Source organism: Chenopodium album, chromosome 3 (assembly GCF_948465745.1).
Source record: "Chenopodium album chromosome 3, dcCheAlbu1.1, whole genome shotgun sequence".
Classification (NCBI taxonomy): domain Eukaryota; kingdom Viridiplantae; phylum Streptophyta; class Magnoliopsida; order Caryophyllales; family Amaranthaceae; genus Chenopodium; species Chenopodium album.
The window spans coordinates 16,245,652-16,317,740 of NC_137836.1; the positions used below are offsets into that span (position 1 = coordinate 16,245,652).

Consider the following 72,089-nt stretch of genomic DNA (forward strand, 5'->3'; position numbering starts at 1 on the left):
CGCCAACAGCCATCGTTGGCGCTGGTTCTGTTTTCTGTGCCCCAGACTCTGTTTTAGTAATTTATCTTTTTGGGTGATTTTCTCTATAAATAACATCGTAAAAACTCTGTTTTCGATAACCAGCTTTCACCTACAACCAGTTTTCAATTCTCTTTCATTCTCTTCAATCATTCACCAATTCTCATCAAGTTTCTCTTGATTACTCTCTCTCTCTTTTTCTAAACTTGCTTTTTACATACAAAATTCCGCATTCATTAGATCTAGAAACACCTAGCCATATTCGAAGTTACCTTCGCCCTAGACGTGAAAGGTTTAATTTCTGAGGGTTTGGTCTCAAATCTCTCTTTCAATTATTTAATTTAATTGTTTTATTTATTATTTTCCTTGAAGTTACTAACGTGTGTATTTTGTTATTAGAAAGAGGTACGAGGCATCAAAGTAAGTAATTTAATGGTTTTATTGATGTTATGATATAGAGTTCATGCTTAGGTTGTTATTTTGATTCCTAGTATCATGTTTAGGGTAACTTTAATATCAAGTATGATTAAAAGTATGATGCTTCCTATGTTCTTCTTAATATTTATGATTGTTAGTATCATGTTAGGGTTTAAGCTTTGATTTTTATTGTTTAGTGACATGCTAGGGTTTGTTATTAATCTTGTTAGTATCATGCCTAGGATCTTGCTATTATTATGCTTTAACATGATTATTATGATTATTGTTTTGATGATTATTATTATGATGATTATAATTATTGTTATAATTTTTATCATGATTATTATTATGTTGCTTGATATTTATTGTTATTGCTTGATCACGCCTTTTATGCATGTTTAAAGGGAATTGGTACTTGTAATCACGCTTAATAAGATAATTAATAATCTTGTTTAGGGTTAATATGATTATAATTTCAAGTGATCGCCAATAATAGATTTATTTTTGCATTTATACTCAACCAACATAGATAAACAGGTTTAGGGTTAATCCTATTGATTGCATGTTAGTCAAGAAGCGCACATGAATACGATCAGAACAAAGTAGAGGCCTATTATTAGGGCAGGTTCAATCTCTTTAAGGTTGGATTTGTACCTTCATCCCCGAACCCTTATTTGGTTCAAGAGCTTATGGAGTTGACGATCTCTTGGATCGTTAAGGGGTGTAACCTTCACCCTGTGAACGGTTTACAAGTTCCTAAAACTTGTTGGCAACTCTTTTGCTCTATCTTCTTCCCTTTTGGACGCCACTGTACTTTAGTGTATGATCACAGTGGGGTTCAAGCTAGGGGGTTAACGCTTGAAATTATTCCCTACACTTGGCATCTCAAATGTCGAGCCCTTAATCACCAGTTTGATGACTCTAACCGGCCCTGGGCTACGAAATCTGATCATGCTCCTCCAATGCTCGTAGTCGCTCCATAAAATACCGGGAAAATGCTTCAAAAGTGAAATTCCCTACAAAACTCAACCAAAACTATGAAAACACAAATTAGCAATAAAAGTGGCTTTAAAGAGCCAAAAACACTACCAATATGACCAAGGGACAGGGGTAAAATACTATATAAAATAGACATATCAAATACATTATTATATATGAAATTACAGCAAGTTTAAAGTTCAATAAAAATATGAAAATTTATTTTATACATGAAACCTCAAAATTATAGTAATCTTTGAAACTACTTACGTTATATGTTAACTTAGTAGGCTTTAAACCCAAAAATTCACCAATTCAATGCATTTAGAGGCTTCAAAAACAATAACCTAAAATCTGAAAATTTGATTAATTAATAGAATGTATAAATACAACAATCTAAACTTGAAATATATAATTGGAATTCAATTAGTTTCATAAGAACTTAATCAAACCTTCAAACTTCACAATTTAAACCCTAAAATATACACAATTAAAATCTGAAAATTTATAACATAAATAAAATCTGAAATTATAAGTTTAAGCTATCAAAAACATGAATTTGATACTAAAAATATAATCTTTATACTATAAAATCAAAACCCAAAACTAATTATATGAACATTAAGCAAAAATTTAAAAAAAAAAAAAAAAAAAAAAAAACAAAGGAGGAGGTAAGGGGGCAGCCATGGTAGGCCGCATGGTGGGCCGCCGGCGAGCAGAGGGGCGGCGGCAGGGGGTGGGTGTGCGCCGGAGGTGGCTGGGAGGAAGTGAGCACCACTGTGAGGAATTCTCACGTAAGAAGAAGGAAAAAAATAAAGAAGAAAAAAAATGAAAAAGAAGAGAAAGAAAATAAAGGGAAAAAGAAAATAAAGAGAAGGAAAAATAAGACTAACCTTTTGTGTGGGGAAAATTTTGGAGATTTATGGGGTATTTATAGGAGAGAGAGTTGTAGGGTAAATAGGAAGATTGGTCCTCATAAAAATAATGGGTCAATTAAGTAAACAAATGGTTTGGACATAACTTGTAGAATGAAGGTGCATAAAATAATTTGTTCAAATAATTTTCGACCCAAATTAATAATTTGAAACTTTTGAAATTAAATTCCGGAAAATAACAAATAAATACTACCTCCGTTAACAGTTATTTGCAACGAAAGGGACATGCGCGGACTCCTAGGCGAAAGTTTTAAAACGTAATTATTGAAATATAAAGGTAGTACTTAAGTATTAATCTAATTTTTAAAAAACCACAATTAACCAAAATCAATAAACCACCAAACTTAGAACCCAGATTCACCACCACCACTGAAACCCAGAACCCACCAAAAACCACCACCACCGAAACCCAGAACCCGCCGAAAACCACCACCACCACCACTGTAACACCCTAGAAATTCCTTTCTTTTAAAATAACTGTTTTGCCCTGTATAAAACTTTAAATAGGAATATCTAAGACATTACCAAGGCAAATATCAAAGATACACAACGGAAGACTAATTTTAAAAACCTTTCCAAAACAAACCAACTTGAAAAGCTAACCAAACGAAAGTAAAGTTAAAACCAAAATGAGCGAAGTAAAATGAAAATCAACCTACAACTTGGAACCATTAAAGGCCCTTATTAAAAACCAAACCAAATCCAAACTTGATGTTAGCTCCAAATATAAATATTAGCATAAATAATTAAAGCAGAAACACATTGTAACTAATATAAACTAGCATGATTCGCTCTTCACTCGTGCCCCATCATGAATATGCCTCAATACCTGAAAATCTTATCTCTACTTGTCTCCACTACTCTCCATTAAAAATGGATCATCATAGGGCCAAGATAAAGACATGGCCAAAACACACAAACACCCACAATCAGCAAAGCTGAGTACATAAGCGTAATTAAACACACTAACATGCTTTCACCTATCAACACACACTTACCTCATTGCACCTGTTCACAAGCACACACACCAATCAACAAGACACAATGACTAGACACTAATTAATTCATTTTGCATTGATTACGCATCGAACGGGTTTCCACCTCCTAACCTCCCCCAAATAAATTTGAGGTTAACTGACACGGGAGCTAACCATGCCAGCGACAAAACCACTCAAAGGTGGCGGAATTCCTGCGCATAATAATAAAAAAAAAAGGAATATACAGCGTCCTGTACTCCATTAGAAGTTATGGTTAAATATAAAACCCCATAACTCCCCCCATTGTTCAAACTTAAGGTATATACGTTCCAAGAGTTTTGGTGCGTAATCTCTTTCACTTTACGTTATTTACATATTATTAGACTTGGTGATGACTCTCAAAGCATAATAAGTCAATCAACAATAATTATTCAATCAAACAAACATACCAATTTAATTCTTGAATAATTAGTGACCACATATTATTTATTGTTGAGCCCTTTTTTAATTCTACCTCAGTGTCAAAGACACCTTAAACGCATAATGCGCCAAAAATCTTATCCCTCGGTGTTAAAAACACCTTAAGTGCACAAAGGCACCAACATACAATTTATTCCTTGTGTACATAGACACTTATATAGCTCCTTCCTCATGCTTAAAGCATCAATAAAAATTATTTGAACCATAATAAAATTCCTTTTCAATATTCCAAACATAATTAAACATGTAGTTTAATTAATCATGCCTTCTAACATGCCATAAATAAAAATGTGGTTCAAACACAACATGCCAAAAATATAATTTTCCAATCCATAAACCATCACAAATAATTCATGCTTCACCATTCAATCACCAACACCATTAATTCACAATTCCATACATAAACCTTAGCATGATACTACTTGTAATTGATTGAAATCAAGCCTAGCATGATTCTACATCATCAAAATATGCTAAGTACGCGAACGTACCTCATTTAAGCTCTTAAAATGGTCAATTACACTACAACACCTCTCGAACCAAGTCTCCTACATAAAGGGACAATAAACCTATATTAATTACCTTAGTATACACAAATTTCCAGCAACTTTTAAACATTTTAAAACCTCACTAACAAGCTGAAATTTTGGTTTAAAACCTTTAAAACTCTCTCTTTAAGAGAGTAATTAAAACCACAAAGTGAAAACTCAATTATAGTGTTCATATAAAAATTCCAGCATACTTTTTAAGGCTTAAACCCTTTTAAAAAAAAATCTGAAAATTATATTAAAACCACTTAAAATATTCTGCACTTATGGGTAATCAACTCACTTTAATTAATACACAAAAGTAGTATGTAAATAAAAATTCCAGCATTATTCTATTAACAAAAACCCATTAAAATTTCATTAAAACTCCATAAAGATACAATCTTTAAGCTTTATTACCACTTACAATCAATGGGTATATAAAATCCCCAAATTGATTGTAAGTTAGAACCCTAAAAATCAACACTTTACTAATTTCAAAACCCTAACTTTAATACCTTATAAAACCATAATCTAAAACAATACAAGATCTGAAATTTATACTCTTTAATCATCAAAAACACAATTTTAAAACATACTAATCATAATTTAACCATCAAGAATCAATACCCAAAAATATATTATAGGAATAATTATTAAAACAAAATAAAATAGGAGAGAGAAGGGAAGAACCACCGTGGGTGGTGGCCGGCCAGCTGGCGACTGCTGGCCGGCGGCGGTGGCGTGGCATGGTGGCAGACCGGCGGTGGGGTTGGCAGCAGCAGTGGCAGCCGGTGTTGTTGGGAGTGGTAGCAAATTCCCACGTGAAAGAACAAGCAAAAGAAAGGAAAAAAAATAAGAAAAGAAAGAAGAGAAAAGGAAAAGGAAAAAGAATAAGAAAAGGGAAATAAGAGGAGAAATAATTACCTTGACCAATTGACTTTTTGTGTGGGAAATTTTAGGGATAAATGGAGTATTTATAGTGTAGAGTAGGTTAGGGTAGGTTTGGGCTTCATAAAAATAATGGACTTAAATGATGAAGTAGGTGGCCCAAAAGTAAAAATAAGATGATTGGGTTCAATAAAGATGGGCTACGTTTGGATTAAATACTTATTGACCCAAATATAAATACTTGCTTTATTTATAATTCAATAATTAAAATAGTTTGACCCAAAATATATTTTATAATTAAATAAATAATTTATAAAATACATTAAAAATACGGGGTATTACAGTCTACCCCCCTTAAAAGAAGTTTCGTCCCCGAAACTTAGGTACGAAAACAAGAAAAACTCGCTTGAAAACGAATAAATGTTTGTAAAATCTAAAAATTTCCTTAATATTTTTAGTTGCTGTACTTTTGTGATACTTCCTTTCTACCTCATCTATTCATTCACACACAAATCAGTGTGTAAAGTAACCAACTTGCTGACCTACTTACACAAAATAATGTGTAAGATAACAACTTTACTAACAAACTTACACAAAATAATGTGTAAACTATTAGACTATCTAACAAACTCACACTAGCATTAGTGTAGATCAACTTTGGTAATAAACTTACATAACTTAGTGTGTAAAATAATCACACTTATCAACTAAATCAGTGTAAAACTTGACGAAAAAGCACTTTAAAATGCCGAAATTATGGAAAAAGCGCGTAATTCTATCGCACTCTACCCCCCTTAAAGAAAACGAGTTACGCCCTCGTAACTCCACTTAACTCAACTTTAGAATCATGTTGATCTTTTCTCATTCCATCTTTGGTAAGGTCATAACACTTCTCTGTATGCATTCTTTGCTGCGAACCAAAATTCTTATTAATTCTTACTCATTATACCAAAAATAATAAATTTCCATCTATAATATCTTTCACCCATCCTCTAGTAAAATTATGAAGTACTTTGATTATTTGAAACTTTGATTTGTCTAGATTTTTCATGATCAAATTGGCTGAACTCAATAGATCTCTTTGCAACTCATACCTGTAGTTAATGTTCTTTCACAATGACTTATGAAAATTGTCTTATACTTTACCAAGGTCCGACAATATGCCAAGTTATTTGCCACTTTACTAATTCTATGCAAATTCATATATATTTCTATATACTTTGGCTCAAATTTTCTTTCTTACCAAAATTCATCTTTTGTCTTATGGGTTACACTTTCAATAACACTTGTGCCTTGTCTGTTGTTTAACTTGCACTACTCAGATCAAATCCATTCATGTATACTTTTCATGCTTCGGTCACTAATGTTCCCTAACATAGTGAACTTTCATGGTTCTTTTATTCAAACCTCAAAATGTTGCCATACCAATGCTGGCTTATATGGTGACTTTGTTACATCCTTTTCTGAAATTGAATACGCTTGTTTTCTGCATAAATTCCCCTGTCAAATATTATTTCGCTATTATACTAATGGGTGGAGGTTGTAATCGTCTCCAATGTATTACCAAAGTTCTCCTGTATACCTCCTTCTAGGATTTTGAAAGAAACTGGGAATTTTTATCTGACATGATATTTTCAGGAACTTCATGTAATCTCACAACGAATTTGATGTAAGCCTTCGCAAGTTTCTCCATCTTCGAAGTCTCCTTCATCGGGTTTTAAACATTGCGGACTTAGACAATCTATCCACCACAATCCGAATAAATTAATCACTCTAAACCCTCAATACACCTTTACCAAATCATTTTTGCAGCTTGTCTTTTCTTGGTTGTATTTCACTTTCCTTCCGTTATATTTCCTTTAAACTTCTTACTCTTACAAAGTATACTCAAGCTTTTATCTCCATGAATATTGAAATGACATATCCTCTTACAAATTTGATCAAATTCACACTCTCTACTTGATTTTTTTTTCTTCATTTCCTTGAATATTGTTGGTCTCATGCTGTCGTTACCCCAACTTTTTTTTTTTTTAACTTTCCTTTTCCAACACTTTCGAGGAGATTAATTTCCTTATTCCCCCTTAACTTTAACATTATTAGCAACGTATTTGCCCAATACATTGCTTCCCTTTTAATGACATTGAATGTCTCTTCCACGGTCCTTTATCAACTCCAATAATTTCTTGTTGTTACATTTTTAAATCCTTATGTGTGAGAGTCTATCTCAAACTTTAAACTATAAAATTCATTCACAAATAATCATTAATTTATACAAAGTTATTTCACACTTATTACTTTCCATGAACTTCCAATTATTCTTTGCCAGGGCATTCACTTGTTAATAATCCTTTCGAATCTATCAAAATCTTCCACACCGTTGTCCAACTTAAACCTCAACAACAATTGTTTTATCACGGAGTCCATAATTCACCGCTTCTATCCCTGTTACATCAACTTTTCCTCTTATCGCAAGGTTTCCCAAAATGGTCCTTTCTCAATCACAACTCACGCTCGGGAAAAACTTGCGTGCATTTGCTTCTCTCTAAGCATCAACACGTTTTATTACAGATGTTCACATCGTCCTTTCCTTCCCATTCTTAGAATTCACAAAAATACCTTCAATGAAAATACTGAATTCCATAAGTCCATGGAAATTATAGGTGATTCATTATCCCAAAAGGCAAAAATGAAAACTCGAATCGTCCAAACCTTGTCATAAGCGCCAAATTCTAAATATCCTCTTTCGAATATTTTTACTTAGTAGTTCTATCCTCAAGTCTAATATTGAGATTATATTTTCTCCTTTCATTTGATCAAACAAATCGTTGCTTTAAAGCAAAGGATAATTATACTTCTTTGTCACATTGATCAATCCCCCATAGGCACTTTACAGACACTTCCATCCCTTTCTTTAACAATTATATGCGCTCTCCAGGGTGATGTAACCTTCTTTCAATGACTTCAATAGTATCTTTCAACCCCCTTTAAGAAATGCAACATTAACCCTTTCTCCACACGCAAATATGTCCATATAATACCTCCAACTTCACTTAACCTTTATATCCTTGCTTATATTTCCCATGCTTACATCTTTCCTCCAATTAAATCCATAATCTTTCTTCTAGCATCCCTTGAATAAATCTCGTGACCCCTAAATAATCTCAACTTTAATCACCTCATATACAATCCTTACTCAAGTTATTTCAACACATCTCAATCAAATTCATAAATCTTGTCATAAACTCTTTCTCCTTTAAGACATTTTTACATCCATAGTTCAATATTCTCGACACTTTCAAGTATACTGCGTTTTCATAATTCAAATTTCCTTAAGTTTCAAGAGTTACTCAAGCCGCTTTCAAAATTTTTATCATTTCCAAAATATTCCTTTAAAGCTCTTTAGCCATTTTGTTGAACTTTCGCCTACCTTCTTTCTTGATTTGATTCCTTATCTTTATTTTTGATCTCACCTTTCTTTTAGATAATATATGAATTGATTATTTATAATTCAATTCAATCAAACTCCCAAAGACTTTATGTCTTGAAAACCACCCTTAAAATCATAGTTCGCCATCCTTCAACTCATTCCCTAAAGTTTAAAGCAATATCATTTCCTTGAATACCGAGAGATCTTAACAACTTGGAGTACTTCTCGAAACCAAGTAATCTTTTCATTTCCACTTAATTAAACCTCACTTTCTTTTCTTTCTATCTGCATGAAAAACTGGTAAAACTTATTTCGGGTTTGTTATCTCAAACATCTCCAAATAAGATCGAATGTATTCATAACTTGTTCGTTCCCTCTGACATGGTAAAAATCAACTCTCTCCAGTACTTACCATAAAAACTTTTATTCACCCTCAAATTCTCAAGACACAAATTGTTTTTAAACAACTTGTATAACTCTTTAACTCAACCGTCAAAAGTTCAGGAATTGATCTCCCTTTGGTATATATATAGTTTTCACTTCTTAACACCATCTTGTTTCACCTTTTTCCCACTATGGGATTGTTGGTGGTTATATCATCCTTGCCTCCTTGGCAATCTGTCAAGCTTGCCTTACTACCTTGTTCAAATAATTCCATTATTAAAATTGCTTCTTGTTACCATACTTTCTTGATGATAAAACTGGTTGCTATATAGGTTGGGTTGAAACACTTAGCTTCCTCTTATTCTAATCAACTAACACCAACCACTAAATTAAACTCAATCAAGAAACAATTATCATTTAATTCGAATTAAGGTTTGAGGTAAAAAAAAATATTTATGTCCTCATTCCCAATAATTCGAATACATAAAATCTTGATTGATAAACAACCAAAATTCATATACTTAAACAAACAATCAAAAAAAAAAAAAAAATATCCCCATTAACTGCTACTCACAAAGGGAAGAAAGAAATGAGTAGTACTTGGAAAACAATAGAAATCATAAGGTTGTTGAACAACTCTAAAAGATTAGCTGAATAAATTCAAGAATTTTCTCCAAAATGATAGCATTGCTACCCATAATGACTCCTTGAAGTAAAATAATTATCCTCATATCCCAAGTGAAAGAATAAATACTCATAACTCCTAAATAGCATATGTCAATATTCTCAAGGTTGAACATGTGACAATAATGTATTTAAGGTCCAACATAACAAGAGTCCTCAATATTCCAACAAGATCATAACTTCTCAAAACTCCAACCATATATTAAAATATATATGTTCAATTCTCCATACCAAATTAAATAACTTTAATCATAAGAAATGATAAGTCACTAAGCTTAAAATGTCAAACTTCAATTGATCCGCATTGAGTATCCCTCAACTCATATAATAACTTTCATCATTACTCATCTCTAATCAATTCCTATGCTCACCTCTCTTGGGCTCTTGTTCAATTTCGATTCCAATTCAAACTCATACTCAAAGACAAAACATATTCCTCAGAATAGATAATATCCCAAACGATTTCATCCTTAAGCTTTTTAACCATATGCATTAAAATCAATCTCTTTATCCTTATAACTTGGTGTCTCCATACACAAGTGTACAAAACTCAAATTACTCATTTTTAATATCTAGACAACGTGTCTTAACAACAAATTATCCCAAAAACAATACTCACATTCATGTGATGATGTGCATCCAATATTTCTTCGAAAATACATCTCAAATAAGACCATTGAAGCGAACCATCCTAACAAAAGCAATTGAACTCTCAAAATCCTTAACATTCCTCAAAATTCTCATCATAGAAACTCACAGGGTATAGGTTTAGGGATCCTACAAGAAAACGGGATTAACTACCAATAGCAAACCCTTCCCATAACCATATAATACAGTTCTTGCAGAAAATTAAGTTCGATGTTCAATCAAATAATCTTGATAGCTCACATATAATGATTCACATATTACATGTTGTCATCAATAAACATTTAGTCATACAACATGCTTGAACACCTCTTAAAAATATATATATATATATATATATATATATATATATATATATATATATATATGCACATAGGAAAGAAATTAAATTCTAGCCTATATGCCCTTTCTTCTCCTACCCAAGCTCACCAACATGCTTATAAAAGCTTTTAACACATATTTCTTACCTCAATCCTTGCTTTCCTGCAACATGAACAAACTAAAAATATTTTTGACTCATTTTTTTTTAAAGAAATTCAAAAATAAGCTTGAAAAAGACCGAAAATTTTTCGGCTTTCTTAAAAAAAAAATTCGGACATCCTTAATAAAAAAAAAATTGGATGTTCTTCAAAAAAAAAAATGGGTCATTCCTAAAATAAAAACAAAAATAAAATTCAAAACAATTTAGTTTAACACCGTTTAATTAAATAAGCACTTGGCCAAGTTTTAAAACAAAACTTTAAAATACATTTTTTTGCTTTAGTGGTAATAAAATCTCAACCAAAGCTCCCAGATACCACTTTGTAACACCCTAGAAATTCCTTTCTTTTAAAATAACTGTTTTGCCCTGTATAAAACTTTAAATAGGAATATCTAAGACATTACCGCCACCGTGAAAACGGTTAAGGCAAATATCAAAGATACACAGCGGAAGACTAATTTTAAAAACCTTTCCGAAACAAATTAACTTGAAAATCTAACCAAACGAAAGTAAAGTTAAAACCAAAATGAGCGAAGTAAAATGAAAATCAACCTACAACTTGGAACCATTAAAGGCCCTTATTAAAAACCAAACCAAATCCAAACTTGATGTTAGCTCCACATATAAATATTAGCATAAATAATTAAAGCAGAAACACATTGTAACTAATATAAACTAGCATGATTCGCTCTTCACTCGTGCCCCATCATGAATATGCCTCAATACCTGAAAAGCTTATCTCTACTTGTCTCCACTACTCTCCATTAAAAATGGGTCATCATAGGGCCAAGATAAAGACATGGCCAAAACACACAAACACCCACAATCAGCAAAGCTGAGTACATAAGCGTAATTAAACACACTAACATGCTTTCACCTATCAACACACACTTACCTCATTGCACCTGTTCACAAGCACACACACCAATCAACAAGACACAATGACTAGACACTAATTAAATAATTTTGCATTGATTACGCATCGAACAGGTTTCCATCTCCTAACCTCCCCCAAATAAATTTGAGGTTAACTGACACGGGAGCTAACCGTGCCAGCGACAAAACCACTCAAAGGTGGCGGAATTCCTGCGCATAATAATAAATAAAAAAAAAAAAGAATATACAGCGTCCTGTACTCCATTAGAAGTTATGGTTAAATATAAAACCCCATAACTCCCCCCATTGTTCATACCCAAGGTATATACGTTCCAAGAGTTTTGGTGCGTAATCTCTTTCACTTTACGTTATTTACATATTATTAGACTTGGTGATGACTCTCAAAGCATAATAAGTCAATCAACAATAATTATTCAATCAAACAAACATACCAATTTAATTCTTGAATAATTAGTGACCATATATTATTTATTGTTGAACCCTTTTTTAATTCTACCTCAGTGTCAAAGACACCTTAAACGCATAATGCGCCAAAAATCCTATCCCTCGGTGTTAAAAACACCTTAAGTGCACAAAGGCACCAACATACAATTTATTCCTTGTGTACATAGACACTTATATAGCTCCTTCCTCATGCTTAAAGCATCAATAAAAATTATTTGAACCATAATAAAATTCCTTTTCAATATTCCAAACATAATTAAACATGTAGTTTAATTAATCATGCCTTCTAACATGCCATAAATAAAAATGTGGTTCAAACACAACATCCCAAAAATATAATTTTCCAATCCATAAACCATCACAAATAATTCATGCTTCACCATTCAATCACCAACACCATTAATTCACAATTCCATCCATAAACCTTAGCATGATACTACTTGTAATTGATTGAAATCAAGCCTAGCATGATTATACATCATCAAAATATGCTAAGTACGCGAACGTACCTCAATTAAGCTCTTAAAATGGTCAATTACACTACAACACCTCTCGAACCAAGTCTCCTACATAAAGGGACAATAAACCTGTATTAATTACCTTAGTATACACAAATTTCCAGCAACTTTTAAACATTTTAAAACCTCACTAACAAGCTGAAATTTTGGTTTAAAACCTTTAAAACTCTCTCTTTAAGAGAGTAATTAAAACCACAAAGTGAAAACTCAATTATAGTGTTCATATTAAAATTCCAGCATACTTTTTAAGGCTTAAACCCTTTTAAAAAAAATCTGAACATTATATTAAAACCACTTAAAATATTCTGCACTTATGGGTAATCAACTCACTTTAATTAATACACAAAAGTAGTATGGAAATAAAAATTCCAGCATTATTCTATTAACAAAAACCCATTAAAATTTCATTAAAACTCCATAAAGATACAATCTTTAAGCTTTATTACCACTTACAATCAATGGGTATATAAAACCCCCAAATTGATTGTAAGTTAGAACCCTAAAAATCAACACTTTACTAATTTCAAAACCCTAACTTTAATACCTTATAAAATCATAATCTAAAACAATACAAAATCTGAAATTTATACTCTTTAATCATCAAAAACACAATTTTAAAACATACTAATCATAATTTAACCATCAAGAATCAATACCCAAAAATATATTATAGGAATAATTATTAAAACAAAATAAAAGAGGAGAGAGAAGGGAAGAACCACCGTGGGTGGTGACCGGCCAGCTGGCGGCTGCTGGCCGGCGGCGGCGGCGTGGCATGGTGGCAGACCGGCGGTGGGGTTGGCGGTAGCAGTGACAGCCGGTGTTGTTGGGAGTGGTAGCAAATTCCCACGTGAAAGAACAAGCAAAAGAAAGGAAAAATAAATAAGAAAAGAAAGAAGAGAAAAGGAAAAGGAAAAAGAATAAGAAAAGGGAAATAAGAGGAGAAATAATTACCTTGACCAATTGACTTTTTGTGTGGGAAATTTTAGGGATAAATGGAGTATTTATAGTGTAGAGTAGGTTAGGGTAGGTTTGGGCTTCATACTAATAATGGACTTAAATGATGAAGTAGGTGGCCCAAAAGTAAAAATAAGATGATTGGGTTCAATAAAGATGGGCTACGTTTGGATTAAATACTTATTGACCCAAATATAAACACTTGCTTTATTTATAATTCAATAATTAAAATAGTTTGACCCAAAATATATTTTATAATTAAATAAATAATTTATAAAATACATTAAAAATACGGGATATTACAACCACCGACATCGAGAACCCACCGAAAACCACCACCAACAAACCTACCGAAACCACCACCACCGAATACCACCAACACCGAGAAAACCACCATCAAAACCCATTGAAAACCACCAAAATCCACTAAATACCACCACTGAAAACCACCACTATAACCTATCGAAAACAACCACCAAACCCACTGAAAACAACCACCAAAACCACGAAATCCCCAATCAAACCACCCCTTCCCCCCACGAATTGAATTAATCCCAACCACCACCACCACAAATTGAATTAATCCCAACTACCACCATAAAACCCAACACCACCCACAACACCTACGAAACCTTGAACACCACCTAGACCCCCAACACTTAGATCCACCCACAAAACCTTGACCACCATATCCACGATACTCGTGCCACACAAAACCACCTCCAATTTTAGATCTCCATAAAAGATGGGGATGATGAAGGAGGAGTGAGATTTTGATGGTGGAGGAGAGAGATTTTGATGATGAAGGAGGAAAGAGAAATTTTGTTGATGAACCATGAAGGGGGAGTGAGATTTTGATGAATATGATGATGAATGAGGAGTGAGAAATGTGATGAACTAGATGAATGTTGAGAGGTTTGGTTTTTTTACAGATTTGATTTTTTTTCTTTAGAAGATTAGATGAGTTAAGTTAGGGTTATAATAGAGTATAGTTAGTGAAATAATTAAAGGAGTAAGTTGGTTAAGTGAGGGCAGTTTGGTCATTTCAAACAAAAAACTTACCAAAAGAGGAAAAAAATCAGTTTGTTGCACATAATATATAGCACCTGTTTTTGGCAAATGTTGCAAATAACCGTTAACGGAGGTAGTATTATAAATAAAATAAAATTTCATTTATAAAATATTAACAAAAATACGGGGGATTACACAAGGGTATTGGGTTAAGCAAGTTAGAGACCCATTTATGGGCCTCATGAGCAAGTAACTAATCATGAATTGGATTGGGCTAGCATAGTTAGATTGGAGTTAGATTTTGGGCTTTGTCATGGACTCTTATTTAGAGATGAGATCTATAAATAAGATCCATGCCTAGGGTTGATTAATTAAGTCATAATCAACTTACAGTAGATTGTGAATCAAGGCAACCAAATCCCAAAACCCTCATTTTCTCTCTCTAATTCACATCTCTCTCTCTACCCCCCCTGGACTCACGGCCGGCCACCCCTAGTGGCGCGTGTGGTGGTTTGTGGTGGTTCGTGGTGGTTCGTTGCTCGTTCTTCTCCATAGAAGGTCAATTGAAAGGTTCAATTGCAACTAACTAGCATTAATGGAGGTATTAATCCATGCCCGTAGACCAAGTAGAGGAATCATATTTGAGGCTCTTTGTCTCCCTTGTTCTTGCTCGATCATTCATGGAATCACGCTACAAAGGTATTAATTCTTATTCTTTATGTGTTATGCATGATCTTGGGATTAGGTGCTTTATGAATGTGATTCATGTTTTCCGCAATTGTACCTTTAAACTCCTACAAGCACCACCACGATCGGGCGGTAAACTGGGCAGTGTAGCGTCGACATCTCTAGCTTTTCCAAGATGCTGCTATATATTCACCATTGTTCGTTCTATTATCCTTTTACCAAGGTTATTGCTTTAATATTCTTACTTAATTAATTTACAACACCATGCATATTCTAAGTAAATTAATTAATTAACATGTATATTGTCTAAATTCTCAAAATTATTCAACAATCCTCCCCCATTTTGAGAATTAAACTAGACACATTGCAAAAACATTATCATCATAAAAACAATCTCATGCATAAATGAAAGTGTACAAAGACTTGAACTCTCACTTAGTGCAATACACATTTCAAGAATCCGTATCCATTCGGTGTCGTATAACGATTGAACAAAAAGAAATACATATTGAATTCATGAAGATATTGCACGCACAAGATAAATTACTTGATTACATTTATACTTGACACGTAAAGCCATGTGTCCCTACCTTTTCATAAGTACTTCAATATGCCCAAATAGCTTCTTGAAGCGGCTAAACTTCATACTTATATAGGTAGATTTCCAACATGCTCATGTGACAAAGCACTTAATCAGAAATTCTATTAAGTTTAAAACAACCTCTTTTCATCACAGTAAACCGTAACTTTACCTTGGATGATTAAACAAGTTCCCAATTACCAAGTAAGAAAGTTAATCTTATTGAACTTAAGACCTAACGTCTTATTGGGCGTTAAGTTAAGACTCCCTCATTGGTAATTAATTAGGGCTCCAATCCCATATTGATTGCCATCCTTTTATTCTTATCTCTAGCCAATTCCGCCTTGGTGAAACAATCGGCTAGATTGAAATTTGTTCGAACATAATCAATAGTGATCACATTATTCTTGATAAGCCCTTGGATGTAGCTATGCCGCACTCCAATATGCCTTGACTTACCATTATACACTTGGCTATATGCCTTAGCCAAAGTAGCATTATTATCGCAATGTATCACAATTGGCGATATTGGCTTTTGCAACAAAGGTATCTCATGCATTAAATCCCTTAACCATTCTGCTTCTTTACCAGAGGAATGTAATGCAATAAATTCTGATGTCATTGTAGAATCAGCAATGCAAGTTTGCTTCTTAGATATCCATGAAATGACACCTCCCCAATATTCGACCCTGATAAACACACCGGGTATCACGAAATTACCAAGAGATACAACGAAGACAACCACAATAGTGTGTAGTCTATTTGTGGTCAAATGTAAAACAAAATGATGATGACAATTTTAATCTTGCAATTCAAGTTTTTCTTTCTTAAAAAGTTACTGACAACTATGTTCCCAAGAACATATTTATATTAAAAGCAAAGTAACCAACGGTCACGAGAAAACTGCTCAACAACGAAGAATACAACCGTCACAAATTTGAACAACCCAGACTCGCGCCCGATCGAGCGGTATGGAGTGACGATCTTCCAACACTCTCGCGCCCGATCGGGTGGTGGAGGCCCAATCGGGCATAAACCTAGCGAAATTCCAACTTGTTCTCGCGCCCGATAAGGCGGAGGCTGCCCGATCGGGCGACAGAACACATCACTGATTATACCCTCGCGCCCGATCGGGTGAGCACCATCACGATCGGGCGGTAAACTGGGCAGTGTAGCGTCGGCATCTCTAGCTTCTCTAAACCAAGATGCTGCTATTTATTCACCATTGTTCTATTATCCTTTTACCAAGGTTATTGCTTTAATATTCTTACTTAATTAATTTACAACACCATATCCTAAGTAAATTAATTAATTAACATGTATATTGTCTAAATTCTCAAAATTATTCAACACTTTATTATTTATATATTATTATCTATTGTATCTATGATAATCCTCTATTGATCTATGATATCCTCTATTGGTTCCATGATATATGATATCATCTCGCCTATAGATAATATCATTTGTTTGTTTAATGATATCCTATATTGATTTCATGATATCATGTACAGGTTTGATGATATCCTCTATTGGTTATATGATATCATCTACAAATTGGAATTGTTGTTTCAAGGCTTGACTCACCAAACTATTAGTGAGGCAAGTCTCGCGTAATACCTTCTTTTAAAGTAATGCCACATCACACTGATTTATGGATTATTTAGGAATATTTTAGGGAATAAATTTGGAAAATAAGGATAATTTGATAAAAATTCAATTACTAAAAAACATAAATATGAATCTTATTTTAAATTCCCAAAAAAGTAAAAATATAATTTATGAACAGAGGGAACTGGTTTAACTCCCGTGCAATGCATGATTATTATTAAATCTTACAAAGAGTTATTATATTGAATTTTATAAAAAATTATACTCATAATACTAATTCAAAAATAAATATAACTTTAAAATCATACCTAGGTATACCAATATTGAGAATAGTAACACTTAGACTTGATTTTTTTTTTTTTAAAGGGGTCTATGAGGTTTTATTTTAAAAATTAAAGAACTAAGGATAGTATCCACGCATGTGCTTTATTATTGATACGACTTTAAGAGTAAAAAATAAAGTGTATATGTGTGTGTTAACAGAATGTTTTTATTTTTTTATTGAATTGAATATTATTGCAAAAGTAACAAAATTAGAAAAAATGAATAATAAATAAATAAAAAGTTGATAGTATTAACGATAACTAAGATAATATAGAGTAATATTGGCGTGTCTTTTTTTTTTATTTTTTTATTTTTACATATATAGAGGCGATAGAGTAGTATTGTTTAATAATATTATCATTCATTTTTTTTACAAAAAAAAAAAAAAGAAAAAAAAACCTTATATTATTTTTGGAAAAAAAACCTTATATTAAATACTACATTTATGTAAAGAATATATTAGTTGGGTTTATATGGAGAATTATTATTGTTAAGAATTTTAATGGAAAAAAAGATGTTTTGAGAATTATTATTATTAAATCTTACAAAGAGTTGTTATATTGAATTTTATAAAAAATTATACTCATAATACTAATTCAAAAATAAATATAACTTTAAAATCATACCTAGGTATACCAATGTTGAGAATAGTAACACTTAGACTTGATTTTTTTTTTTTTTTAAAGGGGTCTATGAGGTTTTATTTTAAAAATTAAAGAACTAAGGATAGTATCCACGCATGTGCTTTATTATTGATACGACTTTAAGAGTAAAAAATAAAGTGTATATGTGTGTGTTAACAAAATGTTTTTATTTTTTTATTGAATTGAATATTATTGCAAAAGTAACAAAATTAGAAAAAATGAATAAATAAATAAAAAGTTGATAGTATTAACGATAACTAAGATAATATAGAGTAATATTGGTGTGTCTTTTTTTTTTTTTTTTTTTTTTTTTACATATATAGAGGCGATAGAGTAGTATTGTTTAATAATATTATCATTCATTTTTTTTTACATAAAAAAAAGAAAAAAAAAACCTTATATTATTTTTGAAAAAAAAACTTTATATTAAATACTACATTTATGTAAAGAATATATTAGTTGGGTTTATATGGAGAATTATTATTGTTAAGAATTTTAATGGGGAAAAAGATGTTTTGAGAATTATTATTATTAAATCTTACAAAGAGTTGTTATATTGAATTTTATAAAAAATTATACTCATAATACTAATTCAAAAATAAATATAACTTTAAAATCATATCTAGGTATACCAATGTTGAGAATAGTAACACTTAGACTTGATTTTTTTTTTTTTAAAGGGGTCTATGAGGTTTTATTTTAAAAAGTAAAGAACTAAGGATAGTATCCGCGCATGTGCTTTATTATTGATACGACTTTAAGAGTAAAAAATAAAGTGTATATGTGTGTTTTAACAAAATGTTTTTATTTTTTTATTGAATTGAATATTATTGCAAAAGTAACAAAATTAGAAAAAATGAATAAATAAATAAAAAGTTGATAGTATTAACGATAACTAAGATAATATAGAGTAATATTGGTGTGTCTTTTTTTTTTTTAAACATATATAGAGGCGATAGAGTAGTATTGTTTAATAATATTATCATTCATTTTTTTTACAAAAAAAAAAAATAAAAAATAAAAAGAAAAAAAAACCTTATATTATTTTTGAAAAAAAACCTTATATTAAATACTACATTTATGTAAAGAATATATTAGTTGGGTTTATATGGAGAATTATTATTGTTAAGAATTTTAAATGGGAAAAAGATGTTTTGAGAATTATTATTATTAAATCTTACAAAGAGTTGTTATATTGAATTTTATAAAAAATTATACTCATAATACTAATTCAAAAATAAATATAACTTTAAAATCATATCTAGGTATACCAATGTTGAGAATAGTAACACTTAGACTTGATTTTTTTTTTTTTCTTAAAGGGGTCTATGAGGTTTTATTTTAAAAAGTAAAGAACTAAGGATAGTATCCGCGCATGTGCTTTATTATTGATACGACTTTAAGAGTAAAAAATAAAGTGTATATGTGTGTGTTAACAAAATGTTTTTATTTTTTTTATTGAATTGAATATTATTGCAAAAGTAACAAAATTAGAAAAAATGAATAAATAAATAAATAAATAAAAAGTTGATAGTATTAACGATAACTAAGATAATATAGAGTAATATGGGTGTGTCTTTTTTTTTTAAACATATATAGAGGCGATAGAGTAGTATTGTTTAATAATATTATCATTCATTTTTTTTACAAAAAAAAAAAAAAAAATAAAATAAAAAGAAAAAAAAACCTTATATTATTTTTGAAAAAAAACCTTATATTAAATACTACATTTATGTAAAGAATATATTAGTTGGGTTTATATGGAGAATTATTATTTTTAAGAATTTTAATGGGAAAAAAGATGTTTTGGATTATTATAATTTACTTTCCTTAAAAAATCTGTGGGAAAACGGAAAGCAAAATGGGTGGGAAAATTACTTATAACATCGTGACAAGTATTATTTTAGATTTGCTCTTAGTATATGTTAATTGATTGATGATTGATGATGGATGATTGATTGATCGTTGATGATTGATGATAGTGACTACTACTACTCATTTAAAACCTTGGCTGGGGAAGTGAGGTGATAAACCAAAATAATCGGTTACAACCGCCAAAAGTTCAAATATAAAGCGCCGTGTTATACCTCCTTCAAGTGTTACCAAACCAGAAACTCCTCATTTCCCTTGAATTTATCTATCAAGTCATCTAAAACCCAGACACCCTTGTTTCAATTCTCAATCAATCAATCAATCAATCACTTCATCTAAAACCTAATTTATCTACAATGCCAAGACGCATCTATACTTATGACTCCTACACAGACGACATGGAAGACGACGATGACGACGTTCACGAGGCTGATTTCTTCGTGACAGAGGACGAAGACGAGGACGAGGACGAGGACGAGGATGAGGACGAGGATGAGGATGATGGCGAAGCGGCAGCGGTGGAGGAGGAGGAAGTGGGAATGATTACTTGGCCGCCTCTTTCTGAAGCTTCGGCAGTGGGGTCTACGGTTTCAAGAATTGAGGAGAGGGAGAAGGAGACGGTGAGATTGGTTCCGGATTCGGAAGGTACGACGTCTACGAGTGGAGGATGTGGTGAAGGAGAGGATAGTCAGAAATTGGAGTGGAATAGAGAGGATGTTGAGGGTTTGTTTTGTCCTATTTGTATGGAGCCTTGGACTGCTACCGGCGAACATCAACCTAGGTCTTTCTCTTTCTTTCTCTTGGTTTTAATTGTTTTACAATTTGGGTTTTGTAATTTGATTGTGTTGAATTGTTTGGGTTTGTTGAATTTGATGTTTGATTGTTTATTTATTTATTTTTATTGTCCTGGTGTCATTGTTGGTATGATATTTCGGCTTTTTCGTTCAATGAAGTGTGTGTAAATTTGAAGAGTTGTAGATAATGTTGTTTGCCATACATTAATAATTTGGTATTTAGGCCCTTTAGAATAGTTGATTATTGAAAATTTTGTACATTAGAGATAGCTTCCTAGTTCTAAGGTTGTACTTATTAGACCGCTTAACATCGTCCATTGGAGAGCTTCTTTTAGAGGTATTGGATAATTGTTGATGATGTACATTATTGATGAACTAATTAGGATTCGTTAAATTGTTAAGTTTTGTGTTGAATTATCTCTACATTAGGAATAGCCTAAAGTTTATACAGATGAGGAAAGTAAAAATTTTATGCTATGATGATCCAATAATAGTTTGGCTTCATTAAAGTGTTGATTTTCACATGTCCAAAATTTAAATTTCTACTACTTAATTATATGGGAAAATTACAATTTGGATAGTGACAATAGTGATATATGGAATTTGTTTTTGGCACCTTTTGGATATGTTGCCTTGCCTGTAAGTAATTTAGATTGTTAGTGTCTGTTCAACAATACAATTATTTATTAAATCAACGATGTGATTAATTTTGTATTGTTGTAACTTGTATGTATATGGAACACGAGTTGTTTATAATTGGGGAGGTAGGGAAACCCCGATTGCCCTTCTATCTTGTAAAATCTAGGGTAGTCAGTGCCCAATTGTAGGAAAACTAACCTTGGTTGTGAATTATGATGGCGGAACTCATGGAGGGTGATAATGTTGCCAGCTCAATTGGCTTGGTCTGGCTAATTGTCTTATCTGCGTTTAACTGTGTTCAGACTATGTTTACTGTCCACGTTTTCTTTGGTAAGCTATTTATAACTACTAAAAGGTAAAATTGATATCATGATTTACACTGAGAATGTAGCTTAAATATTTTACATTCATGTGCAACTTCATGCTTGGAATGACGGGTTTGACTTGCCACAAGCCCTCTGCTTCAGAATGATCATTGAGTTTTAGGAGTTATCCTCCTCAGGGAACCTGTAAAGTATTATGAGCCCTTGAGTTGGCAGGAAGAATTGTTTCAACTTTCAAGAGGAATCCTGTATAATTATTGCTTCCAGAAGCAATGATCGACCCTTGTGACTGTGCATTTTACTAAACTACTAAGCAAGAGTAATTAAGTTTATGTGAAAGGATCTCTTCAAGTTTTTTCCCGTTCTTTTTGTGACAGTTATGAATACCCTTGTTTGAAGTCAGACAACTTTATGGCTAGTCTATAAAGAATTCATCATCCATCATACACTAGGGTGTCTCTCTAATTCTATACGAATGTTATGTAAATGTGTGTGCGTGCTTGCTTTTTGGTATGATGTAGCATCACCTGCTTGGTTGTAACTGATGGTTCATATGGATATAAGGAATGCAGTTGTCTTACTTGTGGCCATTTATTCGGAATGTCTTGCATCAAAAAGTGGCTTGGACAACGGAAAAACTCTGGAAAGGTACGTAGTTGATAAAGATGGCATATTCTAAAACTTAAACACAAGTCTTATAAATTAGCAAAAAGATAAAATAACGATGGTGCTTCCTTTTTGAACTTTGTTATCTTCCTTGTCTTTATAGTGTCCACAATGCAACAAGAAGTGTACATTGAAGGATGTTCGGAGGATTTATGGATCACGGGTTGTTGTAGTTGACGAAGAATCACAAAAGGTATTTTAAGACAATTTGTTATGTACTATTATTGGATCTTCTTAAGAAGTTTTCTGAAACACTGTGCCTTTTTTGTTTTTCCCTATAGTGTATACGATATCTTGAGGCTAAATGCGATTCTCTTAAGAAAAAGGTATGGATTTTCACTTTGGGTTTACTGATTGCATGGCATGTCTCATGTGTCTCTTTATCACTAGCTTTTCATTACCATGTATGACTTGGTGTTCATTGTTTTGTTGTCATATTTTTGACCTATTTCTTTCTTACTTGCATCTCAAAAATGCAGTAGCTTGTTCCTTCGGTTTGATCAAGGCAAGTTTAAAGATGATATTATTGCTGTTTTTTGTCTGTTAGACTTAGAGATTGTTACCCTAATTTATGAATAAAATTCAATACCCCAACCTCTCGTGTATGAATATAGCATAGTTAGCAAATATGGGTCTAACCCACAAGGATGATGATGGTAAGTTGATTTCCATGTAGGCCTTGTTCTCTTCACCTTTTTTTTTTTTTTTTTTTTTTTGGTTGTTGTTTTTGTTGAAATTATACTGAACTGAAATCAATACAATTGAGAAATTGACTATTAAAATAAAACAAGCAAGTTAATTAAAGTAGAGTAATAACAGGATTAAGATAAATTCTAATACTATGCTGAAATGCATGATCTTAGATACTAAGATGAGATAAGCTTACTAGCATGATAAGCATTAAAACATGACATAGAGTCATAGACAAAACCGTACCTAACAATCTTAAAATAATAGAAAGAAAACCATTGCATACCTAATGTACTATTAGATTCGTATAAAAAATGTAAGAAAATGAGAGCATAAAAGTAAGAATTCATCATACAGTACCTGGAGCATCTAACAACAATAGCAAGTATTTTAGATCCACTTAGATTGATATAAATTACTCCCTCTTTCCCTTAATGATAGTCCCTTATACGCAATTTTCATGGGAATTAATAAACATAAATAAGTAAAAGGAAAATTTTCCATAAATAATACAACGTTCGGCCCGTTTTTTTTAATAATACACCTTTGGATTATACCTGAATAGTACAACCTTTAAGAGGTGTTAATTTTGAACAAGACAAAAAACTTGTAACCTGTTAAATCGGTTGCACATGACACGTGTCGTCAGTTAATTGATCTAAATTTCTATTTTTTTTTAAAAAAAATTTAGATTTTTAATTTTTGAAAAAAATTGTATAACATTTAATTAATTCCTATTTAAAACAGTAATCATGATTTAGTATTGTTTAGCAAATTATAAAAAAAAATCACCCATCCCCCTCCCCACCACCCAACCACCACTACTTCCACCACCAAGCCACCTCCTATCCCCCCTCCCTCACACGCAACAACTCCCCAGCAACGCTATTGACGGCGCCCAGCTTCCCCACCGCCGGCCGACCCACCCTCTCCTCTTTCCCCCTTACTTCGACCTCCCCCTTCCCCGTCGCACCACCATACCAGGGCAAACCTTAACCATAGCAGGCGCAAAATCGTTTTTTGGCGTTAGTTGTTGCTACCCTGAGTCAACTCAGGCGTCAAAAGCAGTAGGGTTGTCGGGGTAAGGGGAAAAGACAGTCAAGGTAACGGGAAAGAGAGAGTGTTGGGTCGGTCGGCGGTAAGGGAGCTGGGCGCCGGCCGCACGATCGCCGGAGAAATTGCTTTGCGTGGGGGAGGGGTGAGTGGTGGAAGATGTTGTGGCCTGGTGATGGTTTTTTTTATTTTTTATTTTTTTTAATAATAGTAATAAATTAATAATAATAATAATAATAATAATAATAATAATAATAATAATAATAATAATAAATGATGATGATGATGATATATAAATTAATTATTTCAAAAAAAATAGGGAAATTCTCATTGGTAGCCACCTACTTTTGCATATTTCCAATGGTAGCCACTTTGTATATGAATTATCTTTGGTAGCCTCCTACTTTTAAAATGTGACTTCCATAACCTTATTTAGCTAAAACCGTTAACTAGCTGTTAAGTTTAACCGAGATTAGTCTTATAACAACTAAAAATAATTAACTAAGGTTAGTTATCATAATTTAATTAATCTTTAAAAAAAAAAATAACCACCCCTCCCTCAACCCCACCCCCTTCCCTCTCCCCCTCCACTATCGGAGTCGGTACCGGCAATGAAGCTTCCTCCTTCCACCGGCGCCCATTTCTCGACACCCCAAGCTCAATTTCCAAGCCCCTACTCCCTCACGCACCAAGTCCGCAACACCAGCTAGCAATCGGGCAGTTCCCCATGACCACCACACACTGAACAACCAACCACCGTCACACCAACCTGCAACCAGCATCATCACACCGCCTCACTACCGAGTAGCGCCGCTAGCCCATAATTTATAGTCGCAAGCTTCAATTTTAGCCCAAATCAATTGATTCAATTAAGCCAACTACCATGTTTTTTTTTATTCTTGTTGATGATAATGCTAACTGATGGTGATGGTTAGTGAGGACAATTGATGGTGGTTGATTGGTGAAGATAGTGAGCAGCAATCCAGCAAAAGAAAAGGAAAGAAGAACGGCTTTGGTTTTGGGGATTTAATTTCATAGAAACAGGGAAAGTGTATTGGTGGTTGTGGTGGATTAGGGGGGGAGACGAGGAGGGACGATTGAGGGTTGGGGAAAGGCAGCCAAAGTAAGCGGGAGGGGCAGCCGGAGCGGCGCCGCCGGAAGTAGAGGGGGAGAGGGGACTACGGGAGGGAAGTGGCTGGGCTCGTGGTTGGGTGGAGGAGGGATGTTTTATAATTAAAATTAATTTTTATTTTTTATGAAACATAAAAAATATTAATTGAATTAAAAATAATTCATTTAAATAATTCATTTAAGTTTATAGTAATTAAGGTTACGGAAGTGAAAATGTTAAGAGTATGAGGCTACCAAAGATAATTCATATACGAAGTGGCTACCATTGGAAATACGCAAAAGTACGAGGCTACCAATGAGAATTTCTCAAAAAAATATTAATTAATTGACCAAACCAATTAAATGACGACACATGTCACGGCAATCTGTTTCTGTAGAAACAGGTTACCAAACGGTTATGTTTTGTTTAAAATTAACACCCCCTAAAGGTTGTAATATTCAGGTATAATTCAAAGGTTGAATTATTTTTAAAAAAAAAGGCCAAAGGTTATATTATTTATGGCAATTTTTCCTTAAGTAAATTTACATGGGAAAGTTAAATTTGCACAAATATTGTTGCAAAATGGAATAGAACTATTATTTTGGGACTTAAAATTTGCCATAAGGAACTATCAATAAGCGACGGAGGGAGTATAAAATTTGAAGTCTAAATTATAAAATTATAGTGTGATTGTGTTGCAAGAGTTGTCCGTGTTTGCCTCATAGATAGGGGTGATTTTATATCCTGAAAATAGTAGGGTAGAATGGACAAAGGATTAAAAAAGATACTTAAGATTAGTTTAATCTCTTGGATCTTCAGAGATTCTGATATTATTGGAATGAAAATCTGGTTAGAGATTCTGATATTATTGGAATGAAAATCTCGTTTGATTTTCTATGAGGCAGTAGAAGGAGTTGATGTGAAGAGATAAGGTTGAATCAATGAATCCTTTTGCTTGGTTAATCTTTTTGACTTGTGTATGTTGTGTGGAATTGAAATTTTATTATTTTTGTTAACCTTTGTAGTACTGGTTTTAAAAGAATAGGTGGCCGAGGTGAGTAGTACACTTGGACTTTAGGGTATGTATCCCCAGGCGTGAGATCTCCATATATTACAAACCAAACTCATAAATAAAGATCTAACTACTGTGTACCCCGGGCGATGCACCAGGTTTTACTTTGAATATCAACAAATATTATTTAACCTATAAAATATAAACTACATAATAAGAATAAAATGAAAAATAATAACTATGAAACTAAATAAGTGCTCTCAAATTGGTGCTTAATACAAAGTATTTAGTATATTTAATTGCATATGAAAAACAATTAAACGATAGCAAAGATGGTTAGAACATTAGATTAATTCGTATTGGTCTTGTGTTCAAACCTTGTAATAAGCATTTTTATTGTTGTGGCATATATCTAATGCATGTGAAGGGTGTCATGTGGCACATATTCCGTTTTAGGAACGCTTTTTATTATATAAGTATAGATTAAGCCCAGTGACTAATGAGAATTTTATTTACAGAGATGGACCTTAATAAGTACTCCAAAAACCTAAATAAAGAACATGAAAGTTATTCAAATTTGAAATGACTAAAATAAGGGATAATAGTGTATCTGTTGCATTACAGTGGATTTTGTATCCTATATTCCCTCTTTGTAATGTAGTTTATTTTGATCTTGCTGGGAAGACAATGTATTTGTTAAAAGAATAAATTGTTTTCATAAAATGATGGTTTTTTTTTTGTTTGGTTCAGGACGAAGAATGGCGTAAAAAGGAAGCTGAGTGGCATAGGAAAGTGTTAGTATTGCAGAAGAAAGATGTAGAGATTAGTCAGAAATTACAGGAACTTCAGGAGGTATAGGTGTTGATTGAGTTTTGACTTCATGGTCTATTGGTTCATGCCATGAATCGAGTTTCTACTATATGCTTAATCAGAATTAGTGGTCGACTGTTTTGGATACTGGAATGCTGCTGTATCTATAATATATCATTTGATTCATTTCAATGGCTGTAAATAGGCTGATACAAAGAAGTCCAGAAATTATTTCTAGCTCTAATAATTCGTGCTTAAAAGTGCAATAAACTGTTTTTCCATGGAGAAAGCTCTCTTTTTTCTGCATTACTCATATGAATATTTTTCCTTGGCTGATGTGTGTTTAATTTAATTGGGACCCTCATATCAATCTAATTTATGTACTTCCAGAGGGAGGATATTCTTCAACGTACAGTGGCTGAGTTAGGAAATAAATCATTGGTTTTGGATGCTGCTACTGATGGGTTTCAACTGCAATCATCTACAGGTAATCATACTTTGCAGTGATGAGTTTTCTTTTCTGAGCCATCAGTTGGTAGTTTTATGTGCTGCAGAAGTAATTTTTTTTACTGAGTAATGCTTTATGTACAATAAGTTCCTAATTTTCTTATTATTAATCGTGGTGTTCTTCAGGTGTCAACGTTGGATTAACTCAAAGTCAAGTATCTTCTTATACATTTAAATTACAGGTTTGCTGCAATACATTTACCAATAAAGTAGTTTTTCTGTCTATGTTGTTTTGCAATATCAAGGCATTGATCCCATGTAAAAGAAGACAAGGTGCATCTACAATATTCTATGTCTAGATCTAACTCTTCCTTTGTAATGAGATATAAGGTGCATTGTCAAAGTATCGGGAGACATTCCTTGGAGAAGTCAGATCTATTTTGTGATATAAGAAGTGTTTATTCTCTTTATAGCACCTGAAATTTAGTGTTGTCTGCAGTAATCAGTTATTACTAGTAACATCTTGCAGCTTTTGCTGGTGCTCACACAAAAATGTCATCCAACCAATATGCTGATTCAGTGGCTATTGTTCTTGCTACTTTGCTTGTATGCAGTGTTTGCTTTCTCTTTAATGGAATTTAGGAATGGTGTTTTGAATCAATACTTAATTACTTATGGTATACTATTCTGTCATGTACATGTCATATTGAAAGTTTTCTTATCAGGACTTCAGGCTGGCCTTAGGATTCAAATTTGTGATTTAGTTTGTCCTTGAGAATGACTGAAATTTTGTTTGTCCTTAACAATAGACTTGTGATCACATCATGCCACTTTGTTGTAAGCAATAGTTCATTTATTTTCTAGTAGGTGCTATTTTTGTCATGTTCGTTTGTTAACTGCTGGATAGCATGCTCTTACAATTTTCTTTTAAATAATTTTTTTAACAAGATGCTATTTTTACATTAGAAAGAACCTTTTTCCGTCTTTTGTGTTGTATCATTCCAATAAGCTTATTCGATAGAATCTGGTATGGGACACTGAAGACTTTGGTCAACTATAGTGGGATCAAATTTACTAGTCAGAATACTGATATGAACATTGGGGATTGCATATAACCTATACCTGTCCATTCTGTTTTTTTTAGGAGTGGGATCAAGACTGGATTTATTTGAAGTGCTCCTGCCTTAAAATATTGAGTTTAAATGAGATGACACATAGGATCAGGTGATTTATTTGAAGTGCTCCTGCCTTAAAAAATTGACTTTAATGAGATATATAACACTAGTTCTTTTTAAAATCTATTAACATTGTTTGCATAAGTTTTAGCATGGAAGGAGAAGTAAGGGGAAAGGAGAGGTGGGGGAAATTTAGTGAGAGGGAGGTTTTGGGATAAAAGGAGTTGAAGGATTGGGAGGAGAGAGAGAGGAGGGATTTTTTCTTCCCTGTTTTTCTTTAATATAACCATAAACCATAACAGTAATATATTGTGCCCTTTTGCACTGCAAAATTGTGCAATAGCTATTTAGCTATGTTGCTCAATTATTTATCAGCACATTTTAATGTTTGCAGCAAGAGTGGCCAGTAGATGGAGCACGACACTTTGATGTGGATGATACTGGTCAGATTTTGATTATTGCACGAAGACCGAATAGGATTGGTGATCCCCATATTCTCACTAAAGTATGTTTTTGCCCTTCTTTCTTGCAATTTGCTTGAGGTGAATAAAGTTTTGCCAAACTAACTTTACTCTTTTGTTCTGCAGATGAGTTTAGTTTCTCCTCATGAGCAAGATAACATTCTACTTCCTTCATCGGTCAACGCAGTCAGAGACTTGCGTGTATCTTCATTTGCTAGACTTGCACTATTGGCTTCAAAGAAACTGTCTGTTTTAAGGTGGGGATGAACTTATAGTGCAAAATTTTTTCCCAATTGACTATACTCTGGAAACATGCTATTTTCTTGTTAGAGCATGTTGACCTTTTTATAAATGGAAAATGGTTTGTTGCATGAAAGACGTAAATTTTGTTATTCTTAGTATGTAGCAATTCTGAAAAGATAGAGTAATGGAAGTCCCTCTCTCACTAATGTCTTATTAATTTCTTGTTTTTTATCCCCTTCAGCATGGAAAGCAACAATGTTGTCCTCAACTATGATTTACCGGTACACTTTCTTTACTTTATATGTTTTAATGATCACGTGAACACCTTCTTATTTTCCTCATCTCTCACAGTCACTGTAGTATATGGTGGTCAGTCAAACTTGGGTTTTTGTGGCCATAGTAGAATTACAAGATCATTTTCTATATTGCCCTCCCCCTAGGATTCTATTACACCTATGCTTTTATAAATTGTATTTTTGGACTTTAATTTAAGTATAACCTATATTTTGCTTCTTCATCTAAGAATTATTCACATTGTTAAATAGTTATGTCCCTATATCAAAATGACTTTCATGGAATATTGGAAAGGGATTCAATCCTAATCTTCCAGCGTAATTGTCATGTCTTGGCTAGTTACTCTAGATTCTAGATCATTTTGATTTTTAGACTGGAAATTTTGGATCATTCTAGTGATTGTTAATTTGTTTTTTTCTGGTTTTGAGCATGTAATGGTTCCTGTGGATTGGATCAATAAAAGCTTGAACAAGGTATTAAACTTAAGGGATGGTAGAAAATGAATTCTCTGTTTTACCTTCTATGTTTCTGAATGGACTGAAATCTGAATTTTTTTAATTTTAATTATTATTTTTTTTTTTGGTAATTGAAGGTTCTTAAAAAATGGGTCCAAATATTTAATGTTGGTCTCTTAAAACTGCTCGTTTTGTCTACGCACTAAAATATAAAACAATCATTTTGGTGACATGAAAACTATTTCATTACTAGAAGTACCGTTAGAAAGAATAAACTTTATAAAGCTGCTGTCATTGTTGGCTTGTTGCCTTTTTATTGATAATATGTCAATAATAAGACTGTCAAAACAAGAGAGCAGAATAATTTAAAATCCAATAGCTGTCTTTTTCTTTGAATCTTAAGAGAGTAAGTCAGGATTTAAGCATGTACTAGATTAGTTTAGATGCTATCTATTTCCATAGTTGTCAACTGCAAGGTAGGGGTGTGGCTAGAATGTTAGGTTTTTAATTTGTTTCTCTTTTATCACAGTAGTCAAATTATTCATTTGTTTTTCTTTTAAAAAGTTGGCCTAAGATTAATGGACATATGTTGCAGTTCCTTCCCCGTGGTCCACATTTTTACGGTCCTAAATTATGGTGTTCCTTGAACATATATAGGGGGACTTTTCTTTTGTATAAGATTGGCTGCCATCTCTTATAATTTAAGATGCTGGTCTTTTATGCATCTCTAGTTAGTGTCTTCACTGTCTTGCACTCTTGCATGGGGTCATAGTCAATTGATTATTGGTAATGATTGGTAATTGTGTTTATTATTTTTGTTCCAATATATTTTCTTGCTTTCTTTATTAATTTATTTATTTATTCTGGCGCTGATATATATATTCTTGATTGATTTTTTAGGCTGCTGCTTGGTCTTGCTCATGGGATAGTAACAGTTCACATTATGTTTATGCTGGATTACAGGTTTTACCTCTTACCAATGATTGTTCATTTTTATACTCATACTTTTATTGTTTTTGTGCCATTCAATGCCTATATGCTCCTTGCTAGAGCGGTGCTCTTTCCTCCTTTGTTGCCTTGTTGGCTGTCTTTCATGCTTTTTTTTTTTCTAGGAAAGGTGGATTGATGACGATGAACAAAGGCTGTGATTTTTTTTTTAAAGATAAATGAACTATGTTTCTTTGCTTTAGCTTATGTAATCTCAGGGCTTATTTTTTTTTTATCAAGAATTTATGGACTTTGGAATGCTATTTCTTCACTTTCCCTTCACTCACTTAGAAGTTGTCCCCCCTATCACCCCCCCTCCCCCCCCAAAAAAAATAAAAAAAATAAAAAAAAAAATAAAAAATCTATCTCATTCTATCTACAAATCTTTTATTTGAGCTAACATGTTTTCTGTTTTTTATTTGTATGCTGTTCTTATTGAGCACAGTTTCCTCCAGTTTCAAAATCATCCTCTAGGAATCAAACTCTTGAGAATTATGCATGCAATTAATCAATAAACAGTGTAAACCCAGGAAGGAAAGCATTAAACTATTAAAGGGAATAGTATAAATATTGTTTATCAAGTAGAACTAGCCAAATTTGCCTAAAGCAACACCAGACCCAGTTTAATCTAATACCAATAATATCTAGCTTAAAATTTGATTTGTAAAATTTGTACCGTGAATGGATATCAATCCAACTGTAAATCCTCATTTGATCTGTAATATGAACCATATCCACTTCAGCATCCTTGCCAAACATTATATTATGTCTTTCTTATTTTATTTGTTTATTATTTTTGTGTATTAATTTGTGCAGAATGGCATGCTTTTAGTGTTCGATTTGAGACAAACTGGAAAGCCTATGGAATCTAGGAATGGGCTTACCTGCAAGCCCATTCATTCCATATGCTCTCTATTAGAGGATGCTCCAGATTACTTAGGAGCTAAGAAACTCCTTACTGGTTCTTCGATTGGCTTGTGTGAGTGGAGTATTGGTGGTGAATATAAAGAGTATGTTTTCTTGTTCTGCTTAGCTGTTGAGGCTCTAGACATACTTGTTTGTCATACTTCGATTATTTTTATTAAATTCCCATCAATACATCCAAATTGTGAATCATTACATATTTAAATACTGTCGTGTTTCTTAGAAAGAAATGGATTTAAAGGATTTTAATTTGTGAAACTTATTTTATACTTTGATCATATTGGCAGATTTATTAAAATTTAGTTTCCTTGACAAATAAAAGTACCTAAGAAATAATTATTTTGTGTGAATTCTGAATTCCATGAGTAAGCAATTCTCTCTATTCTTGTAGTTGTTCAGTGGATCAGAGTGATCTACCTTCTTGCCGCTAATTATGTGGTTTTCATGACTATTTGTCCAAGGCCTATTGATGTAAAACCTCTTTAAACATATGGTTTCAAAACTTCCTGTAGCAAAGTAGAGTGCATATGATTGTAAATCTATTGCTTATGGTAACTTGGAAATAGGCAATTAGTCTATGAACCTATGATTTTAAATTCTTGTTCACCACTTTATAAATACAACAGATGATATTTTACATATTGTCATTTCTTGCCAGGCTCTTGTTTTGGGCATATCCTAAATGCATTTATCTGATGTACAAGTGTGGTTGGTGAGATCATATATACTGTTTTCTGTGTCCTTGATTAATATTAATGTAAGAATATGTCTATGTGTATTGGTGTGTTGTTGAAGTGCACACAAAATTAAACCTTATTCACCTTAACAAATAGCTAGGGCAAGTAAGAGTCGATCCCACGAGGAAAGCAAGTCTAAAGTAACAAGTCACCAGGTCTAAGTTCCAAAAGAGTAACACGATTTGGGGGGGGGGGGGTTGATTTGAGAAAGCTAATCTAAAACAACTAAAGAAATAATATATAAAAGGAATTATAATTAAAGAACAAACAATCAATGGAGAAAACCGGCCATGGAACTTCGTAAAATCATTGACACATTAACTAATATTCAAGGAACAACTTGACTTATGGAACAAGTTCCCTTATTAATAGTTAGTTCCAGTACGACCTTCCCTAACCCTAACCAACAAATAACCCCCATATTACGAGCAAGGAATTTAACCTGATGATAGCATTAAGAACTAGGAAAACATCAAGCCAAGACAACCACAACACTTTGGAACTTGCGTGATTAAGCCTCGATCCAGGATTACTTTTCAATTAATAGAGTGGAACGTCCTCCTCTACAATTGGTTGCTACTTCATTAATATTCCCAAGCAATTACGGACTTAGTAGTATTAATTAGCAATAGAAATCAAACCCAAACAAATAGTTGCACACTTACTTATAAGAATCATTATTCATGTTAACAAAACAGTAATTCAAGAATATTCCAAAACATTAATTATTAATCATTAAAACCAAACTAACTTGTCTCAATTATTGATTACATGTCCTCCTCTAACTACTACTGAGCATAAAGAACTACCCACTCATGTTACAAAGCAAAGATTTAAGGTTCTTGGAGAAAAACATACCGAATTCCTCTAGGTGGTTTCTTCTAAACGGGAGCACAAGTGAGAGATGAATGAAGAATTGATGATGAATAGACGAATAACTATGGGGTTTTATAGAATTATGATAGAATTATTCCCCAAGTAAAGTCCCTAAAAATATGAAAGATAAATCTAAGATAAGGGAAGTAGTTAGATAGAATCTATGAAATTCTATATATTGCCAAATCTTTTCCTAAATGATAGGATCTTCTTCTTATCAAATATATCTTCCTTCCGGCTATAAACTATGTTACATTGACACGGGTACGGATATCTGATATTTGGTACGGATCTTAGTGTCCGATACGTCATTTTTAAAAATTTAGGACACTTGGACACCGTCTTAACTTTGGACTCAGGTACGGATACGGCAATAAATTCTTTAAGGAAAAAAAACATCAATAAGAAAAACATAAAAAATTATTTGAGGCTTTTGAGTCAATATTTATTCAATATAAATTTTGATACATACAAAGTACTATCTTTTAAGGAAGTTTTGTGTAGAACTTTTAAAGATAGGGTCATTTGTGAACAACTACCCATTTTTTTTTATTTGTTTAGAACTACCCACAAGTTTGAAAACATTTTGGTAGCACTACCCATTAACATTTTTCGTCCAATTAAGACGTTATCGAAGGTCACTTTTTTCACTTTTGCCACCTAATTAACTCTCCCAATTTGTATAAAGGTTTTAATTTACCTTAATTAACCTAATTAAGGTTTTAATTATAATTTATTTTAGGGTTCATGAGTGTAGTATTATTTGGGGATTTTAATTTCTAAGGTTTGGGGGTTTAATTGAATTGGGGTTTTTGCTTATTTTAGCATTAATTGACCATTGTAATTGAAAAAAAGTAAAAAAATTGGGCCAAAATTACGTTTTAATGGGACGAAAAACATTAGTGAATAGTGCTACCCAAACTTTTCCAAACTAGCGGTTAGTTCTAAACAAATTAAAAAAAAAGGGTATTTGTTCACAAATGACCCTATCTTTAGGGTAGTTCTACACAAAATTCCCATCTTTTAAATAACTAAGAAAGATTTGTTATTAAAAAAATGAGTACCACAGCTTTTCTGTACCAATTTCTTGTGAAACCCCAAAGCCTTTTTAAAAAAATAAATGTACATCTCTTTCTTGGGAAATCAGAAAACCTTTTTAAATAAAGTTATTCCTCAAAAAAAATAAAATAAAGGTAAAGAAATACTTAAAACCCTTCATCTTTCTTTAATGGCTGCTTTCTTCGTTCTTCCCTCTCTGTTCTCTCTCTTGAAGCTTCTTTTCTTCAATGGCTACTGTGAATAGCCGTACCCGAGAGCTAGATGGCGAGTCCGGAACGGATTTCATACCCGAATCCGTGGGTATGACGGAAAAAATGCCGTGTCTGGGTAACAGAGGCTGTAAATACTCAAGAATTATTCTCCAAGTAAACAAATATCACGTTGCCATGAATCTGGACACTTCTTGGACTGCCAGTAAGTTCCTTTGCGTCTGCGTCAGTCTTCCAGTTCCTCCGAAGGAATTCAACGTCTTTTCATTTGCATTTGACATTGGCTCTTTTATTCGGTTCATCTTTTTACCATCCAAAATGGCTCAATAACCTATCAAAACACACAATGAGGAAATAAATCACAAAATACCAAAAACATAGATAAAAGCACTAAAATGCTAAAGGAACTAACCCAAAATCCCAGGAAATGACTGTAAAATAGTGTCATAAATGACACTCATCAAAAAGCTCAATAAATGTCCTTTTCTAAATACTAAAAGTAATAAATCACTGCATTATGTTAAGCAAAGAAATTTTAGAGCTAAAGTATGCTTTTAAAAGAAATTTATGATCCTATGCCTGTTGTCTTCCTTATCATCAAATTTGTGTGGTTGAATTTGTAATTTTGTATTATCAATGATGATACTGTAACTGATTAACTACTTAACAGGGAGAGAGAGAGTATGGGAATAGGGTTGCATATTGTGTTGATTTAAAGATATTTCTAAGGGGAATAGGGCTGTATATTGTATTGATTTTAAGATATTTCTTAGAACAAATATGATTACACCTGCAATTTAAGACTTATTTAGTTATCTCCTGAACAAATGATGATTTACTTTTTTTTCAATGAATTTCTCTCTCTAACATCTGCTCTATTTAACCCTACAACCACCGGTTCACCACCCCCAATTTCTCTTGCCTCCCTTGTCGCCAATCTTCTCTCACCTCCCTCTTCTTCGGTTGTCGTTCTCTTTCCTTTTTCTCCTTCCTGGTGCCTGCAACCTCCCTCGAGGCCAACCCAACAATTGCTCCTCTTCTCCCTTGCCGCCGCCAATTATTACTCATTCTCTTCCCTCGGCGTTCTGTCTCTTTCCTCACTGCCAACAATTCCTTGTTTGACTCGTCCATGTCGAAGATGATGGGTGGGATGGAGATCTATTAGCCAGTATGTTGTAATTTGTATGAGTCGACGATTTCGGTGAGTCGTGGTTGACTAAGCAATAGGAGAAAGAGGCGACCTTTATTTGAGATGGTAACCAATCAACGGGGCTCATGAAAACCATAGTTCATTACTTAGTTTGTGGGAGAAAGTGATGAGCAGTAGACAAATTTGCAGTGGCGGTGGTGGACTAAACAAAGGTGGGGTGGGGTGGGGTTGCTGGTTGGAGATGAAGGTAGAAAAGGGCAAGAATAGGATTAGGTGGGTTAGGGCATTTTCTATCTGACCTCTCCTTAATATGCACGCAAAAATGAAGTGTGTCAATTAATATGAATTGGAGAAAGTATATATTTTTCAACATGGTTAGTCAACAAGTACATGTTTAAATTCCTGGCATTTATTTATAGGAAACTTAGAACTCAGTTTGTGTAACTCTTGATGTAATTGTGATAACTGTTCCCTTGAATCAAACACCTTTTGAATTTCATTTTTTTTGAACATCATCTATCTACAACAGAAGTTTGAATTATGGTAGAGCTGCATTGACTAGCCGCTTTGTCACACTAGTTTGTATTTGGTTTGTGTAGCTCCTTGAACGGGATGCATTCTTTTCTTGAAACCATGTGATTATGTGATATGCAATAATGAATATGACAAGGCATGAAATATTGATGGTCTGAAGCTCATTATATCTTTCCAAGTGAGCTTTGCTACCATTCATTGGCCTTTAAGGGCTCTGTTTGAGTGATAACAATATTATAGATGCATAGTGGGGTTCAGTATAATTACTGTAATAGGATGCACTTGGGAAAAAATTAGTTGAAAAATCATGATCTTTGAAAGAAAAATGGTGCAGATTAGAGGCCTTTAGAAAATATAGAATTGGTTATATTTGGATGAGAATTGATAAAATAAAAATAAAAAAAATAAAAATAAAAAATCTTGATGATTTTCCTGGTATCATTTTTCGCTGTACCAGTACACTTCCATCAGTAAGATGGGTCTCACTAGATTTATGTATGCAATCAATCATACAAAGACTGAAAATACATGAGCCAACGACTTATATAAGCCTAGCCAGATTTACAAATGTATGTTTTATGTGTGCATCTTAAATTATTTATTACATGAAGTATTTGAAAAAAATTATATCATTACACCAACTTTTTCCACCGACATCATCTCCATTCCCGATGACTCATAATTTAGGCCTAGATGACTCTTAGATATAACCATTGATCTGTCAAACAATTGCCTCTATCTAACTAAGGTGCCATTTGCCATTATTGTGAATTTGTTAGTTACCTTTTTCTTTTCTTTCTTTCTTTGTTTTAATTTTTATAAATTTTTTTGAGATTGAACTATAATTAGAAAATTTATTGATATAAACAAAGTCTAAGCGGTTTTGTGAATGTGGAAGTGGAAACATTGAAACTACTTAATGTGGTCTTGTACTATCTGCTAACTAACTATTTCTCCTTATTACTCTCATTCGCCTTTACTATATGCTAAGTATTTTTAGCTATACTGAAGTCTACTTCCATTTCCCATGTATACCAGGGCTAAGTTAGATTTGCATGCTTTTGTAATCTACCTGGCATAAATCATGAATGTATTTTAAAATTCATGCATCTAAAGTATTTTGTACACTAATTGTTTTAGCCTCATTTCTAAGACTCTAAGAGGAGCCCATTCTAGGTTAGGCTCCAAGTTCAACCTAAATACATTTGTAAAATGGCTCAGCTTTTGGTACTTTCATGTCCAGGGCATGTACTGCAATGTTAACGTCTCGCTGTACTTGTTGACAGACAACTTTCAACCCTTTAGTCAATGCAATCGCTGATTATGAACTGTGGACCGGTTTGAGTTTCTGACTTTTGTCTTATCCCATTTGCTGAGTTACATGAAATATCTCATATCAATGTTCTTACAATGCATCCTCTATGACTTTTGGAAGGAGTTAGGAAGGATATGAAGTTTTTGGATTTGCACAAGGATGAGGCATTGGATCGTAAGGGAGGGAGGAGGAGGATCTTTGTCGATGATTACACGAAATAATCAAATTTGGTTCATGTAGCTGACCCCACTTATAGGATTAAGGCTTTGATTGATTAATTCCTCTGTAGATTGTAATAATGGGTTGTGAATTATATTGTGATAAACAATCTTGAGGATGGATTGCAATGTCATGGATCGTGAGAAATTACATTAGGCGAGTAGAATCTACAAAATATTGTCATTGTTCCTTTACAACCTTTACATAGCAATCCATTTCCATTAGTACATTTCACAATGCTTCCTAATTTCTCCTGTCTTGTATTTGCTTTATTTGTATGAAATTGTGTTGGGGCTTTGGGGAAGATGTGATAGTAATGTAGCATTGTAGCATGCATAATAGTTTTGAAGCAAACCTCATATAAGTTGGTGTTTCTGTTTGCCGAGGAATTGGTTGCTTTGATGTGTAATTTGTCCTTAAGTTTGTCTTGTCACTTTAACGCTTTGTTTGGATAGCAACGAAGGAAAGGAAGGGGAGGGTAAAAGGAGGAAGGGAAGGGAAAAGAAAGGGAGGGGGAGGTGAGCTCCATTTTCCCTCCAAATCTCTCCTATTTTGGAGGGATTATGCTTATTAAAGAGGGGGAAAATGGATCCCTCCCTCTCCTTTCCCTTCCTTCCCCCAATCCTTTACCCAAACAAGAGAATTTGTCCCCCTCCCCCTCCCCCTCCCTTTTTCTTCTTTTCTTTTCCTTCCATTTCTTTCTATCCAAACAAAGTGTAAAATTTGTTTTATACCTGTAATGATGTAATTGGGTATGTCCTTGCTCTATGTGTGAAATCAAGTGCAAGTTTTAGTTTTAATTCATATGTAGTATGTTTTATCATGTATTCGTGTGTAATGTTATTGTGTTTGGTTCTTCCCTGGGTTATGAGCTTATGACCACAACCAAGATGAATCTTGTAGATACTTATGAGTCATTAAATTGACAGTAATTATCACTATTATCAGTATTGAATGTGTGTGCCAAGACTGCCAAACTGTCTGGGTGGTTATTGTTTAAATTTTTGCCATTCCTGTTCTTTTTATCTTTTGCTGAGATCTGCCGTATATTTAGTTGCTGATATTTGTTAACTGGTATCTTGTTCTGTTTTCTTCAGGCCGTCCTTAGTTGCAGAAACAGCAAATCAAGGAGTTTGTATATCAGTTGCTCACTGCCCCAGCAGTGATAATATTGTGGCAACATTTCGACCAAAAGTGGAGATGCCTGATAATTATAGCATTTCTCAAGTCACACAAGGTCCTTCACCTACCTTGGGGCACCATCTGCATGGTTCTCATGTCTTTTTGCAGAGGGTAAATTCTAGATATCAAAGGTTTGGAACAACACTTGCGTATGTACCCAGCATTCGACTTCCAAAATCTACCATTATAGGATTGGGAGATGGTACCCCTGTGTTCGCATGTGGCAATGAAGCAACGTCAAATTTGGTCTTGCAAGAATTGCCCTCATTAAAAATTGTTCAGTCTCTCCAATCCCACGATCCTATCCGTGATGTGAAGTACACCACCTGCACAAAACCAAATCTACTTTGCTTGAGTCAAGACAGGATACAGTTCTTCTCTAGATAACTATCTTGAGAAAGGTAAGTAGGAATCCCTGAATTTTCATTGCCTAGCGCTCTTCTGCCACCATCCCATAAATAATAAACCTATTGAATTCTTATTTTACTCATAATTTGTTGCTTGACCATGTTTTTATAGCTTACTCCTCCCTTCTTAAACATGTTTAATGATACCATCTGTCATTTTGTATATTATGATATTGCAATTCTAAAAACAAATCATTTGTTTTGATAACAATTTGTTGTGTACAATTGAGGCAAATATCCGGTCTTAACTTGCAAGGTAAATTTATTGGTGATTAAAGTCTAGATATAAAAAATGTGGTCAAGCTTTATGATGCCTGCTGTCATTGTGCCCCATGATGAACTTGAAGATGTGATTAGTGCAACATTAATCTTGATTTCACTAATGCAGGCATTTATTCAGAGATTCAAGTGGTATTTTGAAGCAAATTTTTTGAAGAGCAGAGGATAGTTAGGCCGGGCTTCTTAGAGCTTTAGCTTATTTATGTAGGGTTAGGTTATCATATTGTAAATTATTGCATGTACCAAAGCACCGCTGTTTTAGCAGGTATGCATAGGCCTGATTATCAGGCAAATTAGGAAATTTTGCGTAAATAGGTTGTAGATTATTTATGAGAAGTTTATTACTTCGTATTATAAACTGATCAGGCAGGTGACAACAATGATCGACAAGTTTAGATATCATACTATCTGGTTGTAGCACTGCGCTTCAAGTCTTGGGTATAAGCTGCCACAAGGACATTCATAAGCTACACAACTACGAAGCACTGACTCATAAGTTGATAAAGTAATGGCGGACTTAGGTGGGTTCAAAATATAGTGCAACATAAGGGGGCATTTGCCATTTTGGTGTAACAAAGGGTAAGGGAAAGAGTTTAAGAAAGAGTTATATTACTTATGTATCACAAGATACTGAACTTTAAATTGTATCAGGTTTTGGTCCGATATTTGCGAGTTTGACACTTTGAGAGCAAAGGGGAAGGGTAAGGGATTCTCACCCTCAAAGTGTCTCTAGTGGCGATTGAACCTTCAACCTCAAAGTGACAATCTACCACTAGACTAAGCTTAGCTTGGTGGTAGATTACTTTCAGTAGAGTACTAAACTTTGTTAAAGAGGAAAATTAAAATTTTGACTTATTTAATGGCAAAACTTGTGAGCTGTTAAATGTTACTTTCATTTTACAAGGGAATACTCCCTTTTTTACATGAATGGACATTTGCCCTTTTTGCAAGTTGTAGTATAAAAACCTTCTTTGTTGGTCATGACCAAAATTGTACCACGTGAATCCTGAGCCTACGACATCGGTACCCACGACATCAAACTCCACTTTTTTCGATCCACTACCTTAAAAATTCGTTTAAAAAAATTATCAAGTTTTTACGACGAATTTTGGACAATTATCGACGGGAACATTCGTACTCCGGAGATGTTGTCGGATGAATCTGTAAGTACTTATTTTTTTTTTTTTTGGAAAAAGGACAATTCACCCAAAAAATCCGAATTTACCTAGGTGGATCCTCTTGAGATTTCCAGATCCACCAAGATAGATCCGAAAATTTTCGGCAGATGTCCACATCCGCATGAAATTTCCGGATCTGCCTAGGTGAATCCGGAATTGTCAGGCAGATCCACCTAGGTGGATGCAAAAGTTTTGGGCGGATGTCCTTTTTCTATTTTTTTAATTAATCGATTATTAATGTGGTTATTAAATTAGTTTTTATTATTTTTTTTATTTTATTTATTTATTTATTGTGGTTGTTATTATGTTTTTGATAATTTGCGTAATTAGTAATAATGTTATTATTGTTTTGTAATTTTTTTTTTTTGGAAAGACAAAGCAGGATAAAATTAGCATAAATCAAGTTCGCCCAAAGCTAAGAAACTTTGGGGGAACAAATACATACACACACGCTCATCACTCATGCCCGTATCCCACCTAGCAGCAAAATGAGCAACTGTATTACCCCCCCCCCCCCCGTCTAACATGGCTACAACTGAAATCAACAAAATCATTACTCATTCTAATAATGTCCTCATAAAACAGAAATATGGGAGCAGCCCCCTCTTGCTTTAGTCTGACAGATCGAACCACATCCATCGCATCACATTCGAGAATCAGTCTACTAAAACCCATCCTTCTTCCAACCTCCACCCCATACCTTGCTGCAGCAACTTCGGCGATCTTTGCACCCCAATTGCATTGAGTTTTCTTCGCTGCCACAAGTAAGAGCTAACCCTGATTGTCCCTTATAGCAGCACCTAAGCACGCCCTTGCAGCCCCTAGCACATAGGCATCCACATTAACTTCTACCCACGCATGAGGCGGTGGCTTCCACCCAGCCTGAGATGGTACGACAGAAGCGGGAATGCACCTACTGACCTTCGCATTATATTTCTCATACTCCCTGCAAAAATTGACAAAGCCCACATCCACACTCACACCATTAATATGAGAATAGCCATTAAAAATAAACGAGTTTCTAGTATACCACGCAGCCCAAGCAAAACTAGCAAAAATCAAAAGTTAGGGTTTGTCAATCCTCTAAACCAACCAGCAGAAAAGATCAGCAAATGACTCATGTGGTGCATCCCTCAACAGATTTGTAAAAGGACTATTCTGCTAAATAGGTTCAGAAAAGCGTGCAAAATTGACACTCTAGCAGCTCCGCGTATGGGACAAGTTCCAGGAGGTCTGATATGTCTGATAAACAGGACATCCATCACCCCAAGCGTACCCTTACAAGCTCTCCAGATGAAGTGTTGAAGCTTCGGAGGACCACTCATACTCCAAACGTCTTTCCAGACCTCCCGTTCATTTCCATAAAACAACTTTCAGGTACGAAGGTGACCCATTCTTCCCAACCAATAAGCAGAACAAACACTAAACATACCCGAAGCACCTCACATTTGGCAAGGGAGTTTCCAGCACTTTCTTTCCCTCCTCTTCAGTTAAAGTTGCGGCCACTAATTCAGCATTCCTTCCCATACGATCAAAGTCAATCAGATCACACACGCGCATATTCAAGTCACTATTAGCCTGCGGAGATAACACTAAATGAGCTCAATCACCCAAGGTCCAAGTGTCATCCCACACCTTAATCAAAGAGCCATTACCCACTCTCCACTTCAATCCCTCAAGCAGCAACGATTTTGCACCCCAAATGCTACGCCAAGAATAACTTGGATCAAAACCCCTCGTTGCATCACAAAAACCAGAATTTTTAAAGTATTTTGCCTTCAAAATTCGAGAGAGAAGAGAGTTGGTACCATTGCAAAGCCTCCACCCTTGCTTAGCAAGGAGAGCTTGATTAAATCACTTGAGATCACGGAAAACCCATGCCCCCCATTAATTTGGGAAGACAAAGAACCTCCCACCGATTCCAATGGATCTTCCGGCCCGAGCCATTAGACCCCCACCAAAATCGAGCCAACAACGAGTGAATCTCATCAATAAGACCGTCGGGGATTCTGAAAATACTCATCATATACGTCGGGATAGCTTGAGTCACAACCTTAATAAGAACCTCTTTCCCCGGGCGAGACAACAATTTTTCCTTCCATCCTTGCAACTTCTTCTAAATGCGATCCTTAAGGCAAGAGAAAACCGTTTTCTTAGACCTCCCAATGATTGTCGGCAATCCCAAATACTTTTCATGTCTATCAACTTCACGGACACCAAGAGTCTCAACAATCTCATGTTTTCTTTCCGAATTAACATTCTTGCTAAAAGCCACTTCGGTTTTGCTTAGATTGACTTTCTGACCGGAAGCTCTCTCATAAGTACTGATAATGTCAGCAATTTTAGAGAATTCAAGCAAATTAGCTTTAGTAAACAATATACTATCATCCGCAAAGAAAAGATGTGACACCCTCGGAGCACCTCTACACACCCGAGCCCTGTGAATTAATTTCTCAGAAGCCGCCTTCGAAATTAGAGTTGAGAATCCTTCAGCACAAATTAAAAATAAATAAATATGGAGAAATGGGATCACCCTGTCTAAGTCCATGACAGGGTAAAGTCGTATCCCCTAATCAAAAGTAAATACCTAAGTCCTCTAACTAAAGTAGATAGGGAAGTAGGGTCGAACTCCACAGGGAAACAAGTCTTTTTACTCCTAATTAATTATTATAATCTAAATTATCTAAGTAACCAATATTTTTGGGAATAAATTCTATACTACGAAGAATAATTTTAGGGAGAAAAAAATAATAAGAAGGCCTAGGGTCACAGGTTCACCAATAATTAATATTCCGGGATAAAACATAATAGTTAATAATTAACATTTCACAAGTAACATGATCAAGAGGCTCTCGCAATTTATTAATCAACATAGATCTAACAGGCTCTCGCAATTTACTAGATCTAAGTTCCTATTAAAAAATAGCCTTTAATATTAAATTAACATCTGCTCGATTCATCAATTCAATATTGCTACACATTCACAATCAAATTACATCTGCTCGATTCATAATCTAATTGCTTAGAATTAAAACAATTTAATAAGAAATTATCATGCAATATCAATAATCAACAATAACAAATTATCCCTTCATATTAATTATGGATCCCCATAAACCCTAGAATTAAACTACTCAGACATAATCGTAACTAAACTAATCAAATAAATAAAACAAAACATAATCAAAGAAGTAAATGAAATAGCTGAAATTAAAGGAGAAGAAATTGTTACCAAAGGAAATCTGGATTAATGGAAGTAATTAAGAACAAAAGTTGAGAGAGAATTTAAGAGAGAGAAATATCCTAAGTAGAGAGAGAAAATCTAAAAAAAGAAGGTAAATCACAATTACGTACATAATTCGTACTTAAACATTCCTCAAAACAAAAATTAAAACTAATCTAATCAGGTCTGAGAAAAACACGCGCCCGATCGGGCTAGAGGCCGCCCGATCGGGCGCGCCTTTTTCCTTGCGCCTCTTCTCAGCAGCGACGCCCGATCGAGCTAAATGCTCGCACGATCGGGCGCGCCTTAGGCCACGCACCAGCACCAAAGTTGCATGCCGCGCCCGATCATGCTAATGCTTGCCCGATCGGGCCCTTGCTTCTCTTCGAGGCTTGGACTTCGATTGGGCTTGATTCCTCGGCCCAATTCGGATTTCCTCTTCGGGTTTTGAATACTCGGTCCAAATACCTCGGTATCCCGATTACCGAGCCCTTAATCACCGTCTCGATGAATCTAACCGGCCTTGGGCTTCAAAGATGGTCGTGCTCTTCTAATTTCCGTAGTCGCTCCATGAAAAACCCGAGAAAATGCTCCAAAGGCGCAATTTCCTACAAAACTCAACAAAGACTACGAAAACACTAGAAAACACCAATTAGTAATAAAAGTGGCTCGAAAGAGCCAAAAACACTACTAATTATGACCAACGGACGAGGGTAAATTACTATATAAAATGGACATATCAGTCCACGAGTGGGGGTCAACGCACCCGAAATAGAACCATTGTACTTAAACGAGAAAAAGACACTCGTTAAGCACCTCATAATCCGATCAATCCATGCTATTCGAAAACCCATCTGCGTCATAATTTTTTCAATAAAAACCCATTCCACTCTATCGTATGCTTTACTCATATCCAATTTAAGGGCCACAGTTCCATCATTACCCTCCCCACCTTTCTTCATAGAGTGAAAAATCTCAAACGCAATAAGGGCATTATCAATAATTAACCTCTTCGGGACAAAAGCACTCTAATTTTCTGAAATGATTGAACTAAGCATAGGATTTAATTTATTTGCAAGAGTTTTAGAGATTATTTTGTAAAGCACATTACATAAACTAATAGGCCTATATTCAGACATTTGCTTAGGATCATCACATTTCGGAATCAAAACAATACAAGTGCGATTTACCTCCGACAAATCAATTTCACCTCGCCACCAAGACTGCACAAAGTTAACCATATCATGACCGAGAGTCCCCCAAAATTTTTGGAAGAATAATGCGTGCATCCCATCCAGACCCGTAGCTTTGTTCGGATGCATTTGAAATAGTGCGTCTTTAATCTCATCTGCCTTTGGCTCCATGTCAAGAATGTCATTCATGTCATCTGTTCCCTTCGGCTTAACACCCATGAGGGCCTCATCAAAATTATTCGGCATAATTGAAGCGAAAAGGCCACTAAAATAGTCTGCAATCACCTTGTTGGTCCCCTCCTTCGAAGTCTGCCACACACCTTGATCATCATAAAGACCACAAATTCTATTTTGACCTCTCCTTTGACTTGCTTTGTGATGAAAATATCTGGTATTTTTATCCCCATCACGAAGCTCATTTGCTCTGGATTGAGCATACCAATAAGATTCCTCAAGTCTACGAAGCTCATTCAATTCATTTGCGATCTCATTACACATTTGGAGTCGACGCCCATCAAGTCTCTGCCCTTGAACTTCCTTTAAACGAGTCTCTGCCTTAGCAATCTTTTTTTTTTTATGTCCCCAAAAGTCATTGCAGCCCATGAAGATAGACCATTTTCCACTCTCTCAATTCTCTTATGAATTGGTTCGCCAACACCCACAAGCCAAGAGTCCGACACAACCTGCTTGCATTCTTCCTTTGATAACCATAGAGCCTCAAACCTGAAAATCTTGCCATCTTTTTTCTCATCTGCTTTGTCCTCGAACTTCAGTAATATTGGAGCGTAATCAGAATGACATAATGGAAGATGTATAACTTCCGAGTATGGAAAAAGAGAGTACCACTCACAAGTAGCTAAGTATCGGTCAAGCCTTTCACGAACTACCGTCTCCATAGAAATGCCTCGTTGCCATGTATACACACTCCCCTTATACCCAAGATCACGACACTCACAATCATCGATTGCTTCTCTAAAAGCATCAATCTGTCTTTCACCTCTCACAGCCCCTCCTTCTTTCTCATGCATACCAAGAATCTCATTAAAATCCCCGAACATCAATAACGGAAGAGGAAACAAAGCAAAAATCGACCTCATGAGATCCCATGTTAAATGTTTGTTTTCCGCCTCCGGCCACCCATACACCCCAGTAAACCTCCACTTTGCTATATTTCCACTATCGAGCACCTCACCATACACATGATGAATCGAGTAACCCACAACCCTAACATTCAAATCTCTCCACCAAAATCCCAATCCTCCTGACCTTCCCATACTACTAATACAAAGGCCATTAACAAAACCACACCGATTCCTAATTAATTCAAGTCTTTGTGTAACACCCCGTATTTTCTAACCACCATTTTATGTGCATTTAAATCTATTAAACCTAATTTCTTATTTAAATTAAATTTCAAAAGTGAAATATTTATTTAATTATTAAATTCGTTATTTTGATTTAAGGGTCATTATAAACTTTTGAAACCTTAATTATAATATTTTGATAAAGCAATTGAAATTATTATTTAAAAAGGTTTTATACTTGAATTTTAATCATTTCAACTATATTAAACATGTCTGAATTGATATTAGATTTACAGGGTAATTCCTTAAGCTTAAGCATCAATTCAGTATGTGTTTCTAAATTATATGTAATTTTAATATTTAACTTATCACAATTGATACGGGTCATCATGGGTGATTCCTTGACTGAAGTGCCAATTTGATAGGTATAAATGATTCTATGATTTTAAAGATGTTTTACGTTCAATCGTATCAATATCGATGTATAAACTATTCCGTCGACTTGATTATCTAATTGATATTGTTTACAAACTATTATTTAATTTATATTTATAAAACTCATTATAATGTCCTATTATTAATTAGGTCATTATAAATGAATAATATTATTGGTTTCGCATATCGCCTCTTTATATTGTTTTTCTGAAAATATGAACTTTATATATATTTTTGTTTCGTGATTTAAATTATTGTTTTCATTATTATTATTGTAATTACTATTTATATTATTATTGAGTTATCAATAATATAATCTATATTATTGTTTTTTTAAACATACTTTCAAATCGCCTCTCGTTACGTCCCTTTCCTAGTCTAGTTTCGGGCCAACTAGACTTTGTTTATTAGTCAAGTTTCGCCTTAACACTTTTATGACTAAATAGTTTAATATAGATTTGTTTATTAGCTTTCCTTATCCCATTCTTAAGCCTCAACTAATTATTCAATCAAGCCCAAAAGGGAAGCCTTGAATCCTAGCTTTGTATGGCCTTTTCGTCAGCTCAATTTGAGCCCATTCCTAATGATTCTCACGGCAGCAATCAAAGGGCAAGAGGCTGATATTTTTCACCCTAGTAACCCCCTCTTAAGTTTGTCTTAATGGCCAATCAAAGCTCTAATGAAGGCTGCCCAAAAGACTCCTCATTCCCCATCACTTTTACGTTCAAATATTTGTTTTCCCCATCACAAAAGAACGCAGCACAACTCCTCCTTTTCTCTTCAATATTTTCTTGCATTCAAGGGGTAAGTCAAGGGTGATTTGAACCCTAGTTGCTGCTACCAATGGTTCCTAATTCGTGCCATATTCATCCCCTTTTGAAGGATCAAAATTGGAAGAATAACAAGGGTTTTTAGAGGGTTGTTTTGGGCGTGATCTTACGCGTGGGTGGTCTGATCTCGTGGCTCTTCTCTTTGCTCTTCTTAATCTGATTTTTCATGCTCTCCATTCAAGGTAACTATCCTTTCTTCCCTTATATTAGAAATGCTAGGTTTTAGGGTTGAATTGATAGGTAGAAATCATGTTAGGGTTAGATTGATTTGTTGATTTTCGTTCTTGATATGTATGTCAGAATTTTGTGTACAATTAAGGTGATTTTGGGTGTTTGAATCATGTTTTTCATGCTTGAATTATCTTACAATCAATCCCTAATAGGTGTATGATATTTGGTTATGATTATATTAGGTTTTGTGATGATTTTTGGGTACTTAAAAATCTGATTATGTTATCTGATTGTGTGCGTATAAGACTGTAGTTTCTGCAGTGGTTATTGGTTGTGAATGAGCCATGAATTCAATGATTTTATTTTATATTATTGTAGATAATTGTTTTACGATCAATTTGATATATTATGGGTAAAATTCGGAGGTGTTTAAGGCCTCCAAATGACTGATTTTGTGAGACAAGTTGTGCTGCCAACGTGAATGAGGACGTGATATTTGATAGAGTTTATGAGCATGTAAATATCTTATTTTTGTGACCAATTGAATATATCTTCTAGATTATCATGTAAGGATTATATAGGAATTTGTATCTAAGTCAAAATATGTGTGATTGAGGCAAAATTCTCTCTTTTATATGCAAGTACTTTCGAATTAGTGTGCTGTAATGACAGCTTGTGTTTTACCTGTTCCTAGGCTTTGAGTTAATTATTTGTGTTGATTTTATTGCCTAAATTCAATTAGTATAATGTTAGGCTATCAGCTAATTAATTTTGGCATGATTCTAAGCAAGTTTGATTTGTTTTAATGGCCTATAACTAAGTATAGGAACTGCTGCCATCCATAGTGAAAGGAGTGTGATTAGAGAGTTTTCAAGATGTGTTTTGCCAAATTTCTAAGCCTAAATGCGTAATTAACATGACATTTTGTGTTTTTAGAGTGTGTAATAAAATGGGCTAAGCTTAGTTTCATGTTTAAGGTTGGTTTTGGGGGTGTTTTGTTTGTATGGTACTGCTGGAACCCAAATTGGTGTTGCTGTGTTTATGATTTTATTTAAGCATGTTAACTCTAGAATTTTAAGGCCAAAATAGTTTTATATGATGCTTATTGAGTATATGTATGTGCCCTATTTTTAATTTTGCATTTGAAGTATGTTTGATTGGGTTTTTATGATGATTTTTGGACTCGTATCTTGCTGCCCTGTTTTGGCTGTTTTATAAAATTGTAGTTTGGATTTTTGGTTTTATCAAATGAATTTATGGAATTTTTATAACTATTATATAGTAGCTGAAATTATATTTTAAATAAGTGATGCGTGAATTTTAAAGTATTATAAACCCTTGAAGTAAAAATTTTGATGTGTTTGATTATGTGTGGGTTGTAATTGTATTGTCGACGTCGTATTGCTTTAGAGAAGGACAACACTGTCTTTAGCATTACTTCGCCAAGAGTTGTGAATGCACTTAATTGTTGAACTCCGATAATTAATTATATTCTCAAACTCAGACGATACCCTTGTGATTTATTAAGTTGAAGCGCGTTTTGAAATGGAGTTTCAATTGAATTTAAGAAATATGATTTTCTTATGCAGTTTGAATTGAGTGTAAGACCATTTTTGGCTTCTCTGCAGATTTTTGAGTGAAATATATTATATTAAGTATTTTAAGTTATTTTTGAATTGTGTGTGGGGCCATAGACGGGTGTGAGGACGAGTTGCTTCCCGATGGTTAATGAACATGCTAACTACCTGGATTGCGAGTCTTAGGTAGCTCAACCTGGGTTAATTGTTGTCATCCGGGGGTGTGTAAGACCTTATAGGCATCTACCCATAACCGGGAGTTGGCCAATCTTAGACACGGTCTCTGCGAGATGACCGGGGGTTCGTCCTGACAAACCTTAGGAAGTGGATTGCGAGGCCACTAGCGTTCCCTCCATGCCAGTTCTACTGTTTTGAAGGTTTTGAGTTTGAATTATTTAAACTATTAAATTATTACTTTTGAAGTTTATATATTATGATTGAAATTTAGTGATTTTATATCGATTTTCCTATTTTAAGTTTATTTTGAAATACTTCATTGTTTGTATGGTTTGATGGTTTTAAGTGGTATTATTTGAGTTTTCAAGTTGATTGTGGTTGTGGTTTCTTTCTATTAATTTAAGTCTAAAATCTTCTATTTCTGATTTGAGGGAGAACTGCTAGTTGCTCCCCACTGATTGTGGACCGTTGTTAAAATTTGCAGGTTTCATTTGTTTATTTGATCTCTGTGACGATGGGTTAGGGATTGATAGTTTAGAACCTAACTTTTAGGCCTGTATGCCTTTATTGTTAGTTGCTTATTTAATACCTTGAATTTGCATTGGTTTAGTTTGGCTGATAAGGGTTGTTCTGCCCTTGGCTTTTGAATGTAATTGATTTGCCTAAGTTTAAGTTCATTTGTTATTTTCTTTTGTTCACTTAGTTTGCACTTAGCTTAAACAACTTAATTTGGATGTATGAATGAGTTAAACTTGACCTTTAGACCTAGGTTAATCTTGACTTTGCCAATCAAAGTTAAGTAGCCTCCCGTTCAGGCGTAATTTCGCTAACGCTTCCAGTTCTAAAAGAACGGGGTGTTACACTTTGAGCATCAATTTTTGGTTCCGAAACGAAAACAATCTTTGGCCTATCCCTCCAACACCAATCTTGGAGGGCTTTAACTGTCAATGGGTTGCCAAGCCCATTGCAGTTTCCATGCTATGGTTTTCATCGTTGTTCGCGGGGTGGACAACACCAACCTCCGCTACTTTCTCGTTAATTGCAGCACCTGTAAGCACAACATCATTCCTTTGCTTTTTAACTCCAACCCCCATCTCCTCATCTTCATCGTCCCAAACACCCTCTCTTCCTTTTCTTTTCTGTCCCCCCCATCATCAATCAACATTGCATTCACATCAGGATTACTAGAACTAGGAATTTTGATTTTCCTTTTATTCTTTTTCATAGAGTTTTATATGGTTTGGCCAACCCCAATATTAAAAGTCAACATAGGGGACCCCACACCTTCACTCACCAACCCAGACACATCAGCACCTACTCCACCTTTCCCCCCAACATCCACTCCTTTATTTTCCAATCCTATGTAAGCTTTTGCCCCCCTATTTTTTCAGACCTCACCCTCAACTTCCTCATCCCCTTCGTGCCCCAACTCTTACCTCACCCCCATATCAACACCCTTCCCATCTCCAACTCTCTCCCTATCACATTCTAATCCCTTATTGGCCATGCTGCTCAAGGATAAAACACCTTCCTCATTACACAATAATGGCATTCCCCCACTCTTTTTGTCCCGCACCCCTACACTACCAGTTGCAACGCCTTCATTAGATTGTTGATTCGTAATAAATTGAAGCTTCCTTGCGGCATACAGGCCCTCAATCTCATCAGACTCTTGTTTCTTCCCTCTTCTCGGAGATGCCTTTATCTACGTACCCTATCGAAACCCCTTATCATGCATACCCTTAGAAACATTGATACAATATTTCTCACTATGTCCCATAATCCCACACATGAAACAGAAAAACGACAGCCTTTCATCCTTCAACAAAATCTTAACAACAACCCTTTCCCTGTTCTTAACACTTTGAAACCTTCGTAAAGGTTTATTCACATCGAGCATCACTTTTATTCTGCGGTTTTTGCCAATACCAAGAGGATCAGCCTCAATTTCAATCAAATCTCCTATACTTGCAGCAATTGCCTTCACATGGGCATCTAAACGACAATTGAAGGACAAATTTTCGAGCCTAACCCAAAACGGAGAATGATTTAACTTAACCTCCTGCGGTTGTTCATCTCCAATAATGGTATTGAGAATTAGGAGGTTTTGTTCAAAACACCATGGACGGCCCCCAAGGACTTTCTCCATATCACACCAATGAAAGAATTGAAAAACAAATAAATTTGCACCAATTCCACGAATTACAACTTTACCTTTCATCCCCCATGATTGGGTAATTGTCCTCTTAAAAGCTTCAATGTTTACTCCTCTGCCAGTTAAAAATTTCCCCACGAGCATTAACGAGATCCTAGCGTTTTGTTTAGACGAATCCATTGCGCCCAGATCAACAATTTTGTTCTCTTCTTCATCTAAATTTAGATTAGAACACTTCTCAATTAATTCTTTGGCCATTACAGCCGGAGAAAAACCACGATATATAGCGGTAGGTTATCCTCTCTTTCAAGGTGGTTCGCCCTTTCTTTCGAGGGAGTTTTTATCCCCTAACGAATCTTCTTTATTGTTTTGTAATTAGTTTTAATGTTTTTATTGTTGTTATTATAAATGTTATTATTGTTATTATTATTAATGTTTTTTAATTAATTAAATTTATTAACTTAGTCTTTTTATTAGAATTAAATTTTTTAATGTGGTTATTATTAATATTTTGATAATTTGAATAATTAGTATTAATGTTATTATTGTTTTTGTAATTAGTATTTATGTTATTATTAGTATTAATGTTATTATTATTATTTCGTATTATTTTGTGAATAGTGATATTATTAATTCTAATATTGATTTATAAATATTTTTATTAATAATATAAAAAAGAACGTAATGTCTTAGACCATTGTTTTGTTTATTTTATTTTTATAGGATTTGGAATCTGAAGACGACGGTGATGGTGTGAATTATTACATGAATTTCGTCATGGACACGTTATTTCCAACGTTTAATGATGCAGTCAAATGGGCGATGTTGTTTCTAGAAATCTGGAATTTATTTTAGTGAAATTGTCTTATAACAAAACCAAAGATGGTCGGCTGTATCGATATTTAAAATATGATCGAGCACGGAGGAGCAAGCCGAGAGATTTGGAGAACGCAATACGGAAGGACACAAAAACCAAAGCTAATGCTTGTGCTTTCTACATCAAGATATATTATGAATTCACCACTGACTGTTGGAAGATCCATGCAAAAAATGATGAAATCGGGACCCATAACCATCCAATGATTGTGTATCAAGAGAGTCATTGTAAAGTTAGTGGATAGAGCCCCGGTGGAAAACAGGTTGTGCGTGACATGACAAAATCCAAGGTTATGCCGCATAACATCATGACAACTATTGCAGAGCAATTTCCTAATGATCATCCAAACATTAGGCACATTTACAATTGGCGGAATGACTTGAGGACGGAGATATCTAAAGAAAGAGGAGTTGAGAGGGTAAGTATATTTACTAGGTCATGACCAATGATCTCGGCGTCCTGCAACATACATTTATGGTGCACCCAATCACGGACAACATAGTCCGCACATACCCACATGTAATAGGTATGGATTCGACTTACAAGACCAACCGATATGGGATGTCGTTCTTTGAGATAGTAGGTGTCACACCGACAAACCAGAATTTCCTAGTTGGTTATGCTTTCATGTGCAACGAGTGCACGACAAGCTATCGGTGGGTGTTGCAGAAATTAAGGGAGTTGACTGGGTTTGATAAAGAGCCAACAGTATTTTTGTCAGACCGTGAACTTGGCCTCTGTGCGGCTTTGAGAGAAGTGTTTCCAAGGACGTCGCATTTACTCTGTCGATGACATATTAACAAAGATGTGGAGGCTAGGGTGATTGATATGTTAAAAAACAAGAAGATTGGTAAGAGTTTTAAAAATGGCAAATGGAAACCTATCATGGATGCTACAACCGAGGCAGAGTATGATGATGCTCTAGCTACAATGAAAGCTAGGTGGGCAAGTTTTCCGGCAGTGATTCTTTATGTTGAGAGAACATGACTTTGTCATAAAACAAAATTTGTGACATATTGGACGAACCAAGTTCTTCACTTTGGTAACACGAGCAACTATAGAGTTGAGAGCGAAGATTCAGCAGTGAAGACATGGTTTGAATCATCCACAGGTTCATTGTTTTACTATATTAGTTGTTGTCTTTACTTCGTTATTGTAAATTTAATAAAAATTATAATGTTTTTAATATTCTGAATCAATGGCAGGTTCTATGGATACCGTATGGGCCCGAGTCCATTGTCATATTAGCAATCAAATTATTGCAATTTGTAATGGTTTGGAGGCATCAATATCTAAAATTGGTCAGAAGTACAGACAATTTCCCCTTTCACGTATAAATGGTAAAGTATCTCAACATTGTTTGAAAGTACATGATGATGAGATGACAAGGATGCGGGATTTGAGTTACCAGGTCTATGAACGTTGTGGCTGTGTAATGCGTGTGACCCATGGTATACCACGTGCTTGCTAGATACATAATTTGCTAATTGCATAGACAGGCTTGTATACCAGGAAAATTCATTCCTATTGGAAGACCTTGGTTATTGGTGATGGTGTTAATAATCCTGAATTGGTTAACGATTCGACCGAGGAAGCTGCACATTTCATTCCCTGGTTGATGAGGTCATGGATAGTGATCTTGTCGCACTTCGAAATGTATCTCGCATCATTGAGGAGGAGCTGCATCCAGATCATACAAACCTTGAGGAACCACTTGTAAATCTCAACGTTCGAGGTCGACGGAGGAACACTAATGATACCATGCGTGATCAAAGTTATTTCGAGCATGTAAACCGTCGAAACAATGAACGTGGTGGTAACCAAGAAACATGTACTAATAAATGACAATTAATTTTATAAATTAAATGTATTTTATCTTGTAACTTTACTAATATTGACTATTACTTTTGTGCAGAAAATCTGTGTGACATTAGTTAGTGCAGGTATTTTCACTTGCTTCCGGGACCGATGTTGTCGTACATCACAGCGTGGAAGGATGTCATTGGTGATGGGAACTGTGGCTTTTGTTGTATGGCTGACTTCTTCTTTAGTGATCAAGCGTTATGGTATAACGCTCGGGAAACAATAGCAAACAAGATCGTCGGTCATCCAAAGTTTTACGAACGGATTTACGGGATTGGGAGACTTAGATGAATATAATATAGAGCGTATTCGATGGGATGGTGGGGCGGTTTAGGAGCGATATTGGATGGTAACAATCTAAGATTTACTTCCTATTGCTACTTGGTTAACCACAAGGGTGATTTGTCTCGGTGTAGGCCTAGTACCAACTTTTTATTACCCATGCATCACAGTGCTACCGTTGAGGGCACGAAACGGGGTCAGGGCACCGAGTAGAGAGTTCGTGATTGCTACAGTTGGTGGGTCACATTTCATCCGTCTTGAACTTGCAAATGATTAACCTCTTACGCCAATCCTAGGTTGGTGGACTGAGAACCACGAGGCTAGTGTTGATGAATGAGATCAACAATATGAAGTTAGAAAGAACATGTGGGATTCATTAATTAGGTAGTAAACTTATTTATGTAATTAATAATGTACTTTCACTAAGTTTGAACAGTTGTATCTATGTAATGTAAAGTGATAAGTGTCATTTATGTCGCTATTTTTAGGAGTTTTCTAGTTAGTTTTTCATAGTTTTTCTATCTTTTTACTTTGTTTTAATAACGTTTTACTACATTTGTCATGTTTGTGTATGAAATGTCGTTATTGCTCAATTTTGGCTTTTCTTGCATATTTTGGCGGCTTATGACATTAGATTAAACTTTATTGGTTTACTCTTATTTTTAGGAACACTTGGATAAGTTCTTGCTCAAGATTGAAGAAATATAAAACATAAAAGAACAAGTAATGAAGAAATGTGCACTTGATTTTTTGCAAAGATCATACTTCAAACGTCTATATCTTTTTTTCTACAAAACATTTTGGGGCGATTCTAATTGGAGATGAAAGCTTGTCTCAAGAGCTTTCTAACGACAGGTCATATGCCCAATTCCGATGTAAAACGTGGGAGTTATGCTAATTTGAAGGTCAGCGGTTTGCCTAGCCCGATAGGAGTAGGCGCGCACCCTATGAGGAGCGCCCGCTCCAAACTTTCTGGAACGATTCTGCCATATTTTGCTGCAACTAGGAGCGCTCGTGCACGAAATTGGAGCGCCCGCACCTCTACGCGTTGCTCGACTTTTTGCGGAGCTTCCTAGGCAATTTAGTAAGGGGTATAAATAGATTTTTTTTGCTCATTTTAGAGACAATAGTAGAAAAAGTGCTATTTGTAACGCCCTACTAGTAACTGACATAAATTATGTTAGTTACAAAAAGAGTATTAGTAACTGACATAAATAATGCGGGTTACAAATAAACTAGTATTAGTAACTAGCATAACCAAGGTCAGTTACAAATAGTAGGTCAATGATAGGATGACCAACTTTTAGTAAGGGGCATAAAAAATGTCAGTTACTAATAATATGTCAAACTTTATAGACCTTATTAATTGTAAGGGGCTTTATTAAGGTCGGTTACTAATATTAGCGCCCACTACTCACGCTTCACTTGTATTTTTTTTTAAATTTTAAACAAAAAAATTAGTTGTTTTTTTTTTTTTGTTTTTTTTTTAGGAAAATGAAATAAAAAAATAGTTGGTACTTGCCTACTAGTCTGCGCTTCTTTTGCCTACACACCTTTATTTACTTTTTTTTTTTTTTTGGTTTTTACTTATCCCGAATACCCCCAATTCCCAATTTTACAAAACGAAAACATTGAAGAACCCTAACTTCTTACTGACTTCCTCTCCCCTCACTCCCATTCAAGGACCGGCGCTGCTCTCAGATCGACGTTGGCCGCGTCCCGCCGACGGCCGATCGGTGTTCGCCTGCTTGCCTTTAGCCTTCTCTGAGTTCTCTCTCTTCGACAAAGCAAAACTCTAGTCTCCAGGTTTAGTTTTTAATTAATCTATTTTTTTCAATTGTTAATTGAAATTGTGAGTTCATTCATTTGTGAATATGTGATTTTGTGAATGTAATGTATTTTTAATATTATAGGTGTGCGCCTTGATTCGAATTATGAACCCTAAGTTTGGCAAAATTCTTTTAATATTTCGATTCTGGTAGTCAATCATTGGTTGTTTGGGTTCGATTGCTTATAATATTTCATTTATGTCGTTCTATTGTTGAGAGGGTGGCGAAATTACGAATGTCCAGCCTTTCTATTAGCTGTATTGGGGAGCGGGTGGGGAAGGAATTGGATGTCCGGTTGATTCCAATAGAGAGTTGATCCCTTGTCTTAGGGGTAAGAATATGAGTTGCACTTTGTTGTGTGAAATGAATATATATTACTTCCATATGAATCGTTCTGTTTTGGGTATAAAAGAAGCACTAAATTTCACATAAAAAGGTGAAATTACTAAGTAGCTGTGTCGATCTTCGTTTCTGTTCTCATCAATAAAGATATTAATGATTCATGCATTATATTTCTTTATCCGTAATTCCATGACCCTTTTAAAAAGCTATCCCCGTACTAGTCTAGGAAAGTCAATGCTGGCAAGAAGTTGTTCTTTTAGATTAATATACTAGTATATCAAGTAGTTGGACTTTCTAGTCTCAATTATATTCATTTATACAGGTTATATGTAGGACTTGGCAAACTGCACACAAGATGAAATTACAGAGAGGGCTACTGCCGCCAAGTGAAACTGACAATGATAATTTCAAAATTAAACGTTACATAGCAAATTAAAATACATCATTAATCTTGCCATAGCTAATGGGTTTTCTAATAAGTATGTTGGATCAGTTGAGGTATGTTGCTTATACCAGCTTGGCATAAATTTTGCATCATTTATAACTCTTCTTGAATATTAATTTCCCAAATTTATTTATTTTTCACAATTTACTTGGCTCTCATATGCATAATACGCAAGAAAGGATACATGGAGTATTCTAGTTTTTTTACATTGAATTATTATTCCCTGTTGGTTGGGAAGTTGGCTGATCTTGTTGTGTGGGATCCTGCTTTCTTTGGGGCAAAACTAGAAATAATCATTAAAGGTGGTGAAATTTCATGGGCTAATATGGGTGAAGCTAATGCTAGCATACCAACACTAGAGCCGGTAACAATATTATTTTGTCATTGTTTAAAGGAGTTATGCTTACTAGTTTAATGTCTTATCTTGGCTTATCAAACATCAGAAAGTTATGCGTTTAGCATTCATATGATGCTTCCTCCATCCTGATTCCCTTAAAAAATAAGCTATAATTCTATTTTTGGTTGTTGCGTAGCACTAACAATGTGGTGGTACCGAATGTGCTTCTTATGTAATGAGATATATGTATGAGATAGTATCTTTCCATATCGATTGCAAGAGAAATTTAAAAGAGGTTAGTGATGAATTTACCTCTTTTTTGCAAGCTAAAATGCTTTATACAAGTTTGGTTGATGTTTTATTTTTATAAAGTATTATAGACACGTATTTTTTTTAATATATTTGCAGGAGTATTTGGCAAGACTTGTAGCCTACAACGATGTAGAATTGAATGAGATTCGAGAACAATGGGCTAAGTTTTTTAGGCTTAATTTTTTGTTAAAAGACTAGTTATCTTATTAATCGATGTTATGATTAATCGCATTTAGCTTAATAAAACAATATAACACTTTCTATATATCAACTTTTATTTAGCCTATTGGTTATTGTTATTACATTTCTAAATTACAAATCAATGATTATTTTTTATTCAAGTTGTATGGAACTATTTGGAGTGTTTGTATTGTATGTTGTGGGTGAATTTAAGTTATATGGAAGTATTCGGAGTACGTGTTTTGTTGGTTGAATTGTAACAGGTTATAACCCATTTCACGATGGGTCGTCATTGTAAGATATATTACCATTCTTGTATTCGAATCAAATATTTATAAAAAAAATTTATTTATTTATTAGTAACTGGCATAATCTAATGCTAGTTACTAATAATATTTTCTTTTTTTTTAAAAAAATATATTCGTAACCGGCGTTAAGATTTTCCAGTTACTAATAATATTCTAATTGTAACCGGCGTAACTTAATGCCAGTTACGAATAGTATGCTTTCTAACTTGGAAAATAGACTTTTTGTAACTGGCGTTGGGTTAAGCCAGTTACGAATAGTAAATTATTTGTAACTAACATTAGCCAGTTACGAATAATTTTCACTAGTTGTAACGGTAGCATTCGCAACCAACAATGCCAGTTACAAAAAGTCAATTTCGCCGGTTACAAATATCACTTTTTCTACTAGTGAGAGGGGAATTCATTTCTTCAATAGTTTTTAGATTAGTTTTAGGTTTTTAGAGAGAGAAACTCTCAAATTTAAGAGAGAGAAAGTGAGAAACACAATGGTTTTCTTGGATTTTGGATAGGGAATTTGATGATTTGAAGATCTCCATCTTATATCAATGAGCATTCTTACTCTCTTTTCTCTTTATGCTTTCTTTAATTGCTTTGTTAATCATGTTTGAGTAGGTTTCCTTCTACTAGGTGTTGAGTGAAGCTTTGTAATGGTTAATTGAGTTATTTAAGATAAATTTGATGATAATTGTGTGATTAAATTTATTGAATTGATGATGGCATGTTGTTTGTTTTAGATTGGATTGATCTCCCATGATAGCAAACTTAATTGCATATTAGTTCTAGTTTAAAAAGGGATTGTGAATTAGAGTTGTTATATTTGATTGTATATTGGGTAAATTTCTTCTATGCACCTAGTCAATGAGGGATCTAGGCAAGGAATTTGAGAGATTGCTCTTGAGTGTAGTTAATTCCCATTTTAATTCTTTCTTTGCATGATTGATTTTCAAATGAATTCTCATTAACTTGTTAATTGTTCAAAGTTGATCTTTACCCCTAGTAGACTTTATAATATTTTGTTCTTTATATGTGTGTTAGTGTAGTTGTAGTGTCCACTATCCATAAATCGACTTCGGCGTAGCTTAAGCATTAAATCGAGAACAATCTAACATTACCGTTCCTTGTGGTTCGACACCGAACTTACCATTAGACTTGTTTAGAGGTTAGTTTAGGATTATAATAAATTTTTTTTGGCCGTGAGGAGGTTAGTCAACGACCTAATTTCCCCGCGCTCATAAAGTTATAAAACTAATTAAGTATTTAAGTTCTTACATTACATGCAACAAAACAAAATATAAAAGTGTCCAGTTCTTACATTACACACCGAATAAAAAGAAATATAAAATAGTTCAGACAAGTATTAAAAATGCAACCACTACTACGAATAAAGAGTAATCTACAACCCCATCTTCGACTTCCAATCAAATACAAGTTGCTCAGTCATTGCCCTTACTTCACGCGACATGTGAGGATACTCGTCCAGTGCTCTTTGGTGAATCTCCATGGACCGACCTATCCACTGCAAATAAGACAACAACATATTATATAAATAGCAATTACTAGTAGTCGAAATAATAGTATAATAAAACACAAAAACTTACATAATCCGTGTTGGTTCTCTCAAGTAGATTACTTGTAACTTCTAAACTAGGAGATACACGAGGGTGAGAAAATTTGTACAGCCACTGCATATATCCAGTTGCAACTGTAGGAGCTTCATAACTAAGTCTGGTGAGGGCACCTAAAACTACACTGAAAGATGAACCAGGGACGAACTGTCTCCACAAATTAGATGTCATCTCAGTTGGAAAGTCTATCCGGTACATCTTCAAGTTGGTCTGCCTCTTGTCCTTCTCTGGCCTGTTAATGCTCCTTAGAATATCTTGCACGAATCCAAGTTGTCGAACCACTCGATCAGGCATGTACGACTCAATGATGTTACGGTACTAGATGTAGCCAATAATTAAGGTGGTTGGAACGTGTTGTGCAGGATCAACTCCGTACGGGAGCCACTTAACCTCAAGGTCAGTCAGCGCATCCAGTCTAATATGAAAAGATAGCAGGTGCTCCACGTCCTTGTTAGGACATCCCGCTCCAACATCCCAAGCAGACGCACGAGGGATATTAAGTTCTTTCGTCAAGGTACCTTACTGAAGCCGAAAGCACGGAAAGTACTCGTAAATCCACGTTGCAGAAGCGTGAGACAACCAGCGATCGAATCAACATCTTTTCGTGATGTCGTACCCAATTCCCAAAACAAGTAAGCTAGAGTAGTTATACCCCAACAATACTCATTAATAGGAGAATCTTCAGCAACTAGCTCATGGAGGAAGGAAGGATGAGTCCGGTTACTACTCTTGTCTAAAAACAGTGAACCTCCAAGCACTAACCACAAGTACACAGTATAATGGACACTAAAGGGCTTCTGAGCCTCCAACGTCGTACCAAAAATCTTATCAGTCAATATCCCACTACCTTGCCAAATCGTCTTAGTACCAAAAATCTCAATCAACTCATCCGCAGCCACATCCATGGTAACCGAGCACGCGTTCCGTAAGACGTTTGTGGTAGGTGTAGTGGTAACAATAGCACCATCGACACGAAGCCCAAGAATATAGTACACATCGTGCAGCATGATTGTGATCTCCCCATATGGCATATGAAATGTGTTAGTATCTCCTGTCATCTCTAAACAAAAGCATAAATCAACGGCCAATCAAGTTTTTTAAACATAAGCTCGGGTAAGTGAGACAACCAACTGCCATCAATCAATTCGGGGTGCTCCTATGGAATACAACCTCGCCACTTAACTAATTCAGCACACAACTTTGACCTACTCAAACACCGCAAAATATTTCGCTCCTTCTCGCGCGACCCATATATATGATGCCATGTGACCACCAATACTAGGGATAATAGTCTCATTCTTAGGACCACCTGGCATCGAAAATTGCACTAACCTTGTCTCTGTCGAGCTGGTGGTAGGTTGACTCGCTTGACTACCAACAAATCTCCCATGTTGACCCCTAATACCATATAATAATCCTGAAGGTTCGATTCTTCGTCCTGATCAAAAGCATGACTAGCCGAGTCTTCGTCCTCCTTGTCAGTTGTAGGTAGTCCACCTGGCGAATACATGGGTCGACTACCTCCTAACCGATGGTCTCTCGACCAACCACTAGGAGACCCATTTTGATGCTCATAATGAAGCAGTGACCTGGTCATTACTAAACGACATGAATGTCTCCTAACAGACGCATTCAAACGTCATGATATTGCATGACGAGCACCAGAATCTTCGATCTACATTAAAAAAAAAAGTACAAAATCAAATATTAGTAATAATTACAAAAAAAAAAACACTATTAGATTAAAGTTGGACTACAAATATTAATATTCAAATAAAATAATTTTGTACCAACACCATCACCATAAAAAATAATAATTGTAAACAACATATTTTGCAATGTACTAATAACTTAATACATACTAACAACACTAATCATAAAAACAACAATTAAAATCATAATAACAAAAATCATACTAACAATAACATAATAACGATAACAATAACATAATGATAATGATGACGACGACGACGACGACGATAATAATAATATTAATAATATAATAATAATAATAATAATAATAATAATAATAATAATAATAATAATAATAATAATAATAATATTTTTATTAATAACAATAATCATAATAAGAACACCAATAATCATAACACCAAAGACAAAAATAACAATAATCACAAAAACAGTAACAATAACGATAATAACAACAATCATACAAACAATAACATAATAATAATAATAATAATAATAATAATAATAATAATAATAATAATAATAATAATAATAGAAATAATAATATTATTAATATTGATAATACTAATAAGAACAATAATCAAAATAACAAAAACAACAATAATAAAAATAAAAATAATCAGTTAACAATAACAACAATAATTATTAATCATAATAACAACAACAATAATTATTAATCATGTTTTTGTAACAATTATCATAATAACAAATAATTTTTTAAACAAAATTATTCACGAAAAAATAAAAATAAATAAAAAAATTCGAAAATCAGGACTACCGCCTGGATTTTCCGGAAATAAACCTTGGAGGATCCGCCAGAAATTTTCGGATCCTCCTCGATTTTTCCGGAAATTTCAAGCGGATCTCAACTTTCGCCTAAAATTTCCGGAAAAACCAAGGAGGATCCGGAAATTTCAGGCGGATCCTCCGTGGTTTTCCCGGAAATTCTGGGCGAAAGACTTGGATTTCTGATTTTTAATTTTTTTTTTTAATTTTTACTTTACCTGTTCGCCACCGCCGCCCAAGCCCCTCCAGGCGTAGGTCACCCTAATGCGTTGCGGATCAACCATCCCTTTGTCGCCTCCTTCAATTGGTGGTTGTTGGTGGTTGTTGATCGTGGTGTGTTTTGGGTTTTTTTAATTAATTAATTTTTTTTTTAATTTTTAGAGAGATAAGATGAGAATGAATGAGAGTTTGATAGTGAGGTAAGAGAGTGAAATATGTGAGTCGTGAGTATTTATATGCTAGGGGTAAAAATGGAAATTCCTTAAAAAAAATCCGAGCGTTCTCTTGTATAATGGGAGCGACGTTTAACAACCCCCAAAAGTTTTCTCTCTAAAGAAAGAGAGCCTCTCTCTCTCTCTCTCTAGCAACTAGAGCTGCCCAACCACCCCAATCAATTTCCCTTTCTTGCTTCCAACACCACTGTAAAATCACCATAAAATCTAGACCTGGCAATCTTGACCCAGACCCGATGATCCGACCCGAATGACCTGACCCATGACCCGAAATCGACCTGAAACTAGTGACCCGAAATTGACCCAAAACCCGAATCAATCCGACCCGACCCATACCCGACCCGAAGTGGATTTGACCCGACCTTGACCCGAAACCCGAAACGACCCGACCCGAGATGACCCGACCCGAAGTTGACCCGACCTTTAAATTGAATTAATTAACCCAAATAGCCTCGAAACCCAAAGTCACCCGAACCAAAATTATCTTATACTGGAAATGACCAGAATCTATTTAAGCTAAAGACTTGACCTTAGCAAACCGAAATAGAAATAAACCGTAATCAAATTGACTTAATTTTTTGTATTAATTTGTAATGTGTAACCCTATGTATCACCCGAAGTTGACCCGAAAATTGACCCGACCCGAAAATTGACCCAACCCGAACTGACCCGACCCAAACTTGACCTGACCCGAACTCAACCCGAAGTGTTGACCCGATACCCGACTCGACCCGATTATCAGTCGACCCGAAATCAACCCAAAACCCGAAATGACCCGACCCAACCCGAACTTGACCCGATAACCTTTTGACCCGAACTTGACCCGACCCGAAATGACCCGACCCATACCCGACCCGAATGACCCATTTTCCAGGTCTAATAAAATCTTATCCCTCATCTTCCCCAACTCAATTCTAGCCTAAGGGTCTGTTCTAATTGACTAAACTGAGCTGAAATGAAATGAACTGAATATTTTATGTGAGAAGGAAATTAAGAACTGAACTGAAAATAATCTAAAGAGAATATGCCATAACCTTCATGACTTATCTTGCAATCAAACCCAATTCCCAATTCATTTTTCCCTAATTTCAAGCCCCAAATTTCTTAGCTACTATATGTCTCCAAATATATTCCAAAGAAAAAAAAAATAATCAAAAATCAATTTTAGTAACCAAGTAACTGATCCTTCTAATTGCCCATCTAGTCCGATGACTTAATGCATGGCGAATTCCCCATCCATTGCAATTGGGAAATCTATTGATAAAAGAAGCTTTTCCTAGCAGCGTATCAAACACTGGGTTTCAAACATTTGGATAAAAAAAATGGTTTCATCATATCATATAACTAATATATAAAGCTAAACTTTTAGTCAGGTCACGAGACAACGACATTTGGCGTTTCAACTTTTCGCCAAGTATAGCGCCACGTTGGATAGATTTAAATAGACTTCATAAGATAAAAAAGTTAGTTTAGAATTTCATTTGGATAGAATTTTAGGATAAAATTGTTAGTTTACAGTTTTATTTTTGATAAAATACCAATATTTCAGATGTAAATATTGAATTATAATTTTATTCAAAAAAATTATTAGATTATAGTTCTTAAAATTTATCATATGAATTTATTTTTTATATCATAGTATTTTTTGGAGCGAAGGAAGTAGTTCAAAGCATAAAATTTCTATTTATAATATATACTAATCAGTTAAAATAATATACTTCACAATCTTATAGAATTTTACTATGTAGACATGTCAATTAGGGTTGGGTCATGAGTCATCCCGGATTGGGTCACTTTAGTTAAGAGTCAAGAAATGTTCAACCCTTGCCCAAAGTTTTGAGTTCAGGTCAACCCAACGGAGTTTGAACATTTATTTTATTTAATTTATTTTGCTGCTAATTTTTTTTTTAATTTTTTAATGTATTAAATTGAACATTTCCACCAACATTATTATTAATCATTACATGCCTACTAGATACCAAATCGTCACAAAAGCACATCATTTCCTAACTAATTTTGTAATAATGATATATTTTAAAATTTGACATATAGATTAATTATTTATATTAAAATTCAATAATAACCTGCATATCGCACGGGGTACAAAACTAGTTCTCGTAGATAAAGTTGGTAAGTTCTTTGTGTTTATTTGCTCGGATCCCCGTGATAAAGATTCTTTAATTGGTATTGAATCGGCAGCTTATCAAGCGGCCACAATTGCTTTCGAGCCGGTGGCCTCTATGCAATCGATTATAGATGTTAATTTTGATGATGTAGCAATGTGGGTCAGAATTGATGATTGGCCATTAAGTTACTGGAATTAGGATACAATTAAGCAGAATTTGAGCAAAATTGCAGTGGTAGAGGATGTGCTCATTAAAAGTAGGATTTTTTTTTTTTTTTTTTTTTTAACAAGTTAACCGGGTAAAACAGGTTCCCAATGGAAAGGTTACCTCCTACCAAGGTCAGATTACTCTCTTTGGAGGAAGTTCTAATGCATAACGGTTATGTATGAGAAAATATATAACGTGTCCAACTGCGAATCAAACTAATACCACTATAGGCCACAGTGATATATTTTTAAGCCTTAGTTGCACAAATTAGTTATCCAGTAATATTAAGCTATTTCTTAGTAATATAATAATTTAAAAACTTCAATCTTCAGTGATATTTTTAATAGTTATAGTAATAAAAAATTACTATCCAGTGATATAAATCCAGTGTTCAGTAGTAGACCTTAAATAAATAGTCTTCAAAGCTAATTTACTTCAAAGCTATTTTACTTATCTTTATAAATTCTCTTAATAATTTAGTATCTGCGTCGATCTGGTATCAGAGCCATTCGATTAAGAGTTAAACTGAGTTGTTAATAATTAAGTAAAACTGGAGAATAATAGGTCCTCTATTGAGTGTAAGAAACCTGATTTTAAGCATTATTATCATATTCCTAAAAATAGTAGTAATTTTGGCCCAGTCCTTAATTATATAGTAGATCAAATTGACGAATTAAGATCAGAAGTTGATAATACACATGCTCGTTGTATTAATATCGAAAATAAGATATCAATAACCACAACCGATATTAATAAAAAAGTAAGCGACCTAAACGAACAAGTTAAACAAGTTCAACTTGCTTTAACAAACGAAGTTAGGCATCAATTTGGAAAAGAAGTATCACCTAATAAAGAGAAAATCGTCCCATATAAATATAAATATCCTTTCCAAAATCTAGATAAAAAATAAAAATTTACTGTATCACTCCCTAAAAGACCTAATAGTAACCAAGAAAAGAATAAAGAAACTAAAATGAGCCCTCATCTTCAGGAGAAAATGCTAAATGAATTACAAGTCCTATTCGATAAAGAAGAAGACCCTAATGAACTTAACGAAATTATGAACTTAATTTTTAAAAAAGGGATTGCTTCTGATAATGATATAGATGAAAATAATTATGTTACTTTAGAGGAAGATTTATATCAACAAATGGGATTAATAAAGTTAAATGATCTAGACTTTCTACCCATAGAAATTGTTCAACAAAAGATTGAAAACAAACTAGGTAAAAGAGTAATGGATAATAATGATATAGGAGAAGAAATTATTAATGAGAATATTAATGTAAACAATGCTATCCAAAGACCTAGGTAACAAGGAGAAGGAAGTTGCACACGACCAAGATACATACCAGGGAAGACTACCCGGTTTAGTGTCAAGGTTATGCCTACTCATATACCTAAACAAGAGGAAGTGACTCTTGAACCTATAAGTCAAACTAGTTATAAACTTAAATTAGATGGTGTAAGAGATAGACAAGACGTTTTAGATCAGTGCAAGAAGAGTATGAGTAGTGTACTTAATTTAAATACTGAATGGATTTCAGAAAATTTCTTAAATTATATCGAACATAGTCGTTATGGCTGTGTAGAAGACTGGTACGATGGATTAGATGAAGAAATTAAAACAACACTAAGAGCTAGTGAATCACCTACTAGAATGTTCTGACAGTTATGTCAATACATTGAGTTAGAATTCATTGGTCTTAGAGCCGATCCTAATGAAAAACGAATGGAATATCAAAGAAAGTTAAATAATTTGTCCATTTGTAATATGAAATATGTTGATGATTACATTATGGAATTTGAAACATATTATTATAAAATTGGTGAAAATGAAACAACTCTTGGAATGTTCTATGACAAATTACCCAGTCCTCTTAATGAAGAAATTAGTGAAAAATATCAAGAATAGAGAGAGAGATTCTTAGCTAGGGACGCCCTAGGAAACAGAATTGCTTTCCTTAGAAAGTGGATTGAAAAGAAGTGTAGAGAGGTTGCAGAAACTCAACAAATGAAGAGACAATTTCTTACTTGTTGGGATTTCCCAAATAACTATGGATGTGAAAGAAAAAACTATAAGAAAAGAAGGAACTATAAGAAAAATAATTTTGACCGATCAAGAGGAGAAACTTATAAGAAGAAGTATTATAAACATAAATATAGAAAACCAAGTAGGTTTTTCAGAAAGGTAACATATTGTCCTGAGAAAAAGAAAACATGCAAGTGTTGGTATTGTGGAGAACTAGGACATTATGCTAATGAATGTAAGAAAGCTAATCATAACTAATGAAAGCCTTAAGAAGTTGGGATTACATAGAAATACCTGAAGACGAGGCTTTAGAATTGGCTTTAAGTAATAATAAAGGAATAGTAGAAATCATAGAAGAGGAAAATGAGTATAATGAAGAACCTGAAGCTAGTGATGAGTTTGAAGATGAAAATTATGAAGAAATAAATAATATGATGGAAGGAGAAGAGTTAGAAAATTCAGGGTCAGATGACAATGAGGAATGACAATAGGTCAACTAAAAAGAGCTGAGTATTCATTTGAAGATAATGACCTAGATCAAGTAAACAAAGAAAGCTAGAATTTTCCCCAGATTACTAAAGATAAAATATTTCAAACTTCTTTCTTTCAAACTAGAACTAAATATGTATGTGAAGAAATGGAAGGAAGCATAGTAATCGAAGATTGTGAACAGAAGGCAGCCGAAATCAATATCATAAACTGGAAAAGTATTAAAAAACAAAAAGAAAATGGAAATTATAGCTATATTTGTATTGGTGCAGTACAAGTGTACATAACTCATTTGCAATATTTTGGCAAGGATGTTAAATGCTTGAGTTTTATTTGTGATATTAGACATAAAGAGTTTTATGATCAAATAATTAGTGGTATCACATGTAACTTAAGTCAAGGAACGGTAAGCTATATATGTGAACTTAGAAGATTCCTTTGCGTCAAAGTTTTTAGCTATCAAGCTATTAATAGAAGGAGTGAAATTGCATAAAGGAACACAACTCATATAATTAAGATGGAAGGTGGTTTATAAGTTATAAACACTATATACCCATCTTTTAAGAAACAAATAGTCGATGCTTAGAAATATGAGCAAGGATGAGGTCCTAAGAAGAAAATTACACCTATAAAAGTTAATCCTAATGAAATTGAAATTGAAAAAACTTGGGAGGAATTCTTTATGAACCCTGCAGTTAGTAATAGATCAAGTAAGATGTTAATTGATGAATCAAGATTACTTTATATTGGAATGAATACAAAACCTAAAATACAGAGAAATCTGAGTCTTAGAACACCCAGTCTAAGTAGACAAAATTCAACAATAATAAGAATGAAAAAACAAGGTGATGAAAATCCAGAAGAGGATGAAGAAGAAATATTAGTCCTACTAAAGAAACTGAATGAAAAATATGAAAGTAAGAAAGCCTTAAAACAATCAGCAAGGCATAGCATAGATATGGGGTCATACTCTAATTTAGAACTAAATGAAGATCCAAATAATCCTATTGACAAAAGGAAGGTAATTAGATACAAGACCAAAACTGTGAGTGAACCAGTATATGAGGATGAAGTTAATATGCAAATGGAAACTTATAATGAAATATCTAGTACTAATCCTAACATCATTTATATACCAATTGATATATGCATGCATTGAGGATTATAATAAATATAAATTATGTGCATATATTGATAGTGGTTGTTCTACATGTTTTGGAAAAAGGTCATTATTTCCATAATTCTTGTGGAAAAAGGCTAAAAATCCTATGCAAGTTAGAATTGCTAATAATAGTGTCATGATGCATTCCGAAATAATTGAAGATTTGACAATAGAAGTTGGAGGAGTTCAATGTGTTATTCCTATTTTATGGGCAACAGATCAGCCTAGTCATGATATGATAATAGGAAATAATTTTCAAAGATTATATTCTCCATGAACTCAAACCATTGATCAAATAATCATTACTATTAATGGTCATTCTGTTCCTATATAGAAAATAACAAAGGTTTATACTCATCAGACAATGGAATTTACGCACAGCCAGCGTGGTGATAAGGTTAATCCTACACAACGAGAGGTTGCACTTAGAATTTCTGAGTGTGATTCATCATTAATAAATCAGATAAATAAGCAACAAGAAAAATTACGCGAAAAATTATATTCAACAAATCCTTTAGAACATTGGGAAAAGGATAAAGCATTTGCTAAGATAACTCTAACAAATCCTAATAAGATTATTAGAGTAAGACAAATGGTTTATACCTACCAAGATATTCAGGAGTTTGATGAACAATTAAAGGAATTGCTTAATAAAAAAGCTAATTAGGAATAGAAAAAGTCCTCATAATAGTCCAGCATTCATGGTAAGAAATCATGCAGAAGAAAAAAGAGGTAAAGCTAGAATGGTCATTAATTATAAACAACTAAATGATAATACTGTTTTTGATGGCTATTACATTCCTAATAAAACTATGTTATTTAATAGAATACAAGGAGCCACATGGTTTTCTAAAATGGATTGTAAGAGTGGCTACTGGCAAATTAAAATGGAAGAAGAAAGCATTCCATTAACTGCATTTAGTGCCCCTCAAGGGCATTATGAATGGCTAGTAATGCCTTTTGGATTAAAAAAAGCTCCACAAATATTTCAGAGAAGAATGGATAATATTTTTAGAGAACTTAATCATTGTTTGTTTGGTCTATATAGATGATATTCTAATATTCTCAAAAGATTTAGAACAACATAAGAATGATCTTAAAGTAGTAACTCAAAAATGTGCAAAGCATGGTATAATCCTTGGAAAAGATAAATGTGTTTATGTTAAACAAGAAATTGAGTTTCTAGGATTAGAAATTAAAGCAGGACAAATAATACTGCAAAAACATATTCTAGAAAAAAAATTGAAAAATTTCCTGATAAAATTGAAGATAGAAAACAACTAGAAAGGTTTTTAGGATGTTTAACCTATGCTTCTGATTTTATAGAAAATCTTGATTTATTAAGAAAACCATTACAACAAAAACTCAAGAAAGAAATAACTTAGAACTGGAAGGAAAGTGATTCCAAAATTGTTCAAGATTTAAAAGCTATGTGTAAAGATCTTCCTGTACTAACACTACCTACTAGTGAAGATGATTTAATCCTTGAAACAGATGCTAGTAATGAGCACTGGAGTGCTGTGTTAAAAATAAAAGAAGGAGAAAGACTTTGCAGATATAGCAGTGGAAGTTTTAATAAAGCTGAGTTAAACTATCCTACAATGCAAAATTAAATCCTTGCAGTTATTAGAGGGATCGAGAAGCTCTTAATCTTCTTATCCCCTAAACAGTTCTTAATAAGAACAGATTGCAAAGGCATACTCGGTTTTGTTAAAAAGAATTTGTCTAATATGCAAGCGTAAGGGAGACTCCTGCGTTGGAAATTATGGCTTAACCAATTCTCTCACTACAAAAAAATGAGAATAGGCAACACTTAAGATTGCAACACTTACAGAAATGTTACTCTTAATAATCTAACGCAACAATACTTATTTGTTACCTTGAACTAAAGTAACAGAAAAAAAAAGTGTTGCTCTAGACTATATAAGGCAACAATCGCTTAAAGTGTTACCTTTTTTTTGTCTAAGACAACAAATATAATAATTTTTGCATGAAAAGATAACAATAACAAAACTATTGTTTGAAAAATGTAACATTAATAT

The 72,089-nt window shown here is 34.0% G+C and overlaps 3 protein-coding genes and 2 long non-coding RNA genes across 6 annotated transcripts; 3 read left to right on the forward strand and 2 right to left on the reverse strand.

The window, feature by feature from the left end:
* Positions 1–20,577: 20,577 nt before the first annotated feature.
* LOC145612101 (uncharacterized) lies at positions 20,578–41,380 on the forward strand. The gene is made up of 14 exons (XM_081667474.1): positions 20,578–21,170; positions 22,718–22,793; positions 22,915–23,004; positions 23,093–23,137; positions 27,428–27,529; positions 27,878–27,974; positions 28,121–28,176; positions 29,504–29,614; positions 29,697–29,827; positions 30,055–30,094; positions 31,463–31,525; positions 32,366–32,559; positions 39,670–40,155; positions 40,550–41,380. Exons 1-13 carry the CDS (start codon positions 20,746–20,748, stop codon positions 40,139–40,141), a joined length of 1,902 nt encoding a protein of 633 aa, XP_081523600.1. The 5' UTR covers positions 20,578–20,745; the 3' UTR covers positions 40,142–40,155; positions 40,550–41,380.
* A 1,009-nt stretch (positions 41,381–42,389) lies between these two features.
* On the reverse strand, positions 42,390–46,532 carry LOC145624887 (uncharacterized). Its single transcript, XM_081677973.1, has 5 exons — positions 46,032–46,532; positions 45,658–45,797; positions 43,765–43,942; positions 43,051–43,196; positions 42,390–42,564 (listed from the first exon to the last, which is right to left on the reverse strand). Exons 1-5 carry the CDS (start codon positions 46,530–46,532, stop codon positions 42,390–42,392), a joined length of 1,140 nt encoding a protein of 379 aa, XP_081534099.1.
* A 41-nt stretch (positions 46,533–46,573) lies between these two features.
* Positions 46,574–47,308, reverse strand: LOC145624888 (uncharacterized). Its single transcript, XM_081677974.1, has one exon. The coding sequence runs from the start codon at positions 47,306–47,308 to the stop codon at positions 46,574–46,576; it is 735 nt and encodes a 244-aa protein (XP_081534100.1).
* A 1,074-nt stretch (positions 47,309–48,382) lies between these two features.
* LOC145612110 (uncharacterized) lies at positions 48,383–51,266 on the forward strand. Its single transcript, XR_014106536.1, has 2 exons — positions 48,383–48,785; positions 51,013–51,266. It is a non-coding gene; the product is annotated as an uncharacterized LOC145612110 (long non-coding RNA).
* Positions 51,267–57,266: 6,000 nt separating this feature from the next.
* Positions 57,267–59,315, forward strand: LOC145612118 (uncharacterized). Of its 2 annotated transcripts, XR_014106539.1 has the most exons (4): positions 57,267–57,511; positions 58,199–58,374; positions 58,855–58,953; positions 59,067–59,315. It is a non-coding gene; the product is annotated as an uncharacterized LOC145612118 (long non-coding RNA). The 2 variants fall into 2 exon arrangements; XR_014106538.1 differs by lacking the exon at positions 58,855–58,953 and having other exon boundaries at positions 57,270–57,511.
* The last annotated feature ends 12,774 nt before the right edge of the window (positions 59,316–72,089 follow it).

Coding starts and splice junctions, on each gene's coding strand:
- LOC145612101 (XM_081667474.1), top strand. CDS start 20,746: ATGCCAAGACGCATCTATACTTATGACTCCTACACAGACGACATGGAA. Junction 23,138..27,427: donor GCGATTCTCTTAAGAAAAAG/GTATGGATTTTC, acceptor TGTTTGGTTCAG/GACGAAGAATGGCGTAAAAA. Junction 32,560..39,669: donor ATTGGTGGTGAATATAAAGA/GTATGTTTTCTT, acceptor TGTTTTCTTCAG/GCCGTCCTTAGTTGCAGAAA.
- LOC145624888 (XM_081677974.1), bottom strand. CDS start 47,308: ATGGGAAGGTCAGGAGGATTGGGATTTTGGTGGAGAGATTTGAATGTT.
- LOC145624887 (XM_081677973.1), bottom strand. CDS start 46,532: ATGTGTAATGAGATCGCAAATGAATTGAATGAGCTTCGTAGACTTGAG. Junction 43,943..45,657: donor TGGATTGATCGGATTATGAG/GTGCTTAACGAG, acceptor TGACATTATCAG/TACTTATGAGAGAGCTTCCG. Junction 43,197..43,764: donor TTGGGAGGTCTAAGAAAACG/GTTTTCTCTTGC, acceptor TTATCTCCGCAG/GCTAATAGTGACTTGAATAT.